General features: G+C 39.5%; 1 long non-coding RNA gene across 1 annotated transcript; it reads left to right on the plus strand.

Annotated features, from left to right (window-relative positions):
* Positions 1–3,253: 3,253 nt before the first annotated feature.
* On the plus strand, positions 3,254–40,304 carry LOC122799338. The gene is made up of 3 exons (XR_006364455.1): positions 3,254–3,349; positions 5,531–5,608; positions 37,459–40,304. It is a non-coding gene; the product is annotated as an uncharacterized LOC122799338 (long non-coding RNA).
* The last annotated feature ends 31,785 nt before the right edge of the window (positions 40,305–72,089 follow it).

Genomic DNA, 72,089 nt, shown 5'->3' on the forward strand with positions numbered 1-72,089 from the left:
AGGAAAGAACCCTTTTCTAACACTCTACTTCACTATAACAGCTGTCATCCCCAACATCAAAGAAGAAGTATAATAAAGGGACAGATGGTGAGGTATTCCTGTCTCATTAATGATGAGAGAACTTTTGACAATGAACTATGCACTTTGATAGGTTTGTTTATGGAGAGGGGGTACCCAGTAAAGATTCTGACGAAAGTGAAATGTGAAATAAAAGAAGAGGCATGCATTATACCCACCGATGTTACAAAAGGGTGGGGGGGGGGCTACAAGAAGTTACCCACAAAAGTAGGGAAGGGGATCCCATTGTGCTGCAGTACAACAACTTGACCCCGACTATAGTTAACATCATTTATAAAAGTTGAGACTTGTTTTTCAAAACAAGACACTAAGGTGAAACTTCTTGGTGGCTTATAGCAGGGGTAGACATTTAAAGAATATCTTGGAAGGGCTCAGAAATCAAGATAGAGTAAGGCAATATAGGTCATTAATGTTTAAATGTGGGACCTGTAGGTTTTGCAAGTTCATTAATGATGGCCCGTATGTATCAGTAACTAGTTCAAATTTGACCTTAAAATGTCCTGGTAAATGTAATTGCAACTCTACCAATGTGGTTTATCTAGCAACCTGTACCTCCTGCCCTGGATTTTATATAGGCAAAACCACACACAGGCTCAGGAATAGAATAAGCGAGCACCTTAGAGCCATTAAAAACAAAGATGTGCACAATGCCCTCTATCTTCACAGTGTTACATGTGTTGAGTTTAAAACATTTATTTTTATTGTGATAGAGTGGTGCAGAAAGAAAATGGGGAGATGAAAAATTGGAGGTTGAGTCAAGAGAGGTAAAATGGCAACTTAGACTAAATGCCACAGTAGCTCCAGGACTTAATGATGCTATTTCACTGATACCAATATTAAAACAAAGGGCTCTGGATGTATAGAAAAAAGAAAACAAGTATTGCCTAGTTTGCTTAATTGCACATGTTGAATATGTACAGCAACAATTTAAAAAAAAAAAACATGTCATATATGAATTTCTTGTAAAAATAATTTTGGTTTGTTATATACAAATGAACATTTAAATGTATTGAATTGTGTTGTATGTCTTTAAATGAGATGAAGTATTTAATTGGATGCATATTTTACACTGGGTTACTTAAGGAGAGTGCTAGATGTATTGTAATTGACTCTGAAGAAGCGTGTTATATGTAAGGTGAAAGCTTTAAGTCTGTTGTGCTAATAAAGACGTTTTTTAGTATTTGTTTGCTTCCTGTGGCTGGAATATTTATTTTCATTTGATTTTGATAATAAGTTGTTTAAATCCATCCCAAGTGAGAAGAGCTCTGTATTTCCAGTTAAGAGTGATATAGAATTTGATAAGGGAAAAGAGTGTTATGAAGATACAAGTCTGGAGTTTGGATAATCCTGTAGGAGGGATATGTAATATTGAGAATTTCCAAGACAGAGTCAATTTCTCGTATCCCATTTTTTTCCAGTTGTACTCTGAGGGAGCACCAGAGTCTGTAAAAACATTTACTGTTCCAAAAAATGTGGAGCAAGTCAGCGTTGTGATTGGTTCAATGGGCACAGATGGGAGAGAAGGAGGGACAGATTTTAGAGAGTATAGTGTCTAACATACAGAGCCATGTCCAACCCAGAACTGTTGAACATGCTCCATCTTAGCAAAACCAAATCTACTCAAGCTACACGCTCTATGGATATAAACCTCAGCACAATGAATAGAACATGCTGGAGGGATAGATTCCCTTCGCAAAGACTTCCCTTGCTATGGAACAAGGTCCCGAAGTCTCTTCCTGCAATTACCTTGTGCCTAATCACAAACCTACTTAGCCCGGAAGAGAAAGGGAATGTAGGTGATAGAGATCTAAAGTTTATATACACTGAAAAGGTTAGTAAGTAGGTGATCTCTTAATGTTATATTTCTAATAACACACAATCCCAAGGTTAAAAAGTAATATAGACAGAGTATAGATAGCATGATTTCCTAATATGTCAACTGCAAAATCTCTAGCTCTTAGTAAAGTTAGGAAGGTAAGGTAGAGAGTAGGAGCTGGGCATGATTTTGGTAAATCTCACTTGAGATATAATTGAATAACTAAATATGGTAAAAAAAAAATGTCACGACTCATGGTGAGCTGCATGAAAATAACATAAATAGAGTCTTCTCCACGTATAGGCAGGATAAACAGTATAATATAACCATAAAATTTCAACATGAGCTTAAACTAGGAAACCAGTATAGCTGTTAACATTTCACAACTGACAATTCCTGACAAATAGAAAAAAGAAAAAGAAAACTCGTTAACATTTAGCATAATAGCAAACAGTAAGTAATGTTATCAGGTATAGTTTTTGACACAACCCAGTTCATACAAAAGGGGACGACTGCTACAGGTCGGTAGTCCTTCAGTGTAAATGAGTGAGCATTCACCTTCATAGAAGAGATGGTTATTCTGCAACACTTTCATGAACCATGCCCACAAACACCCTGAAAGGAAATGCATCAGCTTGATAAGACATTCTTCCATATTTAAATGGTATTTTATGTCTGAGTTTAGCATCTTCTTTTGATATGAAGGCATTGCGATATGAATATGGCATAGGGCTAAGGTCAAACCACTAACAAGTTACAGTTTCCTATGCAAGAAAATGGATGGGAGCCCCTAAAAAACCCGTAGAAGAATAAAAAAAGTGTTTGTAGGAGAGGCAGTGGATTTAACAGTGAACTGCCTTGAAAATAAAGGTACTAAGAATAACTAAGCTCAGCAAAAGTGGGGTCAGTGGTAGTAGGAAATGGATATATTTATAAGCTAAGAGAGCTGAGCCATGTTAAATGCAATAAAACAGCTTAATTCAACATCCTAGATGTAGCCTAGAAAAGTTACACAAGTAAAGCATCAAAACATATTGTGCACTTAGCTGTGTAGTTCCAGAGAAAGCTGATGTAATGTCCTGTGAATAAACAGCAGCAGTATTGTGACTGGATCAAGACAAACAGCAGCGATGATCCAAGGGTATTGAAAAAAGCAGAACCGACTGTTTTTACGATTTTCTCACAAAACCCTTATTTGATGGAGCTTCGTTGTTTAGAAGTGAGGAAAGGACTAAAAAAACTATCAGATTAAATTCATTGCTGTAAAACTCATTTTTGATGCTGAATCCCTTTAAGAGAATGTTGCAGTCTGGGTAGGAAGGTCAGAGTTGAAATGAAGTGTTTTTGGGGATACCCAGGGCCATAGAATCATGGCGATCATGGTATGGAGCAAAATAACTGCTTCCCCATGGAGAGAGATGCTCCAGACATCCAAAAAGCTGGTATTTAGCCGTGGTGAGTGCTAAAACGAATATCTAAGCATTAAAATCTCTGGTTATGAGGTCAGAATATAGGAACTCATGCTGCTGGAGTATGTAGATAAGTAAAAAGTTCTCGGTCTCAGCATTTTGGTGTATTGGCAATAGGAACAGTTTTAAAAACGCTGGAAAAAATTGATTAAGATTCTTTTACATTGGAGATTGTGTATTTGGAGCCTTGGTGCTGAAAGGAGAGAGTATGAGGGTATTTCATCTGGAATTTGATTTGGTTTTGTATTAGATAGGCACAGAAGGGGGATAGTTTCTGTCTTTCTTGTTTAATCTGTAGTGGCAGGACTTGGTTAAAAAAAAGATTTTAGCTGCATTCCATGTTCATAGGTGTGTACTAAGCTAATGGCTCTGGAGCCTTTACAAGCCTAGCCAATAGGATTACCCTGGCATCGTGCCACCCAACCTTAGTTCCCAGTGTCTCTGTCAAGTAGAGTCACTGGAGTGATCCTGATCCCTGGGGTGAATTTTTTTATTTCCCATCCACTCATCAAGATTTCTCTTAGAGGGCCAGTGAGGTGCTCCACTTGACATATATGGGAAGTCTATTCCATAGCATGGGCAGTCTCTGGGTTACGAACCTGTCCCTCCAGCTTGTTCTGTTGATTTGTGGTAATGAGGTTGAGGTCTCTGGAGTGTGTAGAGTGGAGGGATTGGGATTTCTTTAGATGTAGCATTTCTAACAGAGCTGGGTCAGAAATGGCTTTGTAAGTCAAGCAGAGATCGCCTCTAAGTAGGCGATATCAGACAGAAAATAGTTGGAGTTTTTTGAGTCTGTCCATATAGGACAAGTGTTTAAGGCCAAGATCCTCTTTGTGAGGTATTTTTATGGCCTCTCCAGTTGTAGGTGTCTAGTGAGGTACATGCCAAATGGGGCATTGTACTCGATGACTGGCCTAATGAGGGAATAGTAGAGGGAGACAATGACCTCTTTCTTCCTGGATGCAAAACCCTTAGTAATGAGATGTGCCACATAGAAGGACTTTCTGACCACAGTGGCAATGTGGTGGTCAAAAGATAGGTTGCTGTCAACCTGTGTTCCCAGGTCTCTTATGATGCCTTCTGTTATTCAATGGACTATCATTGATGTGGTAATTCATGGGAACCGGGTTTTTCCCAAAGGGGATGACGCATTTTTTGGCATTGCGCTTAAGGCCATGGTTCTGACACCAGTAATTGGTCTGTGAGGCCTTTCTGTAGGATGTCAACATCACTTGGGGAGATAATTATGGCTCCCAACTTGCAATCGTCTGCGAACTTTGTCAGCCAGAGTCCCTTCATGTTGGCCTGGACTTCAGAGAAGTAGATACCAAACAGGAGAGGACCCAGGACCAAACCCTGTGGGACTCCACTCGTGACTGGTTGACAGTCTGACTTGGAGTCAGCTACTTTCACACTGTGGGTTCTATCTGTGAGTCAGTTTGCAACCCCACCTAGTGATATAGGGGTTGATGTCTAGCTTAGTGAGTTTTTCTATGATTCCATGTAACTGATTTCTTTTTTTTATTTTGCCAGTGCAAGAATTTTGCTGACATCTTGGTAGTTAAGAAGTTTGACATAGACCAGACGTAGTCTGGTGTAGTCTAAAAGGGGGCAAAAAGCTCTATGGGCTCTCTCAATAACTATTTGTTTAGCTTCAGCAGTGTTTTCCAGAAAGATGGCAAAAATATTAAGAATTGTATTCAACAGGTTAGATTGGTCCATGCTTTCCGGCAAACCTCTTAAGATAATGTTGTTGCATCTGGATCTTGTTTCCAGGTCCAGTATTTTCTGTTGCAGTTCTTGTATGTACTTTGTGTTTGATGAAGATTCTTTCTGCAGTGTTTCAATTTTGACTTCATTTTCAAGGGTTTTAGCTTCCCTTTTCTCAACCCAGGTTATAATCTGATTGATAGATTCGTCAAAGGTTTTTAACTGGTATGAAAAGCTTTGGATAGCCAGTTGTAAAGGCTGTAATGCTAGTTTAAGTTCCTCTAGGCTTGTAAGTTCAGATTTGTTTTTACTGGACATTTTACTAGGTTCTTGCTGCTTAACCATTCTAGGTCTCTTGGATAAAGTATCCTTTTCTGGAGAAGCAATCAGTGAAAATTTAGCTTTAGAAGTTTGAGTGTCCATAGAGTCAAAATCCACTGGCATTTTGTCTTTTTAGGCCGAGAAATGTAGCAGTAGCAAGCACATGGCAGAGAGCAAGTTGACCACATGCACTGGAGAGCCCACATGATCCGAGGTAATCTGTTTATTTTCAACGTACTGCTTCCAGTCTCAGGTAGTTGAATAGTTTGTATGCGTAGAGTAAGTTATCAAGTTAGGTATTTTGAGTAGAAAAAACAATCTCTCTACCTTAGAAATTAGAGATTAGTGTTAGATTTCATAGAGCTTATAAACAACAGTGTCTCTAGGACAGCGGCCATCTTAGTCTCTCCATAAGTTGCTATTCTGGCATTGTGCCATTTGTCTAGTGCCCCTAATGAGATGTTTTTAAAAAAAACTGGCTACTGAATTTCTAGCTTTGCTTGGTTGGTAAACTCACAGGATGGCAAATTTTTAGTTAACCTAATCAGCACTTTGGAAATCATTAGATGTCTTTATCTGGTGGCAGTCTATTCAGGTAGGAGGTTAACCTAAGTTGCAGCGGAGTACTGGTTGGCATAAAAATGTAAGCTCAGCATTTTTTTATTATGTGCTAAGGAAGGAAAACTAGTGGAATGAGTTATTTAGAACAGGAAAAAAGTTTACTTTAGTTTTCTGCAAATATTTAGACAAAAGAAAAATAAAGCCCTAGAAAGAGCCAAGAGAGTTATCTGCTCTGAAATAGAAGAGAGGGCAGTTGTCTAAACACTCTCTATATTTATAGTTTTTTAAAGAACATTGCTTAATTACTGGATAAGATACAGCAAGTTATTTGTATGCGTTGGGCAGGGTTTCACAAAGCCATTCTGTATGGCATCATGTGGTTCGTTGCCCCTCTGGGATACTGCCCATTGATTTGTGATGCAGGTACAGTTTTGACGTATTGCCTTTACAGAAGTGATTTACTCACTTGTCTGTACAGAAACAACCTGAGGTTTTTAGGTTTTGGTTTCTCTTGGAAACTAGATAATTTGTAGTAATGGCCAGACCCTTTAGTCTGGTCTTGTGGCACCCCTTGGATTTTGTAGGAGGCTCAGAACCTTAACTTTTATCACTAATCAGATGGAACATTGGGAAGGGACAGAGGCTGGCAATGGGGTTAGAAAGGCAATCTTATTGTGTCTATGTATTGTAGTCTGCAGCCCTGTGTCTTGTATGGTGGCCATCCACCTCCAAAGTAGGACAGACTGGCAAGACATCAGGGATTTTGCTGCTGTCTCTTCAAACTTGGAACGTTTCGTCCTTATTGGGATGAAAATGCACACTTGGGGTAGGCGCCTGTTTTGAAATTTGCCACTGTCCATGATGATTGCTGTCAGCTGCACCAGTACCATAACTGCCAGAATCTTACATTCTTTAAAATGAGCAGGGGGGAGTTAAACTGACACCCGCATCAGTGAATTTTCCCTTCTGTCTCACTGTTCTCCAGTTTATTCTTAAAATGGGGGCTGAACAAGTTTGGTTACTGTTAAATGGAGCATCAGTGCTTTCACTCCTTGCTGTGTGATTTGTGGTAAAGTTTGATTTATCAGATAGCTGCTTTAGTGAAAAGCTTAGGTTAGATACTTTCATCAGATGGTTTTGCCAGCATTTTAGACATTTTATCCTCAATATCATGTTGGAGCCATAATGTGAGACAGATACTGAGTGGCCTAGGAGAAGGCAAAATTTATTTATTTATTACATTTGTTTACCGGGTAATGTCCATCTGGGCAGACACCCATTTTCAGTGGAGACCCGGGGAGAAAAGCTCCAGAATATGCAGTAGAGAATTCTAAGCACATACTAAATAGATTAACAATATTAAGTCATTTGATATGCAACAGTATATCCTTAAAAAGAAATACAATTAATTATGGTACAGACATGAAATACAGATTCATAACAGTGTGATTGACCAACATTTGAAAATAGGAAAGATGCATATACTTTTTGTAGTGGTTCAATACTCGTCTTTCAGTGGAAGATGGACTGCTGGGTTCTGGGAAGTGACAGTCACATTCAAGATCCTGCTGTCGGATCAGACTTTTAGCCTTTTGAGCCCTTGGTCCCAAAGGCTTCAATGCCAGGCTGTTTGGGGAACATGCAGTCTCAGCCTAGGACAGGATTATTGATCCAACAGCTTCAGGTCAGAGGATTCTGTCCAGTCTCCTAGGGACAGAGGCTAGGAGGCCAGTCTTTCCATGCTGCTTTGGTATTTTGCCACAGCCTTGTCTTCAGAGGGGAGGACTATCCTAGAAGCTGAAGGAAGTGACCAAAGGGCTTGCAAGACCTCGGGAGATGAGTAGAAACACTGGCCATTGCCTTATGTGTGTGCAAAATTCCAATGGTTAAAGTTCCAGCTTTTCATTACCATCCATACTGCATGCTACCTGTGGACTGACATGTTCTTTGGGAACTTTGCCACTAGTTGGTTCTGTGTGTTGGAAAGTGGGTATTCCATCAGAGAGACCCCTCCAGTATAAAGCAGTCCCCTCAGCTTAAAAAATTTCATGTGGCTTTTAGTCTTTGTGTAGTAAAATCTGAGTAACCCATCACACTGTACTGAAATCCCTGGCATCTTGTTTCTCCCCTGACCTTTATCCATTTTTCTTTCCACTGTTACAGCCAGCAAATTGTTGCTTTGAAATCTGTAATGCTGAGACTTTCAATAAGACTATTGATCCTTCCCATCAACAGTGAGCTACTAACCAGCAGTTGTGGACTGTGTGCTTGACTGAACCAATGAAGTGATGTTTAAACATTCTCAGTTTTTTCCAGCCCTCTTGCACTTTCTATTTGGATTGCTGCTATTCTGCCAATCATCAGGAATGTTATAAGTATCCATAATATTTTGCCGGGGTGAACGCCAGAACTCTTAACATTTGAGGTTTGACTCTGAATGGCTTCCAGTCTCTTTACAATGTCAGCTTGTTCAGCCAAAGGCAGTGACTTGTTTTTGACCATCCCATACTTGAAACAAAGCAATGTCTTGTCAGCTATTTAACAGAAGTCTGCACATTGAACACATTCTGTCTGACCCTGTGCAGTGTCTGTGGGTGTCAAGCAGACAGGAAGTCAGATTTTTTTTGAGTTTTTGGCTGTTGGTCTATGAGCAGCATAAGGTCAACTTACAATTGACTACTGAAATCTGTGTTTATAGTCAAACAGGTAGGCCAAGTGATGCTCAAGCAGGACCGAAAATGTTTATGCTTATAGCCAGAATTTGCCCTTATTACTGGTTCTTATAAACTAAGTTGACTTTCTTTTAAATGGTCTGAGTTCAGATGGGGCTGAATATGCAACGTACCTACAAATGGATCATGCTTATAAGTGGAGGTCACTGTATAATGATGGGAGGAGTCAAAAAAAATGAAGTAGAACCTAAACTCCATCTCATATCAAGATAAATGCATAACTATCTACTTGTCCCAAGACATTCTCTTCTACACCCTGCCCATTCTCTCAAACTAGTGAGAAGGTTTTCACTTTCCATCTTTGGAAACAAATCACAACAGATTCCTGAGTATTGCAAATAATTCAGAATGTATACAAGTGGCACTGTAACACTTTCCCTCCTGACCTAAGAATTCCTCTACTTCCAGAAAATCAAACTCTTTTCCCCTTATTCCTCCCCGAATGGCTTTGTGGTTACTCTGGATCACAGGCACTTGTCTGCATAGAAATATAGTGAGACTTCAGACTCTATTTAAGTTTTTTTGTGTTTGCTTTACATTTTCAGTTCTCTTCCTTACCCTTGGGGTTTTCCATTGCTCCAAGGGTGTCCATAACATGTCTAGCTCCAGTGATTGCTTTTTGCTGGCTACAGGGGATCATATTTTTCCCTGTCTGGATAATTGTCTTTGTAGATTTTTAACAAAACCACTGGATTCCTTTTTGTCACAAATCTGTTTCAAAATCTAAGTTTTAATCTCAGCCTAGAGAAATCTTCTCTCTTCCCCTGTCTTGACTGACATTTATGGAATGCCTCCTGAACACATCCCTTATGATGATTTATCTCCCCTAGAAAAAGTGGCATTCTACCATCTCCATTTCCTAGTGTACCTACGTCCACTGCAGTGGACTAGCTTAGGGTTCAGGGATACAAGGTTTCCACTGGTTAGACTACACATGAGAAATTGTTTTTCAAGTCAGTGTGGACTCTGCAACAAGGATGGCAATGCAAAGCTGAAAGTTTACCCCCCGTCCATTTGGGTATATACTTCAAACAGTGCAGGATAAGGTAATAGTCAGTGCTTCCAGTCATCTACAGAGGTCTTGCAAGTAGTCGTAGTTCCTCTTATTTTCTATTCATGCTCTGGAATTTGTCAGGAAGGAGGTCTTAGTGAATCAGACCTTGTTGAATACAGACCTGCCTATGCCCCATCCCTATTCAATCTGTAACTTCAGATTTTGCATAGGAGCAGCATTCATGAACATCAAAGAAGAAAGGTATGGGACTATCAATTGAAGAAAAAGCACAAACTTCAAGAAAATGATGGCCTTGAAAAATGCATTAAACATTGAATCATATGTGGACTCTGGGGCCATGTTTTGTAATTGCAGACCACATCACTGTGATGTGACGTATAAACAAAGAAGGACTAGATCTTACCCACTATGCAAACTAGTCATGATGGCCTGGGAAATTGCAGTTCTGCACAATCTGTCCCTCTAGGCTTCTCACATCCCATCAGATCCAGAACAAACTTTCGTGAGTGGATGTTACACCCAGAGGTTTTCCAGGAGATTATTTATTCATTCATGGGGAACTCTAAGAATAAATCTGTTTCCTCCAACAGACAAACTAAAATACTCTTCCAGGACATCTTGCAAAATAGGCCTGGTAGACTGCTTTTTCCTTTCCATGGATGGAAATGTTCCTATATGCCCCCTTTCCTCTGCTAATATGAGTACTTTTAAAGATCCAAAAGGACACTCTACAAACCATACTGGTAACTCCCCCTTTGATCCAGACAATGGTGGCGCACCCTTATGAAAATGACCAAGGGCAGTTGCCACAAACATCCCTACAAAATGAATCTACTTGCACGGAAGGGATCACCTCAACTCGAAGTTACATCTGACTACTTGGAAGATAACATTTTGATCCTACTTGGGCACCTTTTCTCTGAGGACATGCAGCAGGTATTAAAGGAATCTAGAAATCCTACCATTAGAAAATCTTGTTGAAACAAATAGAATGTATCCTCTAGTTGGTAGGACAAGAGGAACCAGCCCCTCTGGTTCTCCAGTATTTATGCAAATTGCTTATATCAGGCAAAAAAGTTTTAAAGTAGAAGAGCGATGATCAAAATTCACTCTGCTCCTGGGTTTTTGGTCTTTTTTTGGACTTGTCTGCACTTAACATTTTTATCACCGACATTTCAATACGGATCCAAACATCTTATGGTAAATTTGCTTACACAACTGTACTTTCTCTGACTAAAGTGAAGCTAGTTTAACAGTCTGACTACTTTCTGGTTTAAACTCTTGCTCATTTTAGTATCCTGGTATTGAGCTAATTGAGTGCCATAATGCATAGAGTTACTCTAGAATTCTTTCAAATGATATTGTAGGTTATCGGCTGCCTTACCCCAAGTCGTGTGTGTACTGTTTGGCTGCAGGTTTACATTTAGCTCAGAGTTTATTTACAATACCTGTGTGGAATGGTGTTGGAACATCTTTGCAAGGTATAGATATGTGGTGTGTAATGATTTGCTGTCATCCACTGCTGCAGTAACTTTGAGGAGGTTAACCAGGTTAAGTAATCAGGACCTGCCTTGATGAATATGCTGTTGCTTGGGTCGAGAGTGTGGTTATCTATATCTTTATTAATTCCATAGCCTTGCAGATGAGGCTGATCAAGCTTGTGTCTACAATTGCCAGGTCTGCTGAAGCCCCACCTTTTTGCAAGGGAATGACTGTTGTTGACTCCTTATTTTGATGCAGTGGGTGTCTGACAATTCATATTTCAAACTGACCAGTAGGCAGTGTAGTATGTTGTCTGACCCCATAAAAGTAATGTTCTTTACCTTAGCATCTTGAAGACTTGCTCTTGGGAGATTTGAGAGGGGGAGCTGGATGCAGTTATGTGATCTAAGAATATTGGAGGGGGGAAGGGAGTGAGGTTTGAGCTAAATTTGTTTGCTCATAGATTGGCAAGTGGGGGTGAAGTTTAAGCTGAGTTTTTCTGGTGGTAGACAGTCGACGCTAACATAAAGAAGGTGTTGTGGTTATATCAGACTTTGGTTGATTTGATCTTGTTCCGGGGTTTCTTTCTTAGCTTAGCAAAAGCATCTTTAGCATCTAGAGAGTTAAATTAATTTTTGCATGCAGTGATTTTAGAGCCCATAACTTGAGTGCCGCCATAGGGATTTGTTTTTGGATTTAGCATGTTTCTGAGGAGGACAAATGCATCTCTAGCTATTTATATGTGCTTAGAATTTGACAGTAAAGGATTTTGCATAAGCAGTGCAGTTGCCAAGATGAAAGGGAGCTTTTGAATTTGGCCAGGTCATCACTCACTTTTAGTGTATTAACCTTTGCATAATCTCTAAATAGTGGGGTATTGGAATTACATCATCTTATGGTGAATGTCACTGATTTGACCATGGATAGCATTACAGCTGGTGGGGAGCAAAGCTGTCCGATATTGATAAGGATCAAATACAGGAGTTTATTGCTTCTAGTTTGGGTATGGACTGACTGGTCCAGAGAATTCCTAATGAAATCCAGAGTTTTCTGAGCATGCTTGTAAAAGTCTCCCAGTTTATGGTAGTTTGAAGTCTACTAGAAGAATGGTTCTCGGATTAATACAGAGGGATTTCATACTGTTTAGGTAGGAAGTGTGGTCCAAGAGGGTCCTACAGTTAGCCATGATATGTTGTAAGGGTTTTTGTTAATATTAAGTTGGATATTGGAGTTCCAGATTATCATATTGAATGAGTCTGGAGGTGAAGTGTTTTTAAGAATATGGAAATGCCACAGCTTTTGGTGCCTTCGTCTAATGCAGTGAGCCTAAAAGTGTGGTAGGCATTGAAACCCTGCACTGATGCAGTGTTTTAGTTGGTCTTAAAAAAGTCTCTCTGCTGCTTATATCTGTGATAACTATTTGAAATGTTAGGACCCACTTTAACAAGTCCCTAATATGGAAACTGGATGAAAAAGGCAGACTTGCATTTATTACGTCCAAGAGTGTCATTTATTGGAATATTCCCTATTCTCGGAGGTATGGCAATCACTGAGCTTGTATACAAGTTTAGGGGTGTAGGGGGCTTGCCCCCTGCACAACAGAAGTTTAAGAAAAAAGTGTTGTTCAAGATTTACTCTCCTCTTAGATTTTTAGTGTGTCTGTACTCTACATTACAAGTGCTGTCATTTCAATTGGGACCCTGTATCTTATCTTTTTTCAGGGTAAGGAGTGGTTGTAGGGAGTGGATTTTTTGTTTTGTTTTGTTCTGTTCTGTTAAAGCTCCTAACATTGTGCAGCAATACTTTAATGTTATCCAGATTCTGTTTTGTTATGCTGGAAGCTTCAGAGGACTGACATTGCCTAAACAATACAGTATGGGGATGAACATGATTTAACCATTGTAGAAAAGCCTTTCAGGGAGAGAGAGAAATCCCTATCCCTGGCAATGCAGTTAAGACAGTCTTATCTCCTCCCCGACTGTATATTGTAACCCCTTTGACACCACAAGATACTGTATTGTGTTTTCCTTCTTAATGATAGAATACTGCTCAAGGCTATCTTCTTCTCAGCCACATATTCCGAGAGCTCCATCCTGTCTGTTAATAAGGTCCAGAGAGGTACATCTTTAGTCATTTAACACCCATGTGTACTATGACTGTTGTGTACTTGTGGTGCAACGACTCAAGTGGTTGTGTAATGTGAATCCTGGCACATGATAATTGACTATGACCCTCTCCTTGCACAGCCTGGGGAGTGCTGCATCACTGTGCATTCACTATGGAGTTACCTATGACGAGGATATTGGATTCTGTGGATGTTTGCCGTATGGGCTTTGGAAACTGAGTCAATATGACTCTAGGATACATGATTATGGTGGGTGCTGCCTGTGTTGTGCATTTGAAGTCACTGTGGGTACTTTTTTTCTTATGTTACTTTTTGGTGGACTTTGTGGTTAGGTAGGTTACTTTTAAGAGTCTTTACATATAAAGGTTTACATATTTAGTCTGAGCTGTCTGTGATACTGACAATGTGCTTATCTGTTGTGGCTTTCTATTGGATCTTTCCCTCCAATAACATTGTATAGCTATATCTCTCTCATACTGTGTGTGCCAGTTTAAGTAGCAGGTGGTTGTCAGTAAATATAACATTGCTGCATTGTCTCAGGATGCTCATTTCAACCAGGCTGGTTACAGAGACGATTAGAAAGTACACATCCATGGTTTCAGGTGCTTACTAATGTGGGCTATAGGGAGAGTTGTGCCTGTGAGGTTTGAAGCTTAATTTATCTGTCTAAAATAATCTGATTCTACAGCTGAAAATCAACATGCCGCACAGCACAAATAGGCTCTGGTTTGCACTGACTAAAGTAAACAGGAATGGGGGGAGTAGGTTGTATAATTGAGTCTAATTGCTTGCATCTGTACAGGGTGGTGTGCCATGTGCTGTGCAGTGGACAGCATTGCACTCATCATCTTCTTTCAGCTGTTCCTGTTAGGGGTTGCCACAGTGGATCATCTGTTTCCATTTCTTCCTGTCCTCTGCATCTTACTCTGTCACACCAACCACCTGCATGTCCTCTCTCACCACATCCATAAACCTTATCTTAGGCCTCCCTCTTTTCCTGTTACCTGGTAGCTTCATCCTTAGCATCTTTTTCCCAATATACTCAGCATCCCTCCTCAGCACATGTCCAAACCAATGTAATCTTGCCTCTCTGGCTTTGTCTCCAAACCTTTCAACCTGGGCTGACCCTCTAATATACTTATTCCTAATCCTGTCCACCCTCGTCACACCCAGTGCAAATCTTAACATCTTTAACTCTGCCACATCCAGCTCTAACTCCTGCCTTTTTGTCTGCCACTGTCTCCAACCTATATAACATAGCTGGTCTCACTACCCTCGTGTAGACCTTCCCTTTCACTCTTACTGGTACTCATCTGTCACAAATCACTCCTGACACTCTTCTCCACCCACTCCATCCTGCCTGTACTCTCTTCTTCACCTCTCTTCCACACTCACCATTACTCTGAACTATTGATCCCAAGTATTTAAACTCATCCACCTTCGCCACCTCTACTCCTTGCATCCTCACCATTCCTCTATCCTCCTTCTCATTCACACACATATATTCTGTCTTAGTCCTGCTGACCTTCATTCCTCTTCTCTCTAGAGCATATCTCCATCTCTCCAGGGTCTCCTCCACCTGTTCCCTACTCTCACTACAGATCACAATGTCATCCGCAAACATCATAGTCCACGGGGACTCCTGTCTGATCTCATCTGTCAACCTGTCCATCACCATTGCAAATAAGAAAGGGCTCAGAGCTAATCCTTGATATAATCCCACCTCCACCTTAAATGCATCTGTCACTCCCACCGCAGACCTCACCGCTGTCACACTACCCTCGTACATATCTTGTACCACTCTTATGCACTAAACTGCCTAATTTATAACACAAAATAAGTAACAGCTCAATAGATCTCACCAACCATTAGCAGACAATGCCCACAAGTAGCCTGGGAACCACCTTCTGCAACCATATGGAACCAAGAACAGCAAAAGCTCCCTAATTTAGCCACTTAGGTTAGCCAAGAACAATAAATGGTGATTTGCCTGTTGACTACTACTAGTGATGGTCTCAGTGCAGTTACACTCAAGTAGAAATCAATGTCCCTTTGCTCCTTCCCTCCCCAGAATTGCAAATATGTTTTTTAAATAGTTGACAGGCTGTTTGTGACTAGCAGTCTTGTCCCAAGTGTTTTATGGGAGTGTAGGCTTGTTCCAACTTTCTCGTGGATAGCATGTACAGCAGCTCAGTATGAGAGAGCTAAACTGCACAGTGGTCCAAAACCAGCCAGTCACAGCCTACAGACTGTCCAGAAATGATCAGGAATCAATGTGTCTGTGCTCCTCTCACTAGTAGCACTAATGCCAAGCTGGCACGTAAGAAACAGTTTTCAGTCTATTCGCTAATTGGTAGTCATTAGGAAGGCTCGAAAATAATTTCCCTGTGCTCTTTCTCATCACGAGCAAAGCAGAAGTATTAATCCCAAGCTGATTCCAAAGATGTTGCAGACTTGCTACAATAATTGTAATATCAAAAGTAGTTCGGAACAAAATTCATGCATTGTCTTCATATTGTAGTGTGCTCTGAATGGTATGCATGCATCTCAACTGTCCCAATTTTTGCCTCATATTTCTGGTCTGTTCATCATAACATTTGTGGTTTTCTGCCAAACCATTAAGAACTAAAGTTGCAAAATAATGGTAGACATTTGAGTTTCAGACTTAATATCATTCAGAAAATGCATGCTAACACAAAGATTGTTCTAGGAACTTTATAAGTTTATAAAAACAATATTTAAAATCCGGCCCAATTATTTTGGCCTTTGTCCCCCCAATTCTTATGGCTTTGTCGAGATTTCTTGTATTAAGAGGTTGAGAGGTATGAATGGTGGGAAGAGTAAAAGAGAAAACTGAAGTTTTAATAGTCTGAGGGGAGAACATTCCTGGTTTGAATTTCTAGTGCTTAAACCTTGACTCTAGATGATTGTCACTGTTGAAGTGACACCCCTACCCCACGTGCAAAAATGAGAAAAAGGGGTTGTGGATGGGAGGACTAGTATGAACAGACGAGATGAGGAGGTGTTTTCAAACTCAAATATACAAAAGGGGAGGGCCACTCAAGAGCCAACAGAGAGTGAGTGGAAAACAGTCTCCCAGTAGCAGCAGGTCAGTGGTTCCAACACATTTTCCATTAACCTTTAATAAATGCTACTTCTCATCTCCCACAGATTAGCCAGCCTTAATTTGTCTGGAGTCAGATTGAATAAGTATTTTTTAACTTGCCCTAAATTCATACTAGCACAATTGAAGATACCAAATCAGACTCAGAAAAAAAGAAAAATATGGTGAAAACTGGTCTGCAGGAGATGAGTTCAATGCGAGAGGAGATTGCAAATAATGGAGTTTAGATGATATGACCAGAGGTGTTGCAGTTCTATTTGCCCAGTTGAGTTGGAGTAGGAGCGTTCCTTAAGGTATGGTGGAAAGTGGACAGTTTTTTTTTTTGTTTTGGGGGGGGGGGGCTAGAGAAAATCTGTGATCAGTGCAGCAAAGTTTTGTTCTGGAGGTTTGCAATATAAGACCTGAGGAGAAGTGAAATTATGGGTCATAACAAGGGATGTTGGAAATTAATTTGGTGGAAAGAGGCTAGAGTATTTCTTAAAATATTTTATCAGGGAGCAAAGGAGCAGGTCACCACTATGCTGAATGGCAATCATTTAGCTTTCCTAAGGAATAGGCAGTGGTGTTTGTACCTGGGAAATAGGCATATGGACCAGCAGATTTTATATGAGATGGATATGAGGGCTTTGCGTTTTTTATTCTGATGCATCTAGTGGCAGACCATATTCTGGTGGGGCTATTAAGTATGGTCTTGCCAGTGGCAAACTTTGCAGGTGGATAGTGACAGAAACTGTGATATCTTCTGTGTCCCCCTCCCCCTCCAAAACAAAGCAAGCAGGCATTAGATTTTTGTCGCAGTGTTTTCAATGTGGGTTTGAAAGTTGAGTGCTTGATCTACCTAGATGCCTTAAGTATATGAAGGTATTAATGGTTTCTATCATGTTGTTACCAAGGTCTCTGATGGCAAAGAAGGTGGAGGATTTTGAATTTAGTTTTCTTAGGGTTAAGTATGAGTTTATTTAAGTTAAGCCAGTGTATGAATAAATCATTTTGTAAAAATTCTGTATAGGATCATAGGAGATTACTAGGCTATTGACCCAGAGGTCATTTTAAACAGCCATTTCAACCCAATGTAATACCATAGAAGTACTAGTCAATACCCAAGATTGCATTTAGTGATGACTGCCCATGTCCAGGAGGGTTGTGGGTGCTATCCCTGGTAAGAATTTATGGTGCACCATCCACTCATCCAGTTTCTTCTTGAACAGTGTCATAGAGGTGCTCCATTTCACATGAACTGGTAGCCTGTTCCAAAGACGTGACAGTTACTGGGAGATAAATGTGTCCCTCCAGCAAGTCCTCTTTATGTTGCAGGCCATACTTAAGTCCATTTAACTGGTAGCCCTGGACCCATATGATTTATGGATATGCAGTAAGTTCATTAGGTTTGGGTCTTGGGTTGCTGTGTAGGCCCGGCATAATTATCCCCTAAGAAGTCTATATGATATGGAGTATATTGACAGGAACTTTAGTCAGTCCATGTAAGGCACATGTTGGAGGCCCTTTAATCTCCTTTGTTAGAAACCTCTGAGGTACATACCAAATGGGGCGTTATAGTCAATTATGTGCCAGACAAGTGCCGAGTATAGGGGGTTATAACCTCATTTGCTCTTGAGGAGATGCCTTTACTAATCAAGTGAGCTACGTGGAAAGCTTTCCTTACAGTGGTAGACATGTGGTGGTTGAAGTTAAGGTTGTGGCCAACCTGTGATCCCAGGTCCCTTACCACTTCATGGGTATTTAGGATATTATTGTTGATTTAATAGTGTGAAGGGACATTCTTTGTGCTGAAGGGAATGATGATGCATTTCTCTGCATTCAAGTTTGAGACCATGACTAATACATCAGTTGTTGGTCTGTTTGAGATCCTCCTGGAGTGTACTGACATCATTGGGAGATTCAATGATTGCACCTAGTTTGCAGTCTGCAAACTTGGTCAGCCACAACACTTTAGTTTTGACATGAACGTCTGAGAAGTATATACCAAACAGTAGGGGGCCCAGCACTGACCTGTGTGGCACCCTGCTGGTAACAGGTCTGCTAGTTGATGTGGAGTCACCCACTTTGATAGCGTGTGTCCAGTTTGTGAGCCATTTGACAACCCATCTTACAACGAAGGGGTTTACATTCAGTTTGCTAAGTTTATCGGTAATACCTGAATGTGGGATTGTGTCAAAAGCCTTTGCCAAGTCGAGGTATGCTGTGTGCACAAATTTGCCCTCATCAGTGACCTTGGTCACACTTTCAAAGAAATCCACCAGATTTAACAGGCAGGATCTGCCCTTCATGAAGCCGAACTGGGTAGGATCCAAAGTTTGGAGGTCACATATGTCTTTATTTATGAGGTCAATAATGATACGTTGTTTGGACTTACAGATGAGGCTGGCCAGACTTATGGGTCTGTAATTCCCTGAGTCTGTTGCTAGGCCACCTTTGTGGAGGGGAATAACTGTATCTGTTCTCCATTCCCCAGAAACAAAGCCTGTGGTTAGGCTATGATTGAAAAGGGTACTTAGTGGTGATGATAGTTCATGTTTTAGCCTATTTAGAAGACAGCCTGGGATGTCATCTGGTCTCATAGAGGCCATGTTTTTTGCCTTGGACAGGGCTTTGATGACCTGCTCTTCAGATACATAAGGTGAGAGGGTTGGGGGAGGGTTTGTTGCAAGTTGGAGGGGTATAAGGGAGTGAAATCTGTGATAAACCTATCCACTAGCAGGTTCGCTGTATCTGTGGGGTCACTGTGTGTTATACCATTGGCCACCAGTTCTGAACATGCTTGGGTCCTACTCTTTAAGTTATGTACGTAGCTGTAAAAGGCCTTGTGGGTATCCTTGTCAGTACTTGCTAGGTTTCTCTCAAAGGAGCTCTTGGAGGATTTGACAAGTTGTCTTATTTGCCTGTTAAGGCTGAGGAGGATGTTTTTCCATCATTGGGTCCCTGTCTTTGTTTTCTTGGACAGCAACTTTTTGTATTTATTGTTGATGCTAGAAGTCCACCATGGCATCTTGATTTTACTTGGGGCTCTGGCTTTGATTCTGCCTGACACAGCTGTGTTTATACACTTATGCCAGTGATTGTACAGGGTTTTAGTGTAAGCTTTGGCATAGTTACCACTTTTAGTTTGGAGTCTGGCTTAGAATGCATTTATACCTTCACCTAGAAGAGTATAGTTTGCCTTGGTGAAGTTTTGTAGTCCGATTTCACCCTTTGTGAGTTCTGGTGTTAGTATCAGTTTGAAGGTCATTGATATGTGGTCAGTTTTAACTAATGAGGGTCCAATAGCTGCAACAGAGCATCTGTTTGACATGTTGGTGAGGACCAGATTTAGAATGTTTGTTCCTCTTGTCAGGGTATGGACAATTTGCTCCAGGGCATTTAAATTCACAAAGTCAAGGACCTTTTTTGTTAACGAGTTTAGGCTAGAGTATGTTTCCCAGTTGATGGTGGAATAATTGAAATCCCCCATAACCAGTGTGTTTGGTAAAATTTAGATTGTCTTCAGTTTGGTTAAGTAGGTTTCATGGATGTCATGACCCATGGAGGTGGATCTATAACTGGCTAGGACTTGAACAGGGGTCTTACCCGCCGTAACCTGGACCTAGAGTTACTCCATGGAGTTGTTCAGTCTAACTAGATGGGAGGTGAATTTTTCTCTAATATATATTGAATCATCACCCCCTTTAGTTTTCACACGTTCATTTTTCAGTCTAAAGCTGTGGAAGGCATGTAGCCTTGCAGGGCTGAGGTACTCTCTGAGGCCTTAAAGCACATTTCTGTGATTGCACAGACATCTACATCTTATAGTGATAGAAGTGCTTCCAGGGAGTGCAGTTTTTGGTTTAAGCTCCAAGCATTTAGCAGCATTACCCTTTTTTCTTCTGATTGGTTAATTTCACATCTGTAATGTTTTCAAGACCTTGTCTAAAAAATGAACTATGGAGGAGGCAAGAGCCTTTGCCAGCAGCAGAAAGCCTAGGGGTTCCAGGTGCAAACCATCTCTGGCAAAGCAGTGAGGTTTGTCGAGCTTGGCTTCCCAGGCAGACAGGAACTGGATTTCCATGGAATGACACCAAAAACTAAGCCAATTATTGAAATCAATCATTTTTTGTTTATACTGTGGTATCATTCTAGGTGAGGGTAGTATGCTGCTGAAGGCTAGGGACATACCTGCCTGGGACACATACTCAAAGAGCTTGACTATATCTCTCTTCATATAATCCAGCAAGGTACGCTCAGGTCATTCACATCAACATGAACTATGACAGTCATAATGGTTCTTGTTGCTAAGAGACCTGAGTGCATGAATGAATTGGAGAATCCTGGCACCAGACAGGCAGCTGACCATGACTTTCTCCTTGTCCAACCTGGTGAGTGGGACATCTGTGTGTTTCACTACTGAGTCTCCAATGACAAGAAAACTTGGTTTTTGAGTGTCACACCTTATGGGGTTCGTGGGTGAAACATTGTTGCTATGTGTCATGGGTGCTGTGGAGACTGTGTTAGCTGTGGCAAACCTTGTTTTGGAGGTCTCTGGTAAGTTTGTTTAAGAGAACCTCCACATATGTGGATTTATGTGTTTGATGCGTACTGTGTGTGTGAGTAGTGGTACTGTGTGAATATGTAGTAGTGGCTGAGTTGACAACCTTCTCTGTGTTACTGTTTTGTGTAAGAGAGAGCATGGATTCTAGATTCTTGGTGTAAATACATTTCTCACACTCTGTACTAGATTGTGTTATTAGTAGAGGGTTGTCTGTGTACATAAGGCAATTGCTACACTACCTCAAAAGACCCAAGCAAACAAGGTTAGCAGGAGAGGTAAGGCCAGTCCAACTGTCCATAATGCTAGGTTGGAATGTTGTCACTAGGGTTGGCTTTTCAGAAACTATCATGGAGGAGTTCAGCAAAAGGATATTTTTGCCTGGGTTTTAAATGAAAATTTGTCCAGCTTTGGCTCATAGTTGCAGTGCTGCACAATGCTCAAACAAGCAGAAACCTGCTCAGATGCAGGGCCTAAATATCAGAAGCTAAAATTTGAAAACAAACTCTAAACAAAATTCAAAAGGACCAATGAGGATGCTTATTCCAAGCCCTAGACTCGCTTCCCTTTACCAGTCAGGTCCCTATCAACACAATTTTCTCACAAAAGTGCAAATAGGCCCCTTCCAATCCAAGATGGCCTAGAAAATGTGCTCAGAACAAACAAACCACTACAAACAGTTCCAGAAGCAGCAGGTCTGGATCTGGACCATGCTACAGCTACTAGCTACCCTAGTTTCAGTGAAAAACACTGGAGAATGTTTAACACAGCAGAAAAATAGCAGCAAGACACTGAAAAACATTAAAAACAGCAGAAAATTGGCCAGGAGGCTGTAAAGATTAATTTAAACAGTTAGGTCAGTTAATTAAGTACTGCTTGGTGGGAAAACCAGAGCACGTGGAACATATATCTTTAAAAACAGTGAAAAAATACCAGTTAATACTTAAACAGTGGAAACAACAATGTTTTTGTGATTGGGGGTAGATGACCGTGTTATCAGCATACAAAAGAAGTGTAAGACAATGTAGGTCGTATGTAAACTTATTAAGGAAGATAGAAAAGATTGAGTGCAGGAACTGAGCTTTTTTTAAACAAGATACATCTTTATTAAATTATCACTTATGACCTAGGCAATCATACATTTACATAAATGAAAACAAACCATAGTAACATAATCCTAGTTGCAAGCATTTTACATTATAAACCATAATGAGACTATTTTAGTTGCAAACATTATACATCATTTATAACCTACCCAAACATTATATAGCTCATTCAGATCCTGCCATCTTTTAAACCTCATTCCTCCCACGTATGTATTGTTCCACAATTCCCATTTTGCCTATGTAATTTGCACCTACCCTTTTCTAAAGATCCAAGTTCCAGTTTTCTGTCTGATACTATATTCACAACTTCAAGTATAGTTGGTTTAGACTTTGATTTCCTTTTCCTAGCAATTGTTTTTTTGGCAGCCACCATAATTAGACTCAGTACGGCCTTACGATGTCTAGGCAATTCTGATTCTGTATCATAGCTTAGAAAAACAATTTCCCTAATTACACCAATTTGCTCATCCAGTATTTCAGATAGGGTAGTCTGCAGGGAATCTTTAAAGTGCCAACTCATTACACTCCCAGAAAATGTGTTTCCAATTATTTCTTTCTTCCCCATCACACCTGCAACATTTGCTGTGTACCTGAGGACAAAATATCTGGAGTTTACTCAGGGGTATAAAAATATCTATGTAAACATTTCCAGGCAAAAATGATAAATCTTCTAGATTTTGCTGCGTATTTGGGAGGCAAACACATATCCCTCCACATTGTTTCTTTGTGAATTGCTTATCCAATTTATCTTCCCAATCCTTTCTAACCTCCTCTGATTGATTCTTATAGTTATCATACAATATTTTATATGCTCTACTTATTATTCCTTTTTTAACAGCAGCTTCTGTTCTAAATGCTGCTAAAAACTAACAGTGCTGCTCTTTTGTGTAGGACCCCACTATTTCTTTCTCTTTTCCTATAATCTGACATCAATCCTTGATAGGAAAGGCAATCTCTAACCTGCACTCCAAATAAATTCTTGGCATCTTCCCATTCTATTATCTGTCCCTCTCTCATTATTTGCTCCTAATGCTTTGGTTCCTTTGCCAGTTATCTCTAATAAATTCCAGCCCCCTGTTGCCTATTGTTTCTCTGCCTAATTTCAGTCATCCCTATCAGCAACATCTCCTTTCTCCATTCCCATGTTGGCTTAGTTAGGATACTTTCTGCTACTTTATGAATATAATATTCTATATCATTATTGTTCTCCTTAAAGGTCTGCATACAAAATCCAAGTCTCTCCTTGTTTCTTGAGCTTCCTCCCTGTTTCATCATCATCACTTTCCACTTTGAATGTATAGGTTTCTGCCTGTGCTATGTATAGAAGCCTTAACACTGTAGCTCTGAAATACCCCTTCACATCGGGTAATCACAATCCACCTTGTACTGGAAGAATCAGCTTATCCCACTTGACTCTTGCCATCTTCCCCTCCCAAATAAAATCCTTCAGCTCTTTATTAATTGCTGTCCATGACTTCTTCTCTGGTTGATAAAAATATGCCTGACCTGTGTATAAGACTAAAGAGACTAAAACACTTTAACTACTTGTATCTTATTATCCATAGCTATATAGTAGAGCTTCCAATTTCTCAGTATTTGTATTATTTTTTGTTTAGTCTCTTCACACATATCCTTAGCTGCCACATCAGAATCACTTTTAATCCATTCTCCTAAATACTTCATTTTATCATGTTTGTGTGTGGGTACATAATTTAGTGCTATTGGCTTTGTTTTAGCTTCATTAATTTTGTATCCCAAGAAGATTTGAAACTATCTCAAAATGTTCCATAGTACTGTAATGTCCTTTTCTGGTTTTAGCCTGTATAAAGAATTATCTGCAAACAAACAGCTTTTCTTGACTACCATACCAGTTATATCCTTGAATTTCTGAGTCCCCTATATTTATATCTTTGTCAGTGGTTGTAAATATAACACAAACAAGATGGAAAGAGGACACCCCTACCTGGTTCCTCTGCTCAAGCAGAAATTATCAGAGAAGAACCCACCCACTTTAACTTTTGCCCCTGATCTTTCATATATCCTCTTAATCAACCTTATAATTTTATCAGGGAATGCAAATTCTTCCAATGCCCTGCTCATAAAGTCCCATCTTATTCTGTCAAAATGCTTTCTCTGCATCAAGACCCACCAACAACAGTGGTATTTTCTTACATTCTGCAGGATCATCAATGTTCAGTTAATGTTGTCAAATGTTTGCCTCCCCTCCACAAAACCACATTGATCCATAGCTATCAATTTTGGCATAACTTTTGCCATTCTTTTAGTCATTATAGACATAAACACTTTATGATCATTGTTTAGTATTGAAATGGGCCTGTATGAAGCTGGATCTGTTGGAGCTTTACCCACTTTAGGTATTACAGCTACCAAAGCTTTCTTCCAGGATGTTGGCACTTCTGCTTTTAAAATACTGTTAAACTAAACTTTCCAGAGCTATAAGTTCTCCCTCCTAGCACTTCCACAGGAATACTGTTTATTCCTGGGAAGTTTCCTGTAGATTGGTTATGCTTCACCATTTTTATTTCATCTCCTCCTATCCTTACTGTTAGTTATCAAACCTCATCTACCTCTAACCTTGGCATATTTAATTCTTCCATAAACATTTCCATTTGTACCTTTTCATGATTTCCACATTTCTCTGCTTTATACAGACTTTCATAGAATTTCCAAAATATTCTCCTGTTATTCTCTTTGTTATAAACTCCCTAAGCATGGTGATAGCCCTTTCTACTTCCTGTTGCCTGAGTCACTAAAAGTTTTTGTGCTCTGGAGTTATCAAAAACAGTTGCTTAACAGCAATCTTTCTTAACTCATGCATATTATCAAGGTAATCCCTTATTTTCTGTTTAGCATTCTATAGTTGCTCCTCCTCTTGTTCTGTGAGATTACCCCTATTTTGCAATACTTTAACACTCATCAGTCCCTCTAAATAATTCTTGTTACTTCTTAACCATCTCTCGCATTCTTTTATTTCCACCCTATTTCTAAATTCCACTTTAATTTTATCCCACTCCCTAGCTAGATTTTCAGAAGAAATTTCTATCTTCTCTAATAGCTCCTGAATAACTTCCACTACCCATTCCTTAAATTCATCTCTTTTCAGCATATAGGTTGGAAAGCACAGTGTCTCATTTTTTTCAATTGCCTGTTTTTTTTATTTTAGTTGTTATTGGCACTTTTATTGGCTACTTATCAAGACCTTCAATTAAATGCACATGTTCCTGTGAAATGTAAATTCTGTCCAGCCTAGTCCAGTTTTTGTCTCTTGGGGAATATACAAATTAATTCTGAACTCCTAGTACTGAATTCACATTTTATATGCCAAATAGTCTCCTAAACGTCTTCAAAAATCTACCCTCATTTTATATTTCCCTTCTGGCCCCCCCAGGCAGATCTTTACTGTTGCAAATCAAATTCCAGTCCCAACCGATAAGAACTCTTCCTTGATGAAAGCTGATTATTTCTCCCAGAATTTTCTTAAGGTCCATTATAGTAGTTTTAGGTGGAATATAAATACATGCCAGTGTAATCCTCCCTTGCTAGTAGACCCTTAGTACTACAACTCTACCATTATTATATTTTTATCCTCTTCTTTCACCATTGGAGCCCCTCTTGCAATTAATATAAGTACTCATCTTTTCCTTTGTCCCAAATATTCTGCTGAATAACCATCCTGAAAACTTTTCTTTATCAAATTCACATGTTCAGTTCTTTCCAAGTGTGTCTCCTGCAGCATAGCTATTTGCACTCTAACTTTTTAATATTGTTCACTACTCTTTCTGTGAGACAATTGACATTTAAGACATTACAGAAAGCATTATTGTATTAAAAAGTTATTATTCCCACCTTTTATGTATAACAGCTTTTTTGTCAAATGTCTAGTTCCAGCTTTTGTGCTACATGCATACACTGTTTGGCAGGTTGAGCTTCTATACAGTTGTTTCTTGTCATATCCATTTGAGCCTATTTCACATCTTACAAAACTTTTTCTATTATTGAAAACACTCAAACAAAAATAAACCCTACACTCCAATACCCCTCTAAAGATCTGGTAACTTACCACACAAAACTATATACATCGTCAAATATTGAAATTTTACCCTTTTAATAGGAACAAATGTTCCAAACTGACAGCCACACTCACAGACTTAAGTTAACCTAAAATAAAGGTGATCCATAACATGCATGATGCACCCTGTGCTTCTAAGTGCTGTTTGATGTTGTCTTCTCTTTATAGCTCTCCCATAAAGATGCTTTCTTAGAACATTATCTCCCAGCCATTTCTTTTTATCAGATTCTCTCCTGGAGATATAAGGACCAGATACAAAGTTTTTACTAAGCATACATCTATTTGCTAGAAAAAATTATAATCAATATTCTTTTTCATTTACTTGCTTTATCTTACAACTTGTTACTAGATCCAGCTAAGGGTCTTAATGCAGCCATTTCCCCATGCATATAGAATAAGAAAAAGCACACTAATTCTTCTTTTGTAATGCTCTTTTAACCAGACCTTTATTTACATTGCAGTGTCTACATCTCTTAAAACTGAACAGGGAGAAAGAGAAGAATAGAGAAAGAGTGGGATAACTGTCACTGTGTGCCATTCCACAGGCACAAAGCCTGAAGTGAGGCTATGGTTGAACATGGTACTTAGGTGGAGTGCCGGTTCATTGTGTAAGCACTTACCAAAACAGTAGATGTCCTACTAATCACCGTTGCAGTACTCCCAATACTGATAGGTTACTCTGAGGTAACCTGTCATCTGGATGGCATAACTAAGCTAAAACCTTCCTAACACACCATAAGTCCTACATATGACCTCAGCCCATGGGTGTAGGGGTACATAATTAGATGTATGACCTTAAGCTCCCCAAACTATCTAGAGCTAGGAGGCTCTGGAGAAGCCCAAGTACAAATGGCAAGGTAGTACTCGACCAAGAATGGGAGGAGGAACTGTTTGCTCCACTGTTCATAAAAGTAACAGACACCCCATTAAAAAAGAATAAGATAGTGATGGGGTGTTGGTGGGTGAGATGCAGTAATGCAACAGTGTTCAGTAGGACATCTACTGTTATGGTAAGTTCTTGCACGACTGTACTATCCCCTTCCTTGGATCACTGTTGCAGTATTCCATTTCTGATCGATTATTCCAAAAGCTAGAAATTGGGGTGATTGGGTTAGAGACAGGGAGCTGTCCACCAGTCCTAAAATGACAGATCTAGTAAAGGAAGTTCTATATCTGGAAAAGGTTTCCATTTTGTAGTATCTAGTAAAGGTGTGAACTGTTTACCTGGTGTCTACCTCCAGAGCAGATTTGGAGTCAACAGCTTTGAAGAATGCTCCATATGATGAGACTGCTTTGGTAGAATAAGCCTTCACAGAAGAAGACAGGGATTTTCTATGCAAAGAGTAACCCATTGAAATGGCCTTAGGAAATCCATTTAGAGATGGTATGTTTGGAGACAAGATTGCTCAACTAGCTCTCCTTGAAAGAAACCACAGCCTAGCCAGTTGTGAAAGTGTCTATCTTGACCAAGTAGAATCTAAACTTATATGCACATCCAGGGGAATGGAGATGTCCTTCACCCTTGTTTTTGGGTTAAGAAATAAAGTAGGCAAATTAATGGTCAGGTTGAGTGATAGTATAAATACATTTGGTAAAAAGAGGAGTTAGCCTTTGGGATCCTATCCTTATGGAAGATGGGAAATAGCTATAAGGGCCTGAAGCTCTGAAACTCTTCAGGCAGAGGTGAGAGCAGCCAGCAGAACCATTTTCCATGTACAGCATTTCAAAGAGGCTCTGGTTGCTGCTGGTTCAGAAGGTGATAAAGTAAGTTTTTCTATGACAATGTTAAGATCCTGGGGGATGAGGGCTCGAACATAGCTCCTATGTGGGTTCAAGATGCCTTTTAAAAATTGACTTCAATTCTAGAAAGCAGCAGAGAGTATAGAGGCATGCAGACAGATGTGCTGACTTATTCCCTCCAGTACAGCTCTTTTGCTTTAACTCCCAGTGGGTGTGGCTTGAGCCATTAAAAAAATGAAGTTATCACATTACAGTTCTAACAAATACTTATTGCAAATATCAATACAGTTGTGTTTGCCATCATGTATGCTTCAAGATAAAATATTCTGATACCTTATATGCAGAATGATTTTGGAATTATTAATGCAAATATGAACAAGCAATATTTGATGTCTAGAGGTGCTGTAGGAGGTAACTGTAGAAACCCCAGGGTGCACTCAGCTGTAATGGAGGAATAGGCTAGTCCACTTTTTTAGTAACTCACATAAGACAGAATAAGCAGAACCTCCCCATGAAAGGAGTCCTTATTCATAAACATCAGATGGAAGATCTTTTCTACTTGGAGATGTAAGATGTCGGTTTTGTTGCAACCTACAGCATGTCCATTTAAACTTGTCTGAAAAGGATCAAAATTCTATCACCCAGAGTGTCAAGTTGGAAGCCTGCAGGTTGGGATTTATCAGAGAGCCTTTTTTTAAGTCCACTTTGAGGGGGTAATAACCAGTGATAGACCCTGGTTAGATGGAGAAGGGGGAACCGATGTTCCTGGGCCAAAAGGGAATCACTTGCAAGATGTTTGGTTTATCCCTTTGGATATTCAGGCAGACCGCTGGGATTAGGAGAGGGGAGAGAGGAATAGAGAAACCTTCCCTTCAACAGAAGGATAGGTCATCTGCTCTCCAGGCCTGAGAACAGGGAGTCCTGGAGCAAAACAGCTTGAAATGGAGGCAAATGGTTCTATTTGATGGATACCCCATTTGTGAACTATGTTTAGGAAGACCTTCCTGTTTGACATCCATTTATGAGGGTCCTCCATGGACCTACTTAGTGAATCTGTGAGATCATTGTCTGCTGATGGAATGTAAACAGCTTGTAGGTATGGATTTGTTTTTATTGCTTGTTCCCGTGCCATCGGAGTGAGCAAGGACAGTTGGTAGGATATGGTACCTCCGTTTAATATGTCAAGTGATTGTGGTAGTGTATGTGAAATTCCTGAGGGAAGCTTGGTTTTCAGAGGTGTGAAAACACCTAATGGGCTTGGATAAAGGCATTAATTTCACTGGCATTAATATGTTTATCTCCTTGGTTGACCACTGACCTGGAACAGTTGTAGGGCCCATCCATACATCCCAAGTCAGATTCAGTGGATCTGTATGTATCGGGTAGGAGTGAATGGGTGAAAAGGTAGCTGCAGAATGAGTTTGATTTAATAAATCCACCATTGCAACTCTTCCTTCAAAAGGACGAGAGGGATTTGGTAGTCTAGTGGGTGACAGTGCTAAGACCAACTAGATATTTCTCATGTGAAGTCTGGCGAAGGGCACTATGGGTATAGTGGCTGCTGTTTACCCCAGAGTTCTCAGGATTTCTATTACTGAAGTTGAACCCAGGTTAAACAGGTACTGAAGTGAAATTGTGTAACCATGGTGGAATAGAACGTTTTGTCTTGGAGGGGACTGGGTGAGGAGATAGTCCAGGTAAGGAAAAATTTGGGTTCTACAAAAGACAATGCTTGTTGCAAGGCACTTTATGAAAACCATGATGGCAGTAGAAAGACCTTAGGGTAAAACAGAAAACCTTAGGTGGGGTTGACAGGGATGTGCCAGATGTGCAGGCTTATGGAAGGATGAAAAAAAATTAGGATTTGCTAGGAGAGCATCTTGAAAGATGGCACATCCAGAAAGGTGGTGAGGTGAGATATAGTATGGACCTCCAAGTATCCTACTTCCTGTGGAACAAGAAGAGTCTTAAATAATTTTTTTTCCCAGAGCTAGCGGTGGAACAGGTTCTATGGTTCCTTGGGAGAGTACCTCCTGGATGGGGAGTGGAATGAGGTGGGCCTGACTAGGCAGAGGTGGAGGGAATTCTCCTCAATAAAGGGAGCCCCCCCAGAACATTTTGTAACTGTGTTGGATGATGGATAAGACTCATTTGTAGTGATAAATTTCTAAGCTGGGAGGGACAGAGTGAATGTCTTGGACAGGAGGGAGATTTATCTGGAAAAGGAGTTTTTTTTTTTTCTTCAGATTTAGAATCGTTGGTAGGTTTTTTCCAGAAATTCCATCTTGGGCTGTTTCCTTCCCTTTTAGTGGATTTTTTGTTTTGTATGGACAAAGGGAGTGGGCTTGGAAGGATGATTACTTTGATATCTGGGGAGAGAAGTGAGTAAAATGCATTTAAAGTCCTGCTTTATTTTACCTGTATGCAGACTTTTGAAACATCCAGCTGCAGTACTGCTAAAAAAATGTCCCTTTCAAAGGAGGAATCCAGTAGCTTGGCTTTGATATCCTCCATGATGGGCTGGTGGCAGTCCCAAGCAAATCTGCAAATGACAGGTAGTGGCTGCAGTGCTGGAGGAAGCCTCTGCAGCATCATAGCTGCATTTAATACGATTGGCTACTTATATAGCTGGATTGAGCATGGTACCACCTGTGCCTTGCTTGAAATCCTCCAGTTAGCCAGGGTCGTAATTTCCCTAGAGTGGGCAAAATGTATTTTATCTGTGTCTGGTAATTTAGGGTCCTAAAGGCCAAAGTGATAGAGGTATAGACCTTTTTAATATACCAGTTCGTGGCCCTTCTATATCTGATGGCAACACATTAGCTGCAGGTAAAAGCTTGGTGGGATTATCAGTACAGATAGGGAAAAAAAAGAACGGACCACTACAGAGTTTTTGTAGAGATATTTCATGTCATCGGGGACCTTTTAAAACCTGTCCATCTTTTTGAAGGCCAGGAAGCAGGGGAAGATGAAATGGATGCAGAGGCATCCAGGAAAGCTTTTAAGACGAGGGAAAATAGTGTTTGTTTTGGTGCCCCTACATCAAGCAAGTCATAGTATCTTTCTTGCACACCAGTGACTTGTCTGGATTCCCATTCAACATGTTGAATCATCCTAGTAATAGTCTTCCCAAAGGAAATCTCTTCTGTAAGGAAGTCGGGACAAGGTGTCTTCATCTGAAGCAAGTTGTCTAAAAGAATGTATCTGAGATGACCAAGTTAAGGAATCTTCATCTGAATCTGATTCTTCCTTCATGTTTCTTCAGAGGGGGAAGGAAAGTGAGGGCATGGAGAGGAAGGCAGGAGGCTTCAAAGACAAAATGGTCTTGTATAGGCCTTATGAAAATTCAAGCCATTCTTTTTCATGAGACATCAGTGTAGGGAAAAATGATTTCTTTTTCTTTGTTGTGACATCCACCCTAAGAAAACACAATTGTTTGGAAGCCTTGACAGATCTCAAAGTGCTGGATACCTTTTTCCTAACAAGAATTTAAGGCATATCCTTTGGTCACTCTGAAATTATCACCCTAGGTTCGTCGTCCTTTACCACTGTAATAGACAGTCTCACTGGATATATAGGAAGCAGACACCATACTGGCCATCTGAGGAGTGTGACATACAACAAATTTCTGCTGCATCTTAGAGGGAATATTCAGTCCTTAATTTCTTGATCTTCCTTTTGGGTGTGAGTGGGACATCTAAAGCTGATGGTTCTGTCATCTTGGTTTGTGCAAGGAGCTTCAGATGTTGGGTCTCTATTTAACTCATTAGATCCGAGTGATGCCTACAACCACTCAAGTTACACACATACCATCATCAGCATTTTATTTAAATCAACAGAGGAATCTTGTCTTTGCCACTATCTACCAATAATCTAGATACGGACAGTATCTGTTTTTTTTTCTGAGGTGGATCTAAATATTTGGGAACTGTGGCTAGTCCAAATGGCACTTTAGGTTATTGGGTTGTATCTTCCTTTTCTGTGAAGCTTGGACCTCTTTCCTTTGAACTGTTTTTGTTGGTATATATATATATATATATATATATATATATATATATAAAAAAATATAAATATATATTAAATTAATATGATTATTATATATTAAAAATATATAGATTTTTAAATAACCTTCTCGTCCCCTCTGATCCTGTTCTATGTAGGCTGCTGGCTCCGCTTGAGGTTTACTCCCGCTGCATCTCTACCACCCCAGGTGCCTCCCAGTCCTCTGCTTGGAACCCTGGCTTCCCGCCCTTGAATGAACATCATAAAGGGATTCCTGCTGTACCTCTGTAGCATCTCTGCCTCCCCAAGAGCAAAAAACAAGTGTATGTACCCTATTGTAAATTAGACACTATAATTATAAGTTCCCTCTTGTATACCAACCCGGTGAGCAATAGCTAGCAGCCTACCACAGATTTAACCTCCCTCTTTACTTTCCTGGATTCTTCCCAGTTCTCATGTGTCCAAGGTCTACCCTTGTAATTACCTGGTCTGGCCACTAGGCACCTCTGTCCAGCTTCTGTCTACACCTCAATGCATGTTAACACTACTGTTAACCTAACTCTGCCCTGTTCCTAGCCCTAAATTCAGCTAATATTCTATTAATTTTACCACTGCCCTGTAAAGCCTCTAGCACCAGTGAACCCTCTGCTTCCTTTTAACTCACATACATAGTGCCTATCCTGTAGTCTCCTTACCTCAGATCTGTTCTCTCCTTCACTGATACACTTTCTGCTGTCTTCTTCCTCCACGTTGTCTCTACCCGCTCTGTTCGCCGTGTGGACTCACTCCGCTCCTCTACCCTGCCCCCAATTCTCACCCCCCAGCACACCTACCTTTATTCTGGCCTTTCTCCACCCACTCAGCCTAATTACCTAATAGTAGCTCTTCCCTCCTTTCACCCATCCCACTTAAACACATCGCTCTCTCTAATCACCTCACCATTAATGTCCACTCCACCTTTCTTATTATACTAAAATAACCTTTCTCTCCTTCTCTACCCTCTCTTACATCAAAGCCACTTCCCCCCAACATTTATACCCATTAAACTACCTTTGTCTAGATATGCTCCCCTTAATTCTCCTCACTTTCCGGGCCCCCTGCTTCCTCCTTGTATTCCTAATTCCCCTATGCTATGCCAGCTCACATTCCTCCATCCCTCCTTCAATCCTACCTTCAACTCAAACTACCCCACAAACCCTCCTTCATCCTCAATCATATACTCACTTCCATTTTATCTCCTCTTCTCTAATTCAACCTAAACCTTTGCACCTATTCTATCCTAAAATCTTCTCCATCACAGCTAAGATACTTATACCCAAACTAATGTTAAATCAGCCTAAACTCTTACAATGTAAACCCAAATGGTTAAAGGTTATTTCCTTCAGTAACCTAGTCTTAGCTGGAGACATTCATCCCAACCCCGGTCCTAGTCCCCCCACAAACAATACCTACCCCCCCATCTCCCTCTAACCCTTCCTACCCCCACAATACGCTTAAATTCTTCACAATCAATACCCAGAGTCTCAATAATAAAGTACACTGATTTCAAGCATGGCTAAGCCATAACCAACCCGACATCATAACCATCTCCGAAACCTGGCTCAAACCCCATATCTCTGACCCTGAAATCCTACCCTCAGGATTTCATACTCTCAGAAGTGACCACTTAAATAAAAAAGGTGGCGGCACTGCCCTAATCTACTCCAATCTTCATACCTTAATTCCCTTTTAAATTCCAATTCCTCAATTCAATAATACTGAACTAACAGTTGGTCTACTAAAAATGAATAATCACAAGAATATCTACATCATTGCCCTATATATATCTCACCTGGTAACAACATCTCTACCCTCGAAGATATTCTCCTATGGGCCTCAACTGAAATCAACTATGAAACTTACATTCTAGGCGATGTAAATATTGACTGGAATAAAATCAATAGTCCCTCACCTTCCCTATCCATTAACCTCTATAACTTTACTCAAGTAATCCTCTCCATCACCTGACCCAACAAAGCAAATTCCCCAGAATCCATTCTTGACTGGATCTTACTCACCCATCCAAATAAAATAACCAACTCTGGCACCATTGCCGATACCATTAGCGACCACCTCCCAGCTTTCATTAATATTTCAACTACCTCTAACCCACATCAGCATCAATACATTCTCACTCGCAACCTTAGCAGATTCAACCCCACAACTTTCTCTAATATTCTCAAACAAATGAACTGGCAAATTCTAAATATCCTTCCTCTTGACAAAGCTATAGACCACTTCAATTCTGTCTTCCTAGACACTTACTCCCTAGCCCCACTAAGAAACAAAAGGATAAAAACTACTACTGCTCCTTGGCTATCCAAAGAAAACAAATTATGCATCAAAGGGACAAATCCTGGAAGCTTTACCAAAAGAATAAACTGCCCAGAACCCTGCTACAATATATACAACTCTGTAACCTTGCAAAACAACTAATCACTAAGGACAAAAAATCCTACTATACTAAACACCAGTCCAATAATACTAAAAACCCCAAGCAATTCTGGAAATCCATAAACTCACTTCTCAATCCAGGCTCCGAGAATAACCCCTGTCCTGATCCAAGTAAATCTGACCTTGAATTAGCCTCCCAATTTAACTCATTTTTATAGAAACAATTTCTGATCTGACCAAGACTTTTCCCAACAATAATCTACCTGTCCTTCATTCTTCTCCTTCTAAGCCCCCTAATAAGCTTCCCTTTATGTTTGAGCTCAAACCTCTCTCTACTAATTTTATAAGAAGACTTCTATCCAAACTTAAACCTTGCTCCAGTGCTACTGATAACATTCCCTCCTCCTCCTTCCTAAAATGTGCTGCTGATGGTATAGCACTCCCAATCAGCATCATTATCAACAGATCTATAAAGGAGTCATATGTCCCTAAACTCTGTTGTTCAGCCTATATTCTTCCTCTCCACAAAGGAGGCAAAAACACCAACATCTCAAACTTCCGCCCCATTGCTCTCCTCTCACCGATCTATAAAATCCTAGAAAAATACATCCACCTCCAACTTATGCCTTTTCTGAAGCAAAACCAACTACTTACTCCTACCCAGCATGGTTTCCGCCCAGGCCATAGCACTACTCTCCTTCTTAGAAACTGTCAATCAAGCCCGGGATTCAGGACGCTTAGTATCTTCATTTCTCCTCGATCTCTCTGAAGCATTCAGTACTGTTTCCCGTAAACACCTTCACTATCATCTCTCAAAAAATACTTTATCCTGGTTTTCTAGTTACCTGTCAAATAGATCTCAGGCAGTTAAATGGAAGAACACCACCTCTACCTTCTTACCCTCCCCAACCAGAGTACCACAGGGGTCCATCCTTGGACCTATGCTTTTTAACATCTTTATCAATAACGTTCACAATACTATTCCTGACGCCAAAGTCATTCAATATGCAGATGATTCAACTTTAACCTGCTCTGCCTCAAACCTCCCTGAACTGCTGACTAAAACCCAAACTGCTTTCTCAACAACTGAGAATTGGATGCGCCAAAATCACCTCTCACTCAACGCAAATAAATCTAAAATACTAATATTTCCTCCCTCAAAGACTTTCTCTTATGACAAAAGTGCCTTCAAAGTCCTTAGCCAAAGCAACTCACCTATAGAAGTGGTTCCTTTCACCAAACTTCTTGGCATTACTATAGACGAACACCTCAAGTTTGATATCCATATCCAACAAAATATAAAGAAAACCCACAAAACGTTAGGTATGCTATACAGGAACAATCTCTTCCTCTCCAACTCTACTACCCATACTCTGGCCACTACTTACCTTCTTCCTTCCTTATTATACAGAGCCCCTCTTCTAACTAACCTGACCTCTTCAATCACCTCTAAACTAGAAAACTGCTATAATAAAATCTCTACATTTGCCACCAAATCCAAAAATTCCACCCATCACTGCCTTACCCTTCAATCTCTGAATTGGCTAGAACTCACAGATTACCTAGACTACCTCCAACTTACCACTGCACACAGACTTGTATTTCACCAAACAAAATGTCCTGCTCTAACAAATATCCTTCCCCCCTACACCCCTAATAGAACTCTCAGATCTGAACACTAAAACTTAATTACTATCCACAAACCTAAACGACCTGCTGGCCAAAATCTCCTTGCTTTCTCACTAGGCAAGAAATGGAATTCTCTACCTTCCATACTAAGGACAATATCAAACTCAGAAAACTTCAAAACCCAGCTATTCACATACCTGTTCTCCAAATGGAAATGTACCTACTTTCACCCTACCCAATTCTTTTAAATAAATGCCCCCAGGAGGATTTTCCTCCTGGGTTTCTCGGCTCTCTATAACTCCCATAGCTATTTCCTGAGTGTACCCAAGCACTCTGCAACTCCTATAGCTACTCCACACACGATTTCAACTTTGTAAATACTGTAAATAGCCTCTTACTTTAAATGAATGTATGTAAAGTGTTTCCTTACTTTAAATCTAAGAATGTATGTCTAAATTAATCTGTACAGTATAACCTTTGTGATCTATCACAATGACTTTGTTGCTCATGCTTGATATTGAATGTACATACTTGTAAACTGTACTTTATACTGTATATTTTATAGACTTGTATCTTTACTGTATTATGTATTATGGAGCTTTTCTTCCCGGGCCTCCACTGAAAACGGGCACTTTGGGCCCAGTGGACTTCCCCAGTAATCAAACTGGAAATAATAAAATAAATAAATATATATAAGGGTTACCTTTATTTGACTGACAGTTCATTTGCCTGACAAACATTTGACTCGGACCACATGACTGAAACTTCATTTCCCATATATATATATATATATATATATATATATAGAGAGAGAGCGAGAGAGGTAATTGACAATCACTCTTTTGGAATGATGGACTTGTGCATACACGTATAAAAAAAGATGTTTTGTCTTCCCTTTATTATATATAACAATATCTTCTAATTGACCAAATAAAAATTCTTGTTACAGGAGCATTCAAAAGTTTACCTCCAATATTTTTATTGTAAAATTCCAAGACATGAGTTTTCTGAGGCTGACATTTGGTATGGCAGCTCTTAATACATTTCCAAGTACATGTTTATGTACAAGTTCCTGTTTTATATATTATCACATTTTTTTATATTCTGTTAATGGATATTAACAATGACCTGTACATTTTCCATAATCTGATCAGAAATGTGAGCTTTTATGAGATTCCATATGTACTGCATAAAGCATCCTAACAGTTAAAGTACTAAATGGATTCCCATATTTATCTAGTAACTTTGAATACTTATCAAAGGGCAAAATTATTAGAAGTGCCACCTTTCCACTTTGATTAGATATGGATAAAGAAATAGCAGAATCAGATTGTGTGTTCTGTATGATTTCTGTTTATCTAGGGTGTTTTTATTCTTTCTGTATGAAAGCAGGTAAATGTTGGCTTTAAAAATCTTCTTAAAAGTGTAATAAAGTGAAGGCATTGTCCACTTTGTGTCAAGACTGCTTTTCTCTTCTCTTTCCAGGAGCCAAGGGATTCCGTACAGCCCAATTAAAACCCCTTTGATTCAAGATATCTATGAAAGACTTTTCTGATGTCGACCACGAAGACAAGTATTCTCACTGAAAATGGTGGTAGAAAAGAGTGGGGAATCTACTGTGCATAGAAATATTTCTTATCCATAGATGCATCAAAGGATAGTACCGTTTGAAGATTGGCTTCTCTGTGTTCAGTGCATACTGATATTGATTTAGCAAAGGTGTACTAACATAGTTTGATACTGTTTTAAATTTGAAGTGCCAAGGAAAGGATAATATTCTAAGGTGATCAAATTAGAGAGTGAGATAGATGAAGGCTTAGTAGGAAAAATCTTTGAAGCAGTAGTTTTATTTTTATTTTTTTACATTTATTTACTGGGAAAATCCAGCTGGACATGTGCCCTTTCTCAGTGGAGGCCCGGGGAGAAAAGCTCCAAGTAATACATTAGCATAAAAACAAATCAGACAAGTATTATATACATTAAATCAACAAAAACATTTGGTGGTATTAACAGTTGTAAAAAAAAGCTGCGCACAGTAGGCTTATTTAACATTAAAAATCCTAGTCCCAGCATGATTTCAAAGGGCCACCAACAAGTTATAGATAATGATCTTGTGTATTTTTTCAAAGCATCATGGATTTTGAGATCTTTGTCATTGAGCTACATATCTCTTTAAAGAATCTTTCTGGGATCTTTTCAAAAGTTTTAATACCATGTTTGATCTAAAGTTTTATCTTTTTTTTTTCAAATGCCTAGTTGCCCACCTTTAAAGAGAAGCAAAATGATAGTGGTAAGTAATAATACATTTAAAAATGTGGTAGAAGAGACTCCAGTTTACTGCAACACAGTTCCATAAAATTTGACTTTAGGTTTCTAAACCAAGGGTAAGGGGGAGTCAAAAAAATGAGCCTGAGCCACTACGCAGCTTATGTTACTTTGGTATTGATATTGACATGAAGCAATCGGAACCGAAGAAAGCTTGTCTGAATGTTGGCTATGCACAGGAGTGCTTTATATCATATCATAAAAGAGCCATGCCCAGTGCCTTTGTAGGGGATACTAGACTGCTAATAAAATTCTGGTCAGAAAGAAAAGATAGGTGGGATACAACCCTAACTGTCATAATTTTATGAATCACCCCCAAATAATACACAGCCATCCACTTGACAGTAAACTAGTGGCAAAAGATGTGCATGTAGGATACTAGACCTTTATACTGTCCTCCATAACTGGGACAAGAATAGAACTACACTGTCTTTTAAAATCTTGAACCTTGCAGAGGTAAAACTGAGATTTCAAGGTTTGGAGATATGCTCTTACCTTAGAGGTACCATCATCCCCAGTCTTCCAGGAGTGTGAATATCATGAGGTACATCTGTAACATCTCTAATTCTATTTTATGATGACTCTGGGGTAGAATAAAGGTCCAAAAAGACTGTATTGGAAATAAAGATTCTTTTTTGGTAAGGCTCAGAATCCACCACCTCCTTTGTGGTTTCCAGTCTGCCAGATGCCAGTAAGCATGAAACAGCAGTAGGGAATAAAGTGGTGACCACATGGACCCTCACAGAGAATCTGCCTGTCATGTCATGAGAGTCCAAACATGGGTTAAGTCTTCATCCAAAGTACTCAACATCTGCTCTCTTGTTTAGGAAGGAGCTCCGACTCCACATGCTCTTTGAGCAGAAAGAACTATGACAGTAAATGCTTCAGAATGTACTTATCTACAGGCAGAGGCTTGGCAAACAGCTGAACTAACAATTCAAGAACAGCTCCTTTTTCCAGTGGCTTCTTAAGGTCAGCTGATCTAGGTAATTACTGTATACACCAGAAAAATGCAAAGAATTGACATCCTTCAGTTGGCCCTGACAGGCACTCAAGACTGGCATGAGACCACCTGTGAAGTGAACCTTTTGAATATTTTGCATGGGAGCCAGCTGAATCATTTCTAGTGATCTCTGTGACAGCTGGAGCTTGTTTCCCCTAAGGCAAAGGCCTGTATAAAAATGCCGGGGTTGGGGAAGACTGTATGCTTCTATAACAACTGAGATTGCTTTAACCATTTTTTCTGGAGATCTATGATTCCAGAAAGAGAACATCCCTTGAAATGGCAAAGTAGACAGCCTGACAGTGTTCCTCATTAAACGAGGATATTCATAATCAAAGTCATTCTGTATAAACAAGTAACTGCAGCAGTCGTCGTAGCCACTGCATCAGTGCAGAGAGCCCACCTCCAAGAATATACGCCATGGACTCTCTGGCATCTAATTCAGACAGATTGCACACACCATGAGCCACAAGGAATGACAGAAATCAAGTTGGATGGCTAGATTAAGGTCTAAATTCAGAACAGAACACTCAGCCAACATTTTCCATGGTTTGAACTTTCCATATCAGAAGGGTGGCCAGATGCTGAAGTTACTGAGTCCAGTTTTTGCAGAAAATTTAGGAGCTATGAATTCAGCCCTAGGATTCTTAGAAGGTGAGACTACTTTGTGGAGACACAATAAAACTGTCAGTCTTCTTGTGGCGGAGATAGAATATGGAGGATTAAGGTTGCAAATAAAACATTTGTATGAACAACCTTTACATGAAAGTGCAATCTGTGGCTTCTTCCTCACCCAGATAGGGACTAGTCCAATAATGGCCTTAGGAAATGCAAGCTCTTTCCAAAGGAAGGCTAATCTGGGGACAGAAAGCAGCAGAGGAAGACTTACTATCTCTGTTTATTAGAAATAAGTCCCCTGCTATGAAAAAAGGAGAGAGAGGCTAGCACTGACTAGCCTCTAAGGAGGCAAATGCTGGTAGAGTGCTAGATGCATGCATTGGAATAGGAGTACTGATCTGGTGTGACAAATTGCAAAATATTGAAAGCAATATGTCTGGGCCAGGCTTGCCAGAGGCTTCATATGGTGCTGCTGGGTAATGCTCTTCCTCATCTGTATGGCTATCTATCAGTTACTGAAGAGAACAATGCAGCAGGGACAAGAGAGTGCCCACTTAACCAGTATTACATGCTAGCTTAAGCTCAGATGGAGGAAAATTAGGTGGAACCCTGGGGTCCAAGTTCAGCCCTTTAGACCCTGACCAAAAATTACATGATTCCACCCTATACAAAGCAGCATGGAATTCATTTACTCAGCTTTAGGTTGTGCTAATATCCCAAGAGCAGCTAACTGGGAATGCCTTTCTGATGAGTGAGATAGAGACACTACTGGCACACGAGATCACTACAAAGGGATCCGTAGGCCACTGCACTAGACAGTGGAAGACTGATGCTTTGGTCACAACCTGCTTTCATGCTCCTTCACCATTGTAGTTCCTGCCTATTGAGACACTCCCTTGGACTAGACTCCCATTATCACTACCAGTTTGCAAACATTAAGCTGTCTGTCTAACGTTTCCCAGCACTACCTCTGGGTAGTTGGCTTAAAGCAGTAGAATTTTCTGAACCCTAAAATATATACCAGACAAAAGAAACACCTCTGATCAGTTTGATTAGTAATCTGACTGCACTGACAGAACATCTAGGTTTCTTGGGGATCAAATGTATAAACTTTCCATGCTTTATTTTAAGATGTGATCCAAATTGCTTGAGCAGCTAGAAATAAGAGATCTGAAGGGAGCAAATGTATCCTTTATAGACATCTTATTGCATGTCATGCAAATGAAAGATTGATTTATTTATTTTTTGTTACTCTAACAGATAAGAGGGCTTGTGGAAAGGGAATCCAGTTAATCCACTACAGAGGGCACTATGAAGTAAGATCTTTGTTTTTCTGTTTCTTTATATGAAATGCTATTCATTCCCACTGAGATTTGAAGTCACATTCTATGAGAACCAGTTTTCCTTTTTTTCAATTTGTATATTTAATTTACTCAAAGGCATGCTTCTGCTATGGCAGTTTTATGTATCTCTGACCATCATTATCTTTAATGATTCTTGCTACAGTTTTCCAGATGCACTGCCCCATTTTATCAAAATCTGGCCATCTGATATTCAGAAATCACACTTCTGAATGCCTCCTCTTGTTATCTACACACTTTAGTCATTTGCAAACACCAAATCCGGTATTAACAGTCAGACTTCCTGTAAAGTATAAAAAAGATGTTGCCCTTAAATCTAACTGCAGCCAAGATGCCCCATTTAGCATATTTCTTATTACATCTGACTGTGATCAGGAAAGAATCAGCCTATTAAGTCTACCCTCTAAAAGCACTTAACGCTCTAACCTCATCTCTCTTTACCAGTCCTATGACTTCTTGAATGATTCTCACAATTCTCTCCACCACTGATGCCATAGCCCATTCTCTGGATCTACGGTGCTCTCTAAGTCAAAGCTTGTAAATAAATACAGTAGTGTCTGGTGTCTATGCCCCCTCCCAAATTCCTATCCAGGATGACTATAAACATCTTCCTGACATGCTCCTGTGCACCCATAGCACATACTCTTTGTCTTCAGCTCCATTTTCTTTCTGGTCACACTTGTTACCCCTTTCTTGTGGATTCCCCTTGGATTTCTACCAGCAGCCTCTCACCCTGTTTGTTGGCTGGCCTCCAGAACTGCACACAAAATTCAGTGCATGCCCAGAAAAGCAAGATCCTCCATATGAGCCATTCAAATGTGTATGTTTTACACCAATTCAATATTTTCATAACATCACATCAATTTGTCACTTATCCATTTTATACTTAACATGATAACCAATCAAGACCATCTCCATCTTATATCTGGCATATGATAACATATCAAAATCAGTCCCTCAGCAAAAGTAACCTATTTCATCAGGTGCAAAAATCTTTCTGAAAAACAAGAGCTGAACACAAGGCTTAAAACATAAATTCAGCATACAAATTGTAATAATTTGCCAATGTATCCTATTATTTCAGCTGGCAGTTCTATAATTGAACCTTTTTCAGTTTATCCCAAATATGGAATTAGTACTATATTATATATACACACAACATACATATATATTTATAAAACATGGCTCGTATTCTCATCACAACAAAGGACTGATTTCTGTTAATGTAGTTTTGAGCTGGGGAAGGCAGCACCAGCATTGTCTTTTACCAATATGTTTTATATTGTCACTTTATAGTCACTTTTTCTTCATTTATTTATCATTTGTTGACCGGGAAAGTCCGACTAGGTTCCACAGAGCCTGTTTTCAGTGGAGGCTCGGGGAGAAATGCTCCAGATGCATGTCTTTGGAATGTGGGAGGAAACCGGAGTACCCGGAGGAAACCCACGCGAACACAGGGAGAACATGCAAACATGATCATGATCTGGATCAACAGAGCAGTTAGAATTTTTCATGGAAAGTATAAATGAGCAGAATATTTTTAAACTTAACATATAAACACATGTTGAATTTTTGGATATAGAAGAAAAATATAAAATAAAATAAAAATATAAAATGGAAAAACAATTTGTGTATGGAATATACAGAAAACCTACTTTTAATAATACTTATTTACATGCACATCCAGTATTAATGGGAATGTTTTCAAGTTGTCATACTTTACTGACTGACTTTAGATGATAATATATTATCTCTTTATTAAAAGATACATTTGAGGAATGGGGATATGATGAAAGTATACTATTACCTACTATCAGTGGAGTTAAGGAAAAGAGAAGTAAAGAACATGTTATTGACTATGTCAGTAATAAAGAAAGACAGGAAAACTGAAAGCTGGAGTAAATATATGTTTTTTGGAATATAGTGTGGACAATTATAGGTTCATAGGTACTTTATAGGTTATTGATCCATGAAGCTCTTAAGAAACCAAGCCATACATGAAGTTTTTAGCCTTTATATTTTAGGTATAAATAACCCAAAAATGAGCAGAACATTTACATGTTGCCACTATCCATGCGGGACGAGGGTGCTAAACTAGGGGTGAATTTGTGGTTACCCATCCATTTGTCTAGATTACATTTAAACAGTGTAAGGGAAGTACTTTGCTTTATGTGGAGATGAAGACTATTCAAAATATGTGATATTCTCTGATATGCATATCTATCCCTCCAAGATGTTCTAGGTATCTTTCAACAGACTGAGATCTCAAGTGGGTGCTTATGCTCTCACTGGACTTGTGAATGCAAAGTAGGTCTGACAGGATAGGGTCTGTACATGTGTCAGAGATGACCAATCAAAAAACATGTATGACACCAACAAGAGGGACAAGGCTTTTAGATGGTCAGCATATTTTTGTATGACTTACACCCTTGGTTTTCTTAGTAAGAAAGCATTGTGGTCATTCAAGATGTGTCAAATGTCTAGACAAGTAAATACCAAAGGGGGCCCTGTACTCCATAATCAGCCTGATGAGTGCAGAATAAGAGGGTATGATCACATCTTTGGACATGGACACAAAATCCCTAGTAATTACCTGTGCAGTTCATTGTTTACACAGATTCCCAGATACCTAACTACCAGATCAATTTTCAGGGGTATGTTGTCAATGTCATAGTTGCAAGGGAGTTACTGCTTGCAGAGGAACACTATTATACATTTCTTGGCATTTAGTTTTAGTCAATGGTTTTGACACCAACTGTTTGTTTGGGAAAGGCTGCTTTTAGAGGATCTTGGTGAGCTCTGAGGACTTCATGATGGCACCCAGTTTGCAATCATCTGCAAACTTGGTCAGCCATAAACCCTTAAGTATAGTTTTGACCTCCAAGAAGTAAATGCCAAAGAAAAGTGGCCCAATGACTGAAACTTGGGGTACGCTGCTAGTGACTGCTCTTTTGGAGGAGATAGAGCAGCCTACTCTAATTTCCTGGGTTCTATTCTTGACCCAATATGCTTTGAGTTACATAGGGATTAACTGTTAGCTGCGATCGTCTATCAATGATACCAGATTGTGGGATTGTGATCGAATGTGCAATATATGTGCTGTGTAATGATCTGCCCTCATCCATTGCATCACTAGCTTTCTTGAAGTAGTCAACCAGGTTAAGTAGGCAGGATCTGCCTTTGACAAATCTGAACTGCTTTGGTTCAAGAGTTTGTAGATTACCATATGTCCTTATTTATTAATTCTGTACTGACCCTTTCCATAGCCTTACAAATGAGTCTGGTCAGACTTATGGGGGCTATAATATTCCAGGTCCATTGACAACCCACTTTTGTGCAAGGGAATGACAGCTGTTGTCCTCCATTTCTCAGCACAAAGCAGGCTGGCCAGTAAGCAGCTCTGGATGTTATCGAGTTCCATAGAAGTAGTATTCTTGACCCTAGATAATGATTTGAGGACTTGTTCATAGGAGAGTTGAGAGAGGGTATAGATGTAGGTAGGAGGTCTGGGAATGAAGGAGAGTAAATGTGGAGTGAAGTCAGAGCTAAATTTATCTGCTAGTAGATTGGCTACTGGGTATGACTATGTAATTTACTATTAGCTGTGGGTGTTGTTTCTACGGTTTCTTCTAAGAGTTAAAAAAGGCTTTGTGGTTGCCCTTTGCCTTGGTGGCTATTTTTACCTCATATCTGGCTTTGGGTCTTTTGTTCAGGGTCTGAAGTTCCATCTTAAGTTTAATGAGGATGTTTTGCATATTGAAAGTTGCATTTATTTTTACATTCAATGAGTTTTTTTCTTTTATTAAAGAGCATGTTTATATAAGGGTTCCATCATAGGAGTTAATGTTCAAATTTGGCATTGTATTTACTTATGGGGGAAGAGATGAACCTGTGCAACTATTCACATCCATATAATTTGGTAGTAAAGGGTTCGACATAACTGGTGGGGGTCATACAGCTGGAAGGGAATGTTGAATTTAGCCAGGTCACCACTCAGTAGATTAGCCTTAGCATAATCTGTGAATACCAAGGTATTGTGAGGATGTTTCTGGTTTCAGTTTTAATGTGAATGTGACTGATTTGTGGTCTGATTTGACTAAGGAGGGAGGTACAACTGGTAGGGAGAAGAGCTGTCCCATAGGGGTGAGGATTAAGTCCAGGATTTTATCATGGCTGATTGGTGTGCAGACTTACTGGTCTAGAAATCTCTGGGCATTGACATTACAGGATTTGTATGTCTATGCATTGACATTAGAGGATTTGTATGTCTACCAGTTAATGGGAAGTTGAAGTCCCATAGGAGAATCATGTTTGGCTTAATGCACAGGGACGCCATACTAGTGAGGTAGTAGTTAGGGGCTGACAGGGACTTAGAAGAGGTCCTATAATTATCCATGATGTGATAAGGGGTCTTGGTAATGGTAAGTTGGATGTGAAGCAGTTCCAGATAGTTATCTCATCTAACTAGTTTGGAAGTGAAGCATGTTTTTATAAATATGGAGGCATTATTGCCTTTAGTGTTTTCATCTAGTGTGGTTGGATCAAATATGTTGAAACCCTGCGTTGATGGGATGCTCTCAATGGGCTTGAACCAGGTCTCCATGACAATGCATATAGCAGTGTTATCCAAAGTAAGGAGTGCTTGCAGGGAGTTTTTTGTTAAGGCTTCAAGCACTGAGCAGCAGTATTTTTATCTGTTTTATGTTGGAAGCTTTTGAGGAGTGATGATTCTAAAAAAGACCTATGGAGTGGAGAATGTTTTTGCTAGTATATAAAAGCCTTGGGGGGGGGATATGCGCAGTCCATCCTGATGAAGCAGTTATAACTGTCTACCATCTCCTTCCAGGTTGATCTATATTTTACCCCTCTTGAATGACACTAGAGGCTAAGCCAATTGTTGAAATCAATAATTTTTTGTTCATATTGTATCATCATTCTTACTGATGGTAAAATGCTGCTCAAGGCTACCATACTTGCCTTGGACATATATTTTGAGAGCTCTGTAATGTATATAGTCCAGGGAGGTATGTCTCAAGTCATTTGTACTTTGTTTCATATGTGTCCTTCTGGAAAGACTTGAGAGCCTATATGATATGACAAATTATGGCACCTGATAGGCAACCGACCATGACCCCCTCCTCGCACAGCCTGGTGAGTGGTGCATTGGTGTGTCTCACAATGGAGTCACCTATGATGAGGATGTTGTACTGTGTGGAGATTTGCTTTATAGTGTTTAGAACTGAGACATTGTGGCTCTTAGATGTGCATTTCATTGTGGGTGCTGCTTTTGTGTTTTGGTGAAGTTGCTGAGGGTACTTGTCTCTTAAGTTACATTCAGGAGACCTTTATGGTTTAGCTAGGTTACTCTTCAGAGCTTCAGCATATGAAGGTCTATGTATTTGGTCTGATCTGTGTGTGGTACTAACAATTTGCTTGTTATTTGCAATGACTTCAAATAAAATGACTTTAAATAACTACATTTCACGCACTATGCCAGTTTATTTAAGTAGTAGGTGGTCATCAGCAAAAATGAGGCAATTGCTACATTATGTCAGGATGCCTATTTGAACCAAGCTGGCTAATGATTATGAACATGGGCTGAAGAGGGAGCAGCACCTATGAGTTTTGAAGTCGATTACTGGAGGTGCTATCTGTCTGATAGTAAAGATGAAATTAGTTAAGAATTACTGATCTTTAGTTCCATCTACCACCAAAAGCAAAAAAAGTAGCATTAATCCCAAGTTGCTTCCTAAGTAATAATATCAATGCGGATGTTGCTGGGTTTCATACACTTACTATAGTCTTCTCTTGGTAGATACCCAGAGTAAAACCTACAGCAGCTGGACTCAGAAAGCCAAGTTGCACAAAGACCCTGAAGAGGTTCTCACCAAATAGCAGCCAGACCACTCAGTGAAGTCCCATACACACCACCCAATCAGAAACCAGCAGTAAGAAATGTCCCTCTGCTCCTTCTCTCACCAGAAGCAAAGAAGTAGCCTTAATCCCGCAAAGAAGCATTTTCAGGGTTTTCAGGGATTGGTCTCTGTGATGATGCATATAGCAATGTTTTTCAGGGTAAGGAATGCTTGTAGTAAGTTGAGGTTTTTGTTAAGGTTCCTAGCACTAACCAACAATACTTTATCCAAAGTTGGAAGTTTTGAGGACTGATGTTCCCTAAAAAAGGATACTATGGGGCCGGATAAGGTTTTGGCCAATATTCATAAGCCTTGGGGGGTGCAGGCTAACCTTGACAAAGCAATTAGGACGGTCTGCCATGCCCTCCCAGGCTGTTGTATATTGGACCCCTTCGAATGACACCAGTAGTTTAGCCAGTTGTGGAAGTGAATAATCTTTAGTTCATTTTTCTTGGTGATGGTAAATTGCTGTTAAAGGCTAAGGTCATACATGCTTTGGATACATATCCCTAGAACTCCATTGTGTTTCTCTTCATATAGTCCATGGAGATGTATCTGAAATCATTTACACTCACATGTACCATGACAGTCATGTTTATAGTTGTGGATGGATTTGAGTGCCTGTGTGATGTGGCACATTTTAGCACCTGATAGGCAACTGACTGTAACCCCCACCTCGCACAGGTAGGTCAGTGGTGCACCAGTGTCTCATGATGGAGTCACCTATGACTAGGCTATTGGATTGTGTGGAGGTTTCACTTATGAGCTTTTGAACTGAGATGTGACTCTTCAATGTGTTTGTGAGGTGGCTGAGGGTACTTGTTTCTTAAGTTACATATTGGAAGCCTTGGTGGTTTGTGTACGTTACTTTTAAGAGCTTCAACATATGTAGTGTGTGTGTGTGTGTGTTTGGACTGATAGGTTTAGTGTGGTAAGTTTGGTGTGGTAATGAAAACTTGCTTGTTATTTGTAGTGTCTTTATGTAGGAGTTTTGCCTCCAATAGCATTACACAACTACATCTTTCTCATATTGTGTCATTTAAGTAGTAGTTTGTTAGTAAATGTGAGACAGATGCCCATTTTAACCAAGCTGGCTGAAGAGACACTTGGGAAGTACAACTCAGAGGTACAGGTGCTTATTAATTTCGTATGAAGGGGGGAGTGGATTAGATTACTGGAGGTGCTGTCTAGCAGAGAAAGACCACGCGGTGAAGCCCAATACACACTGCTCAGTCAGAGACCAGCAGGAATCAATACCCCTCTGTTTCTTCTTTTACCAGAAATAATACAGTAGCATTAATCTCAAGCTGGCTCCTATTAAGCAGTTGTCATGCTTTCCAGGTATTGGTAGTCTCTAGGCAGGCTAGGAAATAGCACTCTACATCATCTCTCTCTGGAGCAAAAGAGAAACACAAATCCCAAGTTGATTCTTGAGAAGCAGTTTCTTTACTATTCAGTGACTTGTAGTCTAGTCCCAGATGTTACAGATTTTAGTAATAAAATGGAAAAAAAAATTATTAATACTCTGAATATTCCAGCATATGCTAAATGAGTTGGATGATGTGAAAGCGAGGCTAACTCAAGGTTTGAGTCTAAGGGGAGGACCTTCCCTATTTACTTTTTCAGTTCCCATTAGAATGAGCAGATGAGAGGAGAGGAGCACCCTAAGTCAAATTTACAGTAGAGGTGGGCAACTCAAAAGCCAACAAAGTTTAAAAGCATAACAGGGACTGGTAGTATCTAAACCTTAAATGAAGGAATCCAGTGTAGTCACACACCAGCAGTCATCTCACTGCACTTGCATCTAAATGACATAAGAAATATTAACAGAGAATACTGGATTATTATTAAAGGGAATATAGATTTGTATAAGATGGTAGGATCAAAACCTAAACTTACATTTAAGAGTGGGTAGTTTAAACACATTGCTTGAGACATAAACTAAGTAATCATAGGTTCCAAATCCATCCATTCTCAACTGCTTTTGCCCATTTTGCACATGGGGTTGGGGTGTCACTTCCACAGTGACAATCCTCTCAAGTCAGGGTTTACACCACCAGGTGGCTATCCCTGCCACGGAAATGTTGGAAATTGAAAAGGCGCCAAATATCTATATCTATCTATAGGTACCTTCTAAAGTATGGAAGCTGTCATGAGTGTCGATTAATGTTTTTTTGGGGGGGACTAATGTTACTGTATCTAATTATGACAAAAGCATAGGCACCTCCGTCTAGGTTAACTGCCTACAATGTTGATTAGTGTATCTAGGTTTATGTGATACTAATCAAGCATTCCATGTAGGTAAAACTGAGATTAAAATATTAGGGAGATTGTTAAAATGTCAAAAAGACACATGAGAATGAATTTTGCAGACAGAGTATCTGTAATGATGTGAAAAAAAATGCTTGTATATAATTATGTTTTATAAACCAGGTTTTAATTAACTTTGGGGTGGCTGCCCTTTTAGAACAAAACAGATTATACTGGCAATTATGTTTTGTAGTATTTCCTGGCATCAGTGATGGTGAATCTATCAGCAACATTACAAATATAACTTCAGTACAACTGAAAGTTAGCTATTTACATTTCTTTTTCAGTTTTAATATATTTTATTAATTGTCCTTTTTTTTTTACTATACTGTTAGTGTTTATTTGAGTGAGATGTTTTGATACTTGGTTATTGTTTATTTAAATGGTGGATTATTAACTGATTCTTGTTTTCCTCTCACATTCGGAAGACATGCAGTAGGTGGACCGAACACACTAAATTGATTGTAGGTTTGGGTGTGTAGTATAGAAGAACTGGGCTGGGATTAGCCCACCTAGCAGTGTGAACATTGTCTCTAAATGATTGACACTGTTGACATGACACCCCAATCCCATGTGCAAAAATGAGAAAAGAGTAGTAGTGGGTAGAGGAACATTCATAACTTATTTTAATGGTGGAATAGAAGCTGTCTTTTAAAGTTCTAAAATATATAACACTAAAGGAATAAAAGTATAAACAGTTTGTGAGGTGATTATTTTGTGGACTTATACTTTTTCATTTAACTCCTCAGATTTAGTCTCAGTTTGTGGTGATACGCATCCTAAAATAATATTGTAGTAAACAAGATAAAGTGCAGTTGTGTTAGAAGTTTACCATAAATCTAGATGGTTGAGTAGATTAACTGTTGGGAATCCTGCCTGTTAACAGCCCAACTCTACCTCCTCCTAGAGTTTCAGCTGACATAAGGACATCAGTGCTGTAACAGCATCTTCAGATCATTATTGCTGGATAAGACCAGGTAGAAGGCTCAAGATCAAGTGGGACAGGTGATAACAATCCTCTGTGCCCCAGGTCCACTCCATAGGCTCCCCAGATCCCCTCACAGGATACTATGTTCAGATGGAAGGGGGCCTATTGGGGAAGGTACAGTTAACAGGATAAGGGTGCCAGCCCAACTTATGGTGTAAGGAACACAGGAGTAGTGAGAAGTAAAAATAGGGGTAGCAGGACTGCAACAATGTATCTATACTTATGGTAAGTTCCTAGCACAACTGTACTATGTTCATTGTTGTAGTTCTCATTTTTGAGAAGACTCAGAAGGCATAAAGAAATAAGGCAGTTGGGGACATGCAATCAGCAGGACAGCAAAGTCAGATCCTACTTTTTTCCTTGAGTCAACCCCTAGACAAGGTGTGAAAATAAGTCCAAGTTACTCTTTCTAGAATAGCCTGCATTGTGCCCCCCTCAAACACACATAAAGTAAGGCTATGCTGGCTCGAATGGAGCTCTGATGTGCCATGGAACTGATTTGCCATTAGTTGTATAAGAATAAGAAATGCATTGTATAGTCAATTAGAAATAGTTTGCTCGTTTACTGGCTTCTCTTCTTTACCTTTTGCTAAACAGACAAATAGTTGATAATTGTTTTCTGAATTCTTTAGTTCTGCACAAAGAAAATATTGTCTGCCTGGGTACATACAGGTAATACAAAGTTTTAACTCCTGTGGATTATGAAAGAAAATTGGCAAGCGAGTGTCTTGGTTAAGGAACTGCTCAGAAACAACCCTAGGTATACAAGATGGGTTTATACGCAGGACTGTCCTGTTCTGGTGAAAGTCTTATAAAAGGTTCTCTGCATATTAAAGCCTGGAACTGTGAAATTCTTCTAGCAAAGGTAATAGCCACCAATAAAGCAGCTTTTTCCAATATAGAAATTACAGCGGTACCAAAGACGCTGGTTCTAAAGTCAATTTCTCTAAAACACAGTTTAGGTCCCATAGTGGAGCAACATCTTTTTCTTAGAGGTCTAAGATGGAGAACCCGTTGAGAAAGTCTTTAACAGAAGACCTGGAATAAAACTTAGGGCCATGGGTAGGCAAGCTGAAATATCAGAAGCATACAGTCTGACAGATGCATAAGATAAGCCAATTTTGTAATGATCTGATAGGTATTCTAAGACTAAGAGAGTTGTCAACAGTTAACACGATACCCCGACCCCATGTAGAAAAAATGGGAAAAAGGGGGATGATGATAATGATGATGACAAGTATTCTAAGACCATACCCAATTTAGCCTTCGTTGAGTCTAGGTTCCTGGATAGGCATCATTGGGAAAATATTTTCCACTTAGTAAGATTTTCTTGTGTTTGGCTTCTTAGTTTTCCTCATGATCTTAAGGATGTCTTCTGAATTTATGAGCCTACCTGGAAGTAATGAAAATCCTCCAAACTGTTTTCCTTACAGTGGACAGGTTGGGGTGCAGGCGAAACTGTTTTGAGTTGAAGAGCTACATGCTGAAGCAACACTTTCCATTTTTTTCCTTCTTAGGCTGTTTGACAGCCAGTACCCCATTGGCCAAAAAGGGATCTACTAGAATGACTTTTGACCTCTCTTCTTTAATTTTTAGAAGAATCCCGGGAATCAAGAGTATAGGAGGGAAAGCATAAAGAAATAAGACCTGTCCAGTTCATAGAAAAGTGCATCTATTTTTCCAAGCTTCCAGAGTTGCTGTTATGCAACAGACCTGTCTCAGTTGCCCATTCAGAGATGAGGTAAACAAGTCTGTTTCTGGTAAACCCCACATCTTGGTCAGATCCCAAAATATCCCTGAGGGTCCAATTGAGCATGTTGCGTTGTGATGGGATGTAGGCTGCTGCCAGTCATGCCTATCCCTTGGGCTGTAACACATAAACTATGAGTGTGTTACCCCTTGTTTATGTATCACTTCATGGTATATTGTCACAATCCAGAGGACACCTTCCTTGAACATATAACTGAAAGTCTTCAGTGCCAGAATGATTACTGTTATCTCTCTTATTTTTATGTTTTCTTCATCTTGACATATCATACCTCCTTAACTTGTAGAGTGACCACAGTGTCCCCAAAAGCTACATCCAACTAGTCCATGGGAGAGGATCATAATGGGATGGGGTTCCCTAAAAGGTAGGCCCTAACTGAGATGGCACTATGCTATTCACCATGGCATCTCTTTTCTGATCCAAAGGTGAATGGGAATGCAGGTCTTCAAGGAATGGGTGTGCTTGCACTGTTTTACAAGCACCACTGAAACATCTTTGTGTAAGCAGGATAAAGGCACCATTCAGATGCAGGATACCATGTATTCCAACAGCCTGAGGAGCCCTGTTGTTGAAATAGTTTCAATATTTGCTATAATATGTATGGATTGTGACAGTTCATTGCAAGAAAGATGTAAATATTGTGTTGGCTAATGCATGTCTTATATCACCACCTTCAATGCATTGTAGCAGAAGGGTGCTGGTTGATGCTTGGTGGAAAGAAAGAGCTCCAGAAATCAGGCTGAAAAATCTTTTGGAAGTATACAATCAAATGAGAGCCTTTGTTATCTGGAAGGAAGGCTTTGTGATGAATGGTGTGCCCCTAGGAAAACTAGGTTCCTTTTGAGGTTAGGTTTGATATGCTCCTAAATTTCTGAAGCAATTCAGGCTGAATTTCAAATCCTCATCTATTCCCTAACTAGATTCCACTAGGCTGACAGTTATCTACATAATAAAGTAAATGTGTATGCCCTTTGCCCTGCAGTAAGCAATCATTAGAGACAAGCATTTAGTAAAGTCGCTGGGTACACTACAGAAGCAAAGGGCAATTATGTGATTTGCAAATGTTCCCCCTACTTCAAACCTGAGCAACTATCTGGGTTATTTGGTTGTAGGGATGTGAAGGTAGCATGTTTTAGGTGTAGAGTAACTATATGGGTCTGGGATGGCAGTAAGAATAACACTTTGTAGAGTTAACAGTTTGAACTTTGGGACAAGAGATAGACTGGAATACCTGCCCTTCCTCCTCAGATAGAACCTTCTCTATGGCCACTGACTTGCATTTCTTTTAAGACCTCAGGAATATGGTCTAATTGTTCATTAGAACTGGAGGAATGACTTTGGAGAAAAATGTTGAGGACCCACTGGTATTTGACTAAACAGTTTTTTTATTAACAAAGTCTGTTAAGAACCCTTCAATCTCTTCTGAAGGAAGGGAAGAAAGGTAGGTGGATGGAATGGGAGGGGGAACCTAAGTGAGTCTTTGGTTGATCTTTCTGGGAGTCACACCCTTAATGGCTCCATGGGGCCTCACTTGCCATTCCACTTTTCCCCTCTACAATGTTTGATTTTGTCTGGTTTAGGGTATGATAGCCGTTCTGTTGGGTAGTTTCTGCTGAACTTAGAAGGTTGGGTATGAAACAGCTGTCAGACAGCATAGTCCTTCGCTTTTCCATCAGTCTCTTAAAAACTCCTTCAGTGGGGGGTCCAAAGAGGAGAGCCTTATCCAAGTGTGCATCAAGGAGCTTGCATTACACTGTCTGTAAGTGATTGTGTCATCAACTAGGAATGTCTATGAATAACAAATGAGTCATTAACTAGGAATGTCCATGAACAACAAACCTTGTAGCTCCTGCCCCTTATGATGCAGCCATAGTATCATAATCACATTTACTGAAGTGCTTGGCAACTTAAGCTGATAGTGTTCAAGCATCTCCTGCTTCAGATACTCATACTGCATCCCCCTTCCTTGGCCATCATCTTTTCCAGAAGGGATTGCAGGAAAGCAAGCATGCGGGTCTGACCATTTAAGGCACCGAAAGATGAAGCAGACATGTAACCCAACCCCCCCCAGATATCTTGCTGGAATCCAGGGATACCAGAGCTGGATCAGCCAGAGGGTTGTTAAAAAGAATTTGTTGAAATCCTTGACCCTGTAGAAGCATTCAGGTTTCCTTGGGGCAGGGAGAGAGACTCTTGCTCCACAGGTGCATTAGTTAATACATCTTCCAGGACATCCATGACTGAAGGAAGAGCAAGTGCTCTAAGCTCACGTAGGTTAATGAAAGTTCTATACTTGAGCTGGGCATTTGAGTATTTCTTAGCCTTCCACTGGAATTCCTCCATCATTCTATGAAAACTTTTTCTAAAGACAAAATCCTCTGTTGAAAAAGCAGAGGGTAAGTTGTCATAAGTGTCTGATTCATATGCAACAGCAGAGAGGCTCTGGTCAACATAAACCAGTACATCTGCTTCAGAATTGTGGGAATCTGAGCTCACAATGGGAGGTTTAGGGCTGCCAGATGCCTTGGGTAATTCCAGTACTGGCTGTTTGGATTTCAGAAAGGATATTAACTTTTCCCATCTGGCTTAGAATTTTGTCACTTGAAACATGATGGGAAGAGGGAACCATAGCAAAGCCCATCCTATGCCAAAGCAAAATGGCTAGCATTTGTTTGCCTCTTGCCTTTGGATAAACCTGCCCTGGTGGCCTCAGGTCTATGGCAGCAAAATGAGACTTTGATCTGGTCACTAGAAACCACCTCACAAATACTTTGTGGATACTGCCCTCCCTTATGGTAATAATCAGTTGATCCTCCAACACCAATGGATCCTCAGTATTAGGAGTTAGACAGCAGTTATTGGTTTTGGTGTGTATGCAAGATGCTGAAGGTATGGCAGCTTGTGAAGCAGTCATTCCAAAGGCCACAGATGAAACTGGCTTAGGGCAGTAACTGGAAAACCTCCTGTCCATGTCCAGAATCCCCAGACCAATAAGACTTGAGCCATCCATTCTTCTCCCCATGTCTCTTGCTGAAATGCTTCTTTTTTTAGTAGGAGCTCAGGACCAGGCATTCACCACTTATTTGGTTGCAAACTCCTGGTGAAATGGTCTTCTTTTATGGGATATCTTCAGTGTGAAATTGGCACAGTGCAGAGAAGTGTGGATATCATGCTATGTGCTAATGCAAAACGAGCACAGATTACTAAAATGTTTGTGACAGACCAACCACATCAGACATCTAATGTGGTGCACAGTATCCTTAATAAAGCAGAACATGGATCACAGACAGCACACCATGGCAGGGCTAGCTACTCAAGTGTGTAAAATATGGCTCTAGGTGATTCAGTCATGATGGCTAATGTTGCCAAATGGACATGGGTATTTGCCGGGAATAAGTGGGTTGAGAACCCACCCTAATCCAACCTATGCCAGGGACCCTTGCTAATGGTGGGAGGATTATATGTGCCCCTGTTGGCCAGTGTGTTCCCACCTTAAAGCCGAGCGGCCTTGGGTCAATAAGGTACTGACCGGCCAGTGTCCAGTTGCCCAATCTGGGATAGCTCTATTGAGTGAAAGCTGGATGTAAAACCAATCAGCCTGCAAAACATAAACTAAGAATTGCTACACTCAATATAGGTTTACTGAGAGGATGGAACTTGGAAGTGGATGACATGATGGTACAGAGGAGGCTGGATATCCTATGTATCCAAGAGACAAGATGGAAGGGCACTGCAGCAAATACACTTGGCTTGGGATCCATAGTCTACTTCTCAGGAGGAGGACAAGCTAGAAATGGTGTGGGAATTGTGGTGAGAGAGGCTTCAGAAGGCAGTGAGGGGTATTATTAGAATTAGTGATATAAGACTTGGCAATCAAACTCCAGTGTAATGATAGGGCAGTATTCATACTTTCAGCCTATGCCCCATAGCAGGGTTGTGATAGTGAGGAAAATAGTGCATTCATACAGCAATTGCAGGGCCTACTAGACAAAGCAGGATAACAGGAATTGGTGTTGATAATGGGTGACTTGAATGCACATATGATGACAGACAGAACAGGATATGAGGACTGCCTGGGGCCATATGAGTGTTGTAACTAGAATAAAGAAGAACAGGTCATTCTACACTTCTGCCTGGCAAATGGCTTGATAGTAGCCAGCACATGGTTCAGAAAGAGAGACAGTCACAAGATCACATGCAAAAGTGGCCAACATGCAACTCGGGTAGAGTTAAGAAAGGGCACAGGGGTAGAATCAGTGACTGCAAAGTCATGCCCAGTGAAACAATTGGTCCACAGTATAGACCACTGGTTGCTACAATCAGCTGCAAGCAATGGTTAGAGAAGGCTCTAAGGCCAACAGAGACCAGGCCAAAGACCTGGAATTTGTCTGGAGACAAAGTACAACAGTTCAAGGAATTACTCAGTTATAGCACTCCAAGAAGAGGAGGAAATATGTGGAGTTGAAGAATGGCAGCACCTCAAAACAGCATCTGTGAGGTCTACAGGCCAGATATGTGGCTGAGCTAGGTATGGAAATAAGGTACATAAGGAAACCTGGTGGTGAAATGCAGAAATCCAGGATGTCATCCAAAGGGAGCACAGGAAAAAGTGGGAGATAGAAAAAATGCACCAGGCTATGAAGGAATACTGGTTGGTTAACAAAGAAGCTAAGAAAAGAGTTGCAATAGCAAAGAACAGGGCATCAGAAGCACTATACCAGCTTTTGGAAAGTGACTCAGTGGGTGGCACAAAGAAACTATATCAGGTTGCAAGACAAAGTCAGAAAGATAAAGAAGATAGATACCCTTCATAAAGATGCCAGCAACAACCTGCTCACCAGTCCACAAGACATTAAAGGCAGATGAAGGGAGTACTTCCAGCAGCTTTTGAATGAAGAAAACCCTACATAAGCTGTACTGCCTAGATACAACCTACGATGAGAGAAGAAGAGGAACTCATCCTAGAAAAAATCCTAGAAAAAGTAAGAATAGCACTTAGGAAAATGACAACAGGGAAAGCAGCAGGATCAGATGACGTTACAGCAGAAATGATAAAGATGCCCCATGAAATAGGGGAAAATGGCTCCTGAGGGTACTCATAACAGTGTGGAGGGAAAAGTGTATCCCAGATGACTGGAGAATAAGCATACTAATGCCAGTGTACAAGAACAAGGGGGAGATTCACAACTGTGGGCAGCACAGATGTATCAAACTCTTTTCACATTGCATGAAGTTCTGGAAAGGGTGAATGATAAATGGATATGTAGAGTAGTAGAAAGTAAGATGGGAGATGAGCAGTTCGGATTCAGATCAGAATGCAGCACAACTGATTGGATGTTTGCAGTGAGACAGAGAGTTGAGAAGAAGCTAGAGATGAGGGAAGAGTCCAACGGAGCATTCCTAGACTTGGAGAAGACATATGACAAGGTTCCAAGAAGACTGATTTGGGCAGTACTGTAGTGGTTCAAAGTCTCAGAAACATTGCTAGAATTAGTGCTGGCTATGTGCAAGGACCCAATGACTTGAGTACAAACAGTGTTCGGTCTCAAAGAGGGGTACCCAGTGGGAGTGGGTGTGCACCAGGGTTCAGTTCTGAGCCCACTGCTGTTCATACTGGTGATGGACTACATTAGCAAACAGGTCAGAAGAGACAGATCAACAAAGTTGCTGTATGCAGATGATGTGGAATTACAGGCAGACTCTGAGCAAGAACTTCAGCAAAGGATAGGGGACTGGAATGCAAAACTGAAACACATAGGATGAAACTAAGTACAGATGAGACAGTGGTAATGGTAGCAAACTAGGGAAATCAGAAGAAGCTGAGAACTGAAGTAGAAGGGAAGATAGTGGAACAGGTTAATAGTTTCAAGTATCTGAGAGGGGTGGTTGATGAGAAGGGAAGTCCAGATAAAGAGGTCAAAGCTAGCAACAGAGGGGCTGCAGTCAACTGGCATAGAGTGTCAGGTGTAGTGTAAGACAGAAGAATGCCAAAGAAGCTGAAAAGTAAGGTGTACAAAACAGTGGTGCGACCAGTACTACTGTATGGTACAGAAACCTGGGCAGTAAAGACAGAGCAGATGAGAAAGCTAGAGGTGATGGAAATGAAGTGCCTGAGAATAGGATGCACACTGTGAAACGGACAAAGAAATGAGGACATAAGAGTAGAAGCCAAAGTAGCTTCAATTGCAGAAAAAATCAGAGAGAACCGATTACAGTGATGTAGGCATGTGTGCAGAAAACAAAAGACAATCTGGTGAAGGAGATATGGGACAGACAGGCAGAAGGTAAGAGGAAACAAGGGCATCCAGCAAAGAGATGGATGGATTGTGTGAGAGATTTCTGATGGTCAGCCAGGAGAGTGGCACCGAATCAGGAGAGATGGTGACAGTTAACACGGCACTCCAACTCCATGTAGAAAAAAGTGCAGGGGGGTTAATGATGATCAAAATCCTTGTAAATCTGCTTCCCACAAGCTATGCAATTAACTTTCATGAAGGTTTTGGTACCAGATTCAGAATCAGAATGACTGGTACCAGATTCAGAATCAGAATGAGACATTAGCTAATTCAGTTACTTCTTTCAGGAAAATAGAAATCCCCTATGGATTACTTATCTGGCTTCTGGAAGCAGGCCAACTAACAGACTGACAATGCTATAGTATGTGTGGTTTGTGATACTGCATGGCAAGAATGATTTGAAGATAGTGTTGGCTAATGCACATCTTATACCACTACCTTCATTGCATATAGTGGTGGGAGTGTGTTGGTTGCTGCCTGGGTGAAAGGTACAGCTCTGGAAGTCAGGCTACCTGTAGGCAGGCATCCCAAATCTTAGGCCTGCAGCAGTGACTACTGTGATGAATATACAATGTTATTGTACAAAGCAAACCAAAAATCAGACTTGACTCTGAGCAGTCTTAAGAACACCTGGCACATTAATGTCCCCATCAACAGACTCAGCTCTGTGGCACTGAGAGATAAAATCAGATGCCCCAAGTTTAAATAAAGGTTGGGGAGTGAAGATATAGGCACACAGTATAGGACTGGATAGCTCTGTGGCCAGTTCACCTATACTCCCAGGCAAGCGGAGATTTTCAGGTTGACCCCACAACGGGGAAGTATGCTTGGCATCTGAAGCTGTTGAAGGCAGTTATCATATGGGGGAAGGAAACAGGCTACCCCACAATGATGTAGTGTTTGTCAGCCTCATGGTGGTCACGTTAGGGATAAAAATGTCTCCATAGGTTCCAGCCAACATGATATAGACTGCTGACAAGAAAGGGAATTTGCTGTGTAGTTCCCTGACCTGTGAAACTAAGGATGATTTTCATACAGCCCTAATCTGAGGGCTATGGCATATCCTGAATTAGTTAGATTTCGACTTCCAAGAAGGCTACTTAGTGATCAACAGGTTGATTTCCCAGTATGAAAACAGAAACTGAGAAAAAAAGAGCCACAAACTGTCACTGTGGGTGAAATTCAGTCACTGACTAGTAATTACACTTCCTTGATTACAGCAAAGAAGATATTTGGATAACCTAAGAGGCAATCTGAGAAAAGCAGAAGAGAAAACTGGCTGGGAAGAACCTTGCGGCTGTTCAGCAAAAGGAAGTTGGTGTTTCAGCTTTGCTACTGAAGATGGCTTCCAGTAATCTAGGGGAGAAATAAATCAGATGTACTCTGATTTAATTAATATGAAACACTAAAGGAACATAGCATATCAAATAGCAAAAGGCTGGAAAAATAGAAAATGCTTTAACTAGCTATTCAGATGAAGTGATAAAACTCCAACATCAGACACTGAAATTCAAAGGCTTGTGCAGTACGAGTCTTCAGAGGAGCTGTTGTAAAATACAGTTGGAAAACAGAGGACACAAGGGAAAGCCTGAGATTGTTCTGCTTTGCTTAGGGCTTAAAGTTAATACTTACTAAAAGCATGTAAGTATGTGAATTGGAAATGCTTCACCTGCTGCAAACCTGAGCAATTGTCTGGGCTATTTGGCTGTGGGGATGGGAAGGTAGGCATATTTTAGGTGTAGAGTAACCATAAGGGCCTGGAGTGGCAGTAAGGATAACACACTTTGTAGAGTTTACAGTTTGAACTTTGGAACAGACTGTTAATTTTTATGAAAGTACAAGGAAGAATCTGAACTGATCCACAGCAGGATTTGTTAATTGAAAGGGTATAGCATATGCATGTTCAAACCTGGCTTTGAGAAAGTAGCCAAGATATATATTAGTAAAGATGCAAGCATACCTGGAGAGTGAGTTGATCCTGACAAAACTTTGAAAGGAAAAGTAGTAAAAACTGGAGATGACAGAGTGTGAAGTTTATCCCAACAATTAGGGAATATTGAAAGGCAGGTGTGAGATGCGAGGTGCTGTATCTATTAATGTTCAAAATATTTTTCCTGGAGGAGGATCAAAGTAATTTTTTGATGCAGAACAGACTAGGGAGGAAATAAAAAAAAGTTTATTCAACAAAGATTGCACCCAGCAAGGAGGAGATTCTGCTTTTCATTCTTCTGACTGTATCAAAGTCCATAAAGAGACTTTGCTAGTGTAACATTTTCAATGTTGCAAAGGAAAATGCTTGACAGAAAGAAAAGCACAGGAGCTAAGTAGAAGAATCATGAGTACCTTGGACTTAAAAACCAGAGAGTGGTTTTGAGAAATAGAGAAGAACATGAAAAAGACTAAATACTGAAATTAGTGAATACATGCAAGAATATAAAGCATCAAGCCAAATGGATATAGGTGTGGACATGTGAAATATAGCTTTGCAAGAAAATGTGATTGAGGAGGAATGGAATGTTGTTCACTTCGTTAAACTTGTGGGTGAACTGCAAACCATATATCCCACTTTATGCCATTAATGTTTAGAAGGACACCAAAGGGAAGGCATAAATAACTAAGTCAAAACATTTTTGTTCTTAATATTATTTTCTATAATAAAAATCATTATGTAAACTTTATGTTTTGCATAGTATGCTGCTGAAGTATTTTAAATGCGAGGTGGGGGGGGGGTCCTAACAGTGACTGCTGTATATGTTAATGATCCTTAGGGGAAAAGTTAATACTAACTGAAACCATGCAAGTTATTTTTCACATCTGGGAGGGACAAGCGATAGCAAAAAAAAAAAAAACAGCAATCAATGTATGTGGGATTACAAGTTGTAACATGCACTTTAATTTTAGATTAGGTAGTTCCTGTGGCTGTAGTCTTCAATTTGAGGCAACTACTCCTACCTAGAAGGGCAAACTTCACTTACTGAAATGTACATAGTGTTTGGTCTAAGTTAAAAGGGATGCAGGGATGGAGTGTCTGAAAATTTATCTACCATTTTGCTTGAGAGTTTTCATTGAAGCAAAAAGTTTTGAAAATGTGACCTAGATTCAAATGAAGATGAGAAGCAGCAGGAAGTGTTGAAAATATCAGCCTGCCAAACATCATTATGTGCATGTAAGCTAACAGTTGGAAATACATATTCAAAAGAACTGCCATTTATAATAGGTGGGAGTAATAACTTTCCTATCATAATGGCTTCTCTTCCATTATCATGGTGTGTAAATGGCCTTACAGGTATAGACAAAAATAGAATATTAAATTATACTAAATGTAGGGTACAAATATCAATTTTGCAGGAAACACATTTGAAAAGAAATGAGCATGTGCATTTGATAAAGAAAGGATTTCGGGATGGATATTCAGCAGCATCAGGACCAAAAGTAAATGGGAGTAATAATACAGACTGCTAAAGATACTCCAACAGTGACAGGGGAGGGACAACAATGGCAGATTTCCGCTTATAAGGGGCTATTGGCAAAGGATGAGGATTATATTGGCATGCATTCAGAATTTTTTTTTTTTTGAAGAAATTAAGTGGGGACTGGAACTTGCTTTGGAATAGTGAGGCTGTATCAGGCTGCCAAGAAAGGAAACTATATAAAAATGTAGGTGGATGAAGAAATATGATATGGAAGATGTGAAACCAAACAGACTGCACCTAATATTCCCCAAGGTACAAGAACTGGGCTAGACTGGATAAAACTTATATTTCTCAAAAGCATGTGTTTAATTATTAGGCGTGTGTCAAAGCTTTAAATTATTTTGGATCATGCATTTACAAAACTAAGATAAAGATGCAGGGTAATGAAGTAAACATGAGAGTCCAGTGCTTTCCAGCTTAAGAGATGCATTTAAGGAATGGCTAGTGGAAAATATCAGGAGTTATTAGGGATGACAAAACTTCTTCATAAGGGATAACTAGAGACTGGGCTAAAATAAAAATGAAGTTTAAAAACAGGGTAGAATTGAATGTTAAGGAAAAGAAGTAACAGGAATTATTTAGAGGGTTCAACAAAGGTTAAAGTGAAGCATTACAGAATAAGGAGAATTTAACAAAAACAAGAAGATGAACAGTTGCAGAGTACAAAAAGGAAAATAAGGGAGTATTTGGATAATATGCATGAGTTTAAAAAGGTTACTGTTAAGCACACCCCCTAAGCACAAAACGTTTTAGCACAACAACATAAGTAGCACAAACTAGAAAGGGTATACACCAAACAGAAGGAGCTTATTTCAAGAAAACTAACCAGATATCTATTAGAGAGATTTCAGACATTTTAAGAGCATTTCTATAAAGTAGAGGAATGTGGAAACCATGAAAAGGGACAAGTGGAAATATTTATGGAAAAATATATCAAAGTTAGAGGAAGATGAGGTTCAATAATTTATAGCTAAGATAGGGAAGGGATGAGATTAAAAACGGTAATGTGTAACCAGTCACCAGGAAAGTCTCAAGGAACATAAAGCATTCCAGTTGAAGTCTGGAAGTTAGGAGAGAAGAAAATGGTAAAGATGTGGAAGGTTTTGTGTAACAGTATTTTTAAAGTGGGAAAAGACTGTGGCTGTATTACCCAAAGAAGGTAAAGACCCATTTCAATATTAAACCAGGATTATAAAGTATTTATGTGTATAATAGCTAACAAAATGATAAAGGTGTTGCCAATACTGAAAGATATGGATCAGTGTGGTTGTGTGTGTGTGTGGTAAACATTTGACAATGATGATGATCCAAAGGGAAGTAGCATCCAAGAAAACACAGTTATTGTTGGTGGGTCTTGATGCAGAGAAAGCCTTCAAGAGTCAGCTGTGATTTTATGAGTAGGGTGTAGGGCACTAGAAGCATTTGCATTCTCAGATAGAATGATCATGTTAATTAGGATGATATAAGGTCAGATGCAAGAATTACGGTGGAAGGGTTCTTCTTTGACAAGCTGTTTGATTAGAGGATTCAGGCACTGGTGGCCTGTTCCCTTTGTTGTTGTTTGCTTTATATTTAGTGGCAACAAATTCAGGGCTATAACTGGTATAGTAATCAAGAAAATTAAGCTTTATTTGCAGATGATAAATCCAGAAAAGAACATTTCAGTGTTGCCGAATATTTTGAGACAGTATGAAATCTTTTCAGGACATAAAATGCAGCTAGCATGTAGAGGTTAAGGTTGCAAGCTGTAGTTCCAGTGGTACACTGATTCTCTCAGCCCCTGTTTGCTTACTTTGTGACATTGAACAAGTCACTTAACCAGGCATTGATCCTAAGTCACCTCTGAAAAGGGACTGTATGTCCAGTGGGCCTGCCTGGTTAACCAGGATAATTAATGAAGATAAAACATAGATTATAGTGGTAAACCTATATACCCACGTATGAATTGGTTCACATTACCCATATTTATAAGGACATGATAAGATGATGTATTAGGCATAAGGATTAAAAAGGATTATGTTATAGCAGCTAAGGATATGTGGGAAGAGACTAAAAACATAATTCAAAAACTGAGAAACTGGAAGCTCTTGATAATGGCTAAGGATTGCAGGTTACAAGCAGTGGAAATGCTTTCAGTACCTTTAGTTTTATACACAGGTTAGGCATATTTTATCAATTAGGGAGAAATCGTGAGCAATAACAAACAATTGAAGGAATTCATTAATTCATTGAGTAGGGGAGGGAAAAGGTAAGCAGGATAAATTGATCCCCCTCCGCATAGAACAGGGTGGTTTAGGATTACCTAATTTGAATGCATACCCTTAGAGCTGTGCATTTAAGGCTTATATATATATATATATATATATATATATATATATATATATATATATATATATATATATATATATACAGCACACTCAGAAGCTTAAAAATGAAAAGGGATGACAATGGGACAGAGATTAATAAGGAGAAAGTAAGATTTTGGATTTAGATCTTTAAGGAGAGTAACAACCACAGATAATATTATATTCATAAAGCTACAAAGTATTCTAAGAGCTAAGCCAACACAGAAAAGGAGAAAGGAAATTTTGTCAGTAGGGATGAGTGCAAATAGAGGTAGGAAAAACAGACAGAGGGGGCTGGAATTTACTGAAGAAAACTAAGAAATGAACCAAGATATTGGGAGCAAATGATTATATTGGGAAAATTAATACATTAAGATGAGACCAAGCAGGTTAGATACTGCTTACCCTAACAGACTGATGTCAGAGTATGGCAAACAGAAAGGGCTAGTGGAGTGCTAAGTGAAAGAACAGCTATGGTGGTGTTTTTAATGAAGTCTAGAAAAGAAGCTGCTGTTAAAGAGATAATTAGTAGGGCATCTAAAATATTGCATACTTGTAAGAATCAATCGGAGGATCTTAGAAAAGATTAGGACGAGAGACTGGAAAAGCAATTTACAAGGAAAAAATAGGTGGATATCTGTATGCCTCTCAGATATGCAGCAAAGCCCAAAAAGTTTAAGATTTTTGCTTGGAAGTGATGGCATATGTATTTTTATAGCCCAAGCAGACTTCACAGAATTGTCCTCAGGTTGATAGTAAATGCTGAAGATGTGACAGAAAACAGGGAGTATGTTTTTTGGGAATGTAGTGAGTTGACCGATTTTAAAAAGTCCCTACAGAGTTCTTGTCATAAATGTTGGGGAGAAAATGGTTGTAACTAAGGAATAATTATTTTTGACCTGGAAACAGGATTTGAATTGCCTATACAACGTAAGGCCTTACTAAGTTTAATACTACTGGCTGCAAACCAATTGTAATCGAAATACTGAATATTGTAAAGAAGATAAAAGAACTAGAGGTGGTGTGGGATTTTTTTAGAAAAGGGAAGAAGCAAATTACATAGAAATAAATGGAATTTGTGGAAGCAATGCCTGAAGAATATTGTCCATAAGGAGGAGGAGTGAGGTTTAAAGGAAGGCAGGAATTAAATGGTTTATGTAACATTGTTGGGAAAATAAGAAAGAACATGTGTATTGTATAATACATGTACATAAAAATGTTAATATAGTTTATTTTTTTTTTCTGTTAATGTATGTGTGCCTATGTCTTAAGCAATAATTTGATAAAGGTGTTTTAAAAGGGGGGAGAGGGAGATCCTGGGTCTTTGGAGATGCAGGTCCTTGCACTGGCAGCATGCAAGTAGAAGATGGAGCACATACTACTTCATGACAGCTTCTAAAGTTAGATACTACAAAAGGCAAGTAGTGACTTTTGCAGAGTCCAGGACTTGATGGTCAGCAGGCAAGGAGAGATGTTACACAGAAAAAAACTGCCCTATAAACAGTTCCTTGCTTTCATAATTTCTTCTTAATCATCATGAGGACAAGTTGTGCATATAAGCCTTCTGCAGCTGATGTTAATTTTTAGTTTATACTATACTTCACAGCATTTCTACTTTGCTTTGTTTACTGATAGATGCTGTTTCATCCAGTGGGGGCATTAAACTAGTTTTATTTTTATCCTTCCTATAAACTGTATACTCCAGCATGTCTATTTCATAAGCATCTCTTTGTACCTTTGTTACTGGCCCAGTATCAAGATATTGTTCGTTCACTTGATCAGTTAGCTTTTTTGCTTTCATTTTGAACACTGGTACTCACTACTTTTGACGTCTTTTGTAATATCCCAATTTGCCTCTTCCATGTTGATAACATTCTTCCAATTTACCACTGATCTCCTTACATCTTGCTTTTTTAATGTACATCAGCAATTGCCATTTTTAGGGGGAAGATGAGAATTATTTTCCTGATTATGTGTTTTGTCTATTTTAAATATTTTTTGCTACATCATTTAAACGGGAGATATAGGATGTAGGTTCTCCTCCAAGTAGATGTATATTATGATGCCAGCATATTCCTGTTTTTTTAATTCAAGCAAAATTAGTTTCTGGTGAACCCCTATTCAACTACACAGTTCAGCACAAGGTGTGTCATTTTATTTTTTAGGAATGCAAGTAATGGGCAACTTATGGGATATTACTATGTATGTTATTTTTCTGTGACCTTGCTCTCAGATTTGTAAATTTCTGCATTACTACTATCTTTTTCCCCAGTTAGGGCATTTGTCCCTAGCTACACAAGAACATGCATCTTATATCATGACCCTAAGAACTAGCTCCTTGTCCCTACTGAACATATAAATATGGCATTTGAAGACGACTAACATCCATTTTCTCTCCATTTGATGTAGCTAGCATCACTGATGTGCCTGTTTCCTCCCTTTTCCACTTTTATCCCAAGAATTCTTTTATCCTCTCTCTCTCATGCTTCACAGTACCTGGCATCTCTCATTCCGTCTGTGTGCCACCCTTTATGTGAAGCAGAACTTCCTCATATTGGATTTACTCCTAAACTTTTTGAGATAACAATTATGCCCCTTCTTTTTTTGTTTTTACTTCATTCTTCCAATATAGCTTTTTATCATTCTGTCCATTTGTATCATTGCTCCCACTTTCCCTTCTTTTGTCTAACATATACACTTCCAGCTCTAATGTTTTCTTATTGTACCTCTTGTTGTTTGTTTTAACTCTTCTGCATACAATCTCCAGATGGCACTATCACCTCCTCCACCCTTTTATTTATCCCTAAGTTATGATGCAACCAAAATCCTGTTTGTTCTGGCCATTGCCCTCTCCCTCTGCTCTTCAAGCTTAATGCTTAAAATACCTCAAGGTTTTCTTTTTCTGAGTTCCTCAGTCTAATCCTGAGGCTGATTTTCCCAAAGTGAAACACCTGGATTTGTGTAGACACTGCTCTTTCAGTTACCATTTCTTGTGATCAGCCCCATAACATTCTACTGTCGCTATTATGGCAATCCATCTGGTACCAATAATGAACAGTCCGATCATGCTCTCCATACTGATATGAGAGGCAAACCTTAAACAGCGCTTGCCAAAGCATAGAACTTCCACCAACTTTACCTTACTGGTTATCCTCCTTTCCATTGCAGAACCCACTTCCAAACTCTAATTTTCAACTATCTTTTTATTTTATTTATTTCAAATCTGGTTATACACCAAACCCATTACCTTTCCCACTAGGCAGGCACCTACCTAAAAGTGAAATATCCAACAAGAAATAGTTTGCTTCTCCAATTGATTGCATTTCACCTCCTGTGTCTGTGGGTCTCTCCAGCATCCTCATTTGATTACATTTCACATATGTCTGAGGGTCTCTCCAGCATCCTCTTCAGTTTCCATGGTTTAGCTCTCTTTATAGGAACCAGCTTTCATTAGTAGAGTGCATGAACTAGAGAGGCACAACATAGATGATGCACTTTTACATCCTCCACATTCAACCTACAAAAACCTTAACTGAACATATTCCTCATTCTTAACAGTGGCTGCCATTATCAGGGGTGGGGTAGTCCGTTCATATCTCAGACAGTTCTGCCATCAGAAGAGGAACCTCCTGTCTCATAATTTCCAAAACATCCCTAGGAATATCTACAACAACTGCAATGCATCACACTCATCATTTCTTATTAATGGCTTCTTAACTATTTTTCCTGCTTACAGATTTCTATTTACTTTAACATTTATTTTAATTTGCTTAATTAATAATTATTGTTCTTTTTCCAGACGTTTGGCACTTGAAAATATTCACACTTTCAGCAAATTCAAGTTCTAGTCCCAACAGTTATCTCCATTACAGTACACATGCATAAAAGCAAATGGAACTATATTAACTCCTTGCCATTTTGACCTGGTGAGAAGGAAAGACAAAAGTTAAACATTAGGTTTGACCTGGAGAGACGGGGAAAAATGAGATTATTATAACTGAAAGTCAGTGATCAAAGCGGAAAAATCGTGCAGCTCTGTTGTGTTGCATTGAACAGTTCAGGAAGATTTTCTGTAATTAAAACATTATGTTGACTTATGATACAATGGACATGGAAACCAAAGATAGACAAAAGCTTCAGGTAAAGCACTTATAAATTGGACATTTCACCCCCTTTGTAACAAGGTCAAGAACTTACAATAAATTTGTGAAGAAAGGAGATACTGCCAGCACAGGTATCTGGAATTGTGTAAATAATTATGTGTCATTTGTGAATATCAACATGATTTATACAAGATGCTTGTATTACAAATGTATTCGAACTGTATGTCGTGTATATCAAACTGCTGGTACAGAAGTGTGTATTGAAAAGGTTTTTGCAAAGTGCTGTTTGAAATGTAACCACAGTGTGCACTACTGGAATAGAACAGAAATGTTCATGCACTATTGTAACTGTTTAAATGTATACATTTTAATAGTGGAAACTGGAATACAGGAGGTTAACTTCAGAAAAATAACTGAATTTAAATTACTTTATGGCTATGCCATAAAAAGATGGTATCTTTTCATTTTCAATGAGCTACAGACAGAGTCTGTGCTGAGAAGCTTTCTGTATTGTTTTTAAAGTGAAATGATCACTAGTTTTGAAATGTGAAAGAATGCAATTGTTTTTTTTTTTACTTCCAGCATCTGCCAAAGATCTGAGGTATATGTATTTTCAAAGGTAGATGCTAAATACTGCTAGCTTCCAGCAGTGCAGGTTTCACCTGGGATAGAGTCAGATGACAAGAAATTATGTAATTCTGCAAGCTATCCCAGCAGTAATATTTGAGAACTCTCTGGGAGAGAGATACATCATTCTGTATTCTTTCTTGGATACTTAGATACAGTTAGGAATATAGTGAAGCTTAGTTTAGATATTTTTCTTTATTTGAGACTGCCCTGCAATGTTGTTTTAAATATTTCCTGTAATTTTGAACTCTGATGTCACTGTGAATATATATTTAGTATAGTCTTTTTCTTTTATTTATTATTAAATACATTTAAACCTTTCATTGTGGCTGACTTGGGTAGAGATATTTAAGTTCTGAGAGTACTTGCATATTTATTTGGTGCACTATGCAGGCTACTCCTAATAACCTTGCTCTAGGTCAAACTACCATTTGTATTAATAGTAACATTACACAGTAAGATTGGACACCCTTTATTACGGGCCTTAAAGTAGCTGATAAGGAGTTGGCAGGTGGCAGTGATAACTACCTTATAGTCTGGGCAAGGGGGGGGAATAGCTAGTAAACTTGTGCCAGCCTTTCCCAGGTGTGTGGGTCTGTCTGTATAAATCAAACCTCAATGAGTGTGTTTGTCATCTACTTGGGCAGGGACATGAAGCACTGGTTGGACAGAGTGGGTGCTGGAGGTCTTCACTTCACCACTCAGCTGAGATCTCAACTCTATAGCTGTGCCAGTGGGAAATCTTATTGGGGATCTGGAAAAAAGAGGGAGAAACCAGCCCCAGACTGACTGTGATCTGTGTGTGCTCTTAAGGGAAACTGCACTTGATGCAGAGAGCTACATCTGGAAATATTGTGTGTGTACTTGTCATCCTCCCAGTGTACATCCCCCACTGGTGAGGATTGAGGCTCCTTGATTACTGGTCCAGTAGTGGGTCATCACAACATTGACGGGGGGGGGATATAATAAACCAAACAATCTATTAGAAAATAACCCATACTTAAGAAATGCCACAAAGGCTTATGAGGTAAGAACTATAGGCAAAAATAAAAAGAAATCTCTAAACAAACATGCCATAGTGATGTACAATAAAATTTAGCAACATGTTTCATCTCTCATGGTAATGATAAATGGAAGTGGAAAGGCTATCAATGCAGTCTGCTTGGTTTTATCCAAATGACAATCACATCTCTAATATCCTACTAGGTTTGGTCTCCTCCAATGGTTATATACTATGACGATGGGCACTGGGAAGCTCCTGAGGGATCAACTTGTACTGATATACATGTGGACTACTGGATGACAGGATTGCTTTGGAACCAGATCTAAATATTGGCAACCAATAAAAATCTGGAAGAAGTTTAGTTTGTAGCTTTATACTCTTTCTCTTTACAAGATTGCCATTTTCACTGACCTTGTGATATACACATTTATGTGCCCAGATAAGTCTTCTAGTGGCATTAAGGTTTCTGCCTAAGGCTATAAGCAGGTTGTTAAATATATCCCTACTATAGCTCCTAATTCTTGAGGACATCTCAGCTAGCAGGCCCTGAACAAGCTAACACCTGGCTGGCACTATTGCACATCACTTTCTTTAAAGTTTGCCATCATGAATAGGCAGTTCTAGGCAGCTCCACCCCTCTCTCCTGCATTTTTTTTCCTCAAACGTCTAAAAATATGTGATGAGAAAGCAAGACAGCAAATGCACCACCATACCAGAGGAAGGGAATCTATGTCACAACATATCCTTTTTGTACAATTACTGTCATTATGTCCTGAAATTATTGCAAAGCACATGCACAACAAATGAGTAGTGTATCCAGGTGATAAACCATTTATCTCACTCCCTCCAATGGAGCCATTTTAAGTTTGTACTCAACTCCCAGTGGGCATGGCATAAGCCTTTAAAAAAAAGTTATTGCCTCACAGTGGCATAAGCCTTTAAAAAATGAAGTTATTGCCTCACAGTTAAAACAAATATTCATATCTCTAGAATCATAATTATTTCTAGAAAACTATAAATGGCAGCCTGTTCAGTACAAAGTAATCTTTACAATGGCTGCATTCATTCAATTATAGATCTTAAATAGTATTTATTAGTTAGAACAACCAAAGTAAATATGAATTATGTAATGTTGTATAAGCCTACAATACCTCAGTAACCATTCAAGGAACTGACATAATGCCAGCAGCTTTCATATGAGGCTAAGCAGTTTTGTTTATGTCACTTGATTGCTGAGATATTTAAAAAATGTATATGAGAATGATCACAGTACAAATAACATTCAATATATCTATCTGCGTTTGACAGATTAATGCAGCCGTGTTTGCCATTGGGCAAGCTTTAAGATGGAATCTTCTAATACCTTGTATATAAAATGGTTTTGTAAATATGAAAAAACAATAATTTGCACCTAGAGGTATTGGTAGGATGTAAATGCAGTAATGCCTGGAGACATCACTATGCTCTAATGAGTTATTAGTGTTTTGGAAATGTCAGCCTTGGATCTAGATTGAATATCCAAGACAGACCACTTGATGAACATGTGGCTTCACCATGTCTGTTTAAAAGATGTTATAGACAGAAATTCTCTTAAAGCAAGCCAGAGAGGTTGTTGTGCCTCTTTTTGAATGAGGTATGACAGGACCAGGAAGATGGCTTAAATCAGAAGAATGAGTCTAGCTGGACCAGAATGATGTTTACACTATTTTACTAGTAAAAAGGAAATATAATGGAATGCACAAACAGACACTGGAAGTGCATCAGCCTTTCCCTAAGCAAAGGCAAACTGCACTGCACACATTAAAGCAATACAAGCAACATAATGCCTTCATTATCTCCTCACACTTAGTGGACTGAGAACATCTTCCCACTATTTGCTCTGCCTGGGAAGTGTATGAGAAACCATCTTAAAAGTACGGTGGAAAAATCCAATAAAGTTCTTCACATCAAAATTTTACAAACAGAAGGAAGAAAAATATTT

This window comes from Protopterus annectens, chromosome 4.part0 (assembly GCF_019279795.1).
Source record: "Protopterus annectens isolate FY-2018-M chromosome 4.part0, PAN1.0, whole genome shotgun sequence".
In the NCBI taxonomy this organism is placed as follows: domain Eukaryota; kingdom Metazoa; phylum Chordata; order Ceratodontiformes; family Protopteridae; genus Protopterus; species Protopterus annectens.